The sequence below is a fragment of the Aquarana catesbeiana genome, linkage group LG02 (genome assembly GCF_042186555.1).
Source record: "Aquarana catesbeiana isolate 2022-GZ linkage group LG02, ASM4218655v1, whole genome shotgun sequence".
NCBI lineage: Eukaryota > Metazoa > Chordata > Amphibia > Anura > Ranidae > Aquarana > Aquarana catesbeiana.
In genome coordinates this window covers 427,277,484-427,349,572 of record NC_133325.1, presented here as the reverse complement: position 1 = coordinate 427,349,572, position 72,089 = coordinate 427,277,484, and the positions used below count along the sequence as shown (strand labels likewise).

The following is a 72,089-nucleotide window of genomic DNA, read 5'->3' as shown; positions in this document are numbered from 1 at the left end:
TCAAGGTGTTTTCAGTTCATGGGCCCTCCACCAGTTTAACTGGATTGTGCAAAAGGGTCAGTACAAACTGAAGTTTGTGATTTGCATCTGAAATGGGTTTCTGAAATATTTTTGCAGAATATGAAATGCAATTTTGAATTGGATATATTATATTGGCTTACTTTTTTACAAATTAGTTATAACATGGTGGAAGATAGTAATCAAACATACTTACAGGTACAGGGAGTATGTACATATATTTTGTATTATTTGCAAAGGATGCCACGCAGATCACCTAAATACTGTGTCTTAAGACTTGCAAAGAGAAGAGTACTGAAGTACAGAAGCTTTAGAAACTCCATGCCCCCCTTTGGAATCTGGGGTCCCGGGCAACTGATAATTCTGTTCCTTATTATAATCCACCACAGACATATGCTGTACTTCCCTCCTTTTGCTTGTGTCAGTTAAAAAAAGATAGGCTTGATCCCATCACTAGTCACACATCTCTGTGTACAATAACAAAAGGGCTTCCAATAGCTGGAAACACTGCTTAATGACCCCTATGGTAAAATCCCAATTTTGCTCTAGGGTGGCAATTGGTCATTAAATCTGGAGTGGTATTAAGCCATTTTTAAAGACTGCTCAATATCATGTTAATTTTGATGTCCATATTTTCAAGTTTATGTGAACCCTCACCTTGCAAACAACCCTTTCAGAGTTGTTCTGTCCTGACACGTTTCCCTGTGTGTAACACGACATGCAGCTAAATTCTCCTATTCTGCAATAACCCAGACTGAGTTTAATCTTGAAGCTTTATTAACAAAACAGGGAGGGGTAAAATTATCAAGAAAAAACAAATACATATAAACAATATTTGAAGTATACAGAAATACAATGCATAAGCTAGGCCGTAGATGGCAATAAGTAATTCTCATCAGTGATGCTGCATTTAGGGGATGCAAGGGGATGCAAGTTTTAGTCCAGTATGTGCTCTGATAGCTGGTTCCTTCTTTTAGTCTCTAAGATGAATTCTGAGTTCTCAGGATGCACCTGTTTGTCTTCTGATAGGAACTTTTGTTAAAGCGGTTGTATACCCTCAGAAAAAAAATGTAAAAAAATAAATAAATAACCCCGTAAGGCAAAGGCATAATGAGCTAGTATGCGCCGCATATTAGCTCATTATGAAATACTTATGAAATACTTACCTTGGAACGAGGTCCCCCTATCGCTTGCTGATCCACGCCGAGGGAGCTGACATTTTGCCCTCGGCTTGTCTTTCCGGTTCGTGGCTCCGGTGCTGTGAGTGGACGAAGCCGTGATGACATCATTCCCGTGCGTGCGCGCGGGAGTCTTCTTCCCGGCAAGGTCTGACTTTCAGCCGGGCATTCACAGAGCATGCGCCACTGATATCAGCGGCTGCATGCAAATTGAATATCTCCTAAACTGTACAGGTTTAGGAGATATTCATTTTACCTAGAGGTAAGCCTTATTATATGCTTATCTCTAGGTAAAAATTTAAAAAGTGTGTATGCAACCACTTTAAAGGTGAACAGTTTCTAGTTTCTGCAAAAACAGTACATTACTACGGGCTCCCTCTTGTGGTCAAATCTGATATTGCAGGCAAAACAACTTAAAGTCTTTATTAAAGTGGGGTTCCACCCAAAAAAAACAAAACTAACTGAAAAATTGTAAAAAAAAAAAAAAAAAATTTGAATATTTTTTTTTTTTACTTATCTCTAAATGCCTGTTGCTAGGTGGTCCCTCATAGTCTGCCTCTTCCTTTGCCTGGGCTGGTGATATCACTTCCCCCCAGGCACAGGAAGGGCTCGGCTCTGCTCCCTCCCTCCTGTCAATCATCTGGGACCCATTACAGGTCCCAGGTGATTGAGCGGCCAACCACGGCGCGCGGCGCCGCTCGCCATGCACAGTGGGTGCCAGGCTGTGAATCCACAGCCCGGCGCCCACAGTTGAAATGCCGGCGCCGACGAGCGGAGGGGGGGGACGAGCGGGGCTTCGATCCCCCGCATCGCTGGACTCAGGGACAGGTAAGTGTCCAATTAAAATTGAGCAGCTGCAGTATTTGTAGCTGCTGACTTTTTATTTTTTTTTTTTTTTAATGGAGCCCCTGGGTGGAACTCCTCTTTAAGCCTTTTTTTTTTTTTAAACTGCCAGCCACTATATTAGAGGCTAGCACACAACACTGTGTAAATCCTTTCTAAAAACGAGCAGTGTAAATAGCTATTTAGAGCTATCTTCAGGCCGGTCACATGACTTGCACCTATTTTTCAGCTCCAATACACGGCTACTGCAAGAGGGACCGTGATCTCACTCTGACGTTAGTCGGGGAGATCACGTGGCCTCTTGGCTCCTCCCGCAGAAGCCCTGTCTTGGAGCTGTAAAGCGAACGCAAGTCACATGACCGGCCTGAAGACAGCTCTAAATAGCTATTTACACTGCTTGTTTTGCAGTGCCCATCAGTGCCCATCAGCGCCACCTATCATTGCTCATCATTGCTGCATATCAGTGTAGCCTATCGGTGTCCATCAGTGCTGCATTACAGTGCCACCTGACAGTGCCCATCAATTCTACATATAAGTGCCTCCTCATCAGTGCCACCTCATCAGTGCCCATCAGTGTCTCCTCATCAGTGCCCATTAGTGCAGCCTCATCCGTGCCTGTCAGTGAAGGAGGAAACACAATTTTATAACAGAAACAAAGAAAAACTTTTTTTTTTCAAAAATGTTGGTTTTTTTTAGTTTGTTTAGCAATAAATAAAAACCCCAGTGGTGATCAAGTACCACCAAAAGAAAGCTCTATTTGTGGGAAGAAAATGATAAAAATTTAGTTTGGGTACAGTGTTGTACGACAGCGCAATTGTCATTCAAATGTGACAGCGATGAAAGCTAAAAATTGTCCTGGGCAGGAGGGGGGGGGGGCTCCCTGTATTGAAGTGGCTAAAGAGGATTTCCAGTCTGTAAAAAAAAATGTAAAAGTCAGCAGCTATAAATACTGTAGCTGCTGACTTTCAATACAAGGACACTTACCTGTCCAGGGATCCCACAATGTCAGCACCCGTAGCCGATTCATCAGTTTGCTTTTGGTGTAAGCGCCGGCATCTGTAGTAAGGGAAACAGGAAGTGAAGCCTTGCGGCTTCACAGCCTGTTTCTACTGCACATTCACGAGTCACGCTGCACTTTCTGAATGGTCCATTATCTTCTGGGACCTCTGTGCGTCCCAGAAGGCAGCAAGGGGAAGGAGAAGGGTCCAGAAATGTTGTTGATCACTGTGTGGCGATCTTACAAAACCAGGTACCCGCTCACCCCTCCCCCAGAAAGTGCCAAATGTGGCAGTGGAGGGGAGGAGGGTGCAAACAAGTGGAGCTTCCCCTTTTGGGTGGAGCTCCGCTTTAATTAATATGCTGCTGGAGGCAGAACAAGTGTAAAATAGAAATGTAGAAATGAAAGGCAAAATATTGTTGTGTATCTATATATAAGTGTAGCATCCTTGTCTTAAACAGGGCTGCTAGTAAATTTAGTTGTGCTAGGTGGTATTTGGCCTGGCAAATGTGTAGTCTTTGATCAAATGGGTTTCTCCTAAGCTTGGGTTTAACTGTGGTTTCTCCCTTTTGTCAATAGGTGGCACTGTTATCTTTGGCATTAGTATGATGAATTACAGTGAATTCAGGCTATGAATGAGTATACCTTTCTCAGCCAATCAGTAGGAGTTTCTTTGGCCGCTGAGGCTGCTCGGATAGGTTATTTATTCGGAGGAGATCAGATGATCGGGGTTCTTTGCACCCGGGCTGCGGCCTGGGTGGGTGTGTGTGGAGTAGCAGCAAAGGTGTAGGCCTGAAGCCTGAGGCCTAACCACGTGTAAAGGGGCTAGGCCTGAGGGGAGCCTGATAGTTGCCGGGCAGCATGGGAAAAAAAGTTGCCAGAGGGTCAACCACTCTTGTTGCCGGAGGCAGGTGTAAAGGGAGTTCTGAAGGAGTACCAGAGGAGATTCTTCATGAGCCGGGGAGTGTGGAGTGGCTGGGAAAGCTTCAAGAGAGAACTCATCCAAAGAGGTACAGTGGGTAGCTGTGAGTAATGCTTGAGGAATCCAGGGCGTAGCTGTGAGCTAAGCTTGAAGAAGTACAGTGGGTAGCTGTGTGTGTGTGCTGAGCTTGTTGCTATAGGAGACAGCAGTTACTACGAAATACAGATTGCTGAATTTAGATTAAAGGCCCCTTTTCTGTATAGCTATCTGCCTAGTTCTATTTTTGTCTAAGGAGTCTGCCTATCTGCTATTGCATTTGCCTAAAGGTGCCCTGTGCCTAGCCCTCTCCCACAGTTCCTGTTCAGAGAAATATAACTCTCTTTGTTCATTTTTAAAAGTGACTGGCGCCTATCCTTCCACCATGCAAAACACCCACCATGCCTAGGAACCTGCGCCCTGAGGAGGAATGTTAGCCCTCCCTGACTCTGGGGTCACCACCAGGCCTCTGGATGTCAGGGAGAGAGCTACATATAAATATTATAAATACCTTTTTGTTTTCCTTTTTTGTAAGTGATCACATACCCTCTGTTCCCAGGTGCATAAGGAGCTTAGAGAGCTGGGGGAGGAGAAACAGCACTACACTGAACTTCCCAGTGAATGGTTGTGAAGAGGTGGGGCATGTTAGCACAAGTCTGATCATTGGAGAAGAGCAGGCTGAATTCTGAGCACAGCTAGAGAACTGACCATGGTGTGCTCTTATGCCTAGTATGGTCAGTTTTTAATAGGAAAGCAGAGGAACTGACAGGAAAACCAGGCATTTCACACAAAGTAAGCAGTACAAAGAGTACTCTCTCATACAAGTATATGGTACAGCAGGCACATATCAGCAATATGAAATGTTGGATTCACATATTCTTTAACCTTTAATATAATCTAAGATATTATCAGACATAAGAATCTTCATTTATGTAATCCCCATAATTATATGATATTACTATATTGTACATTGCTGAACACATCATATTTCACATGAGTCCCTGTCATATGCAGGGTAGGTGTAAATATTTAGTGTGGGAGATACTTGCTTCAAGGTGGATGAGATTAAAATGTTTTCAAGGTTATAAATAACAATAAAATTTTGGTCTAATCCTTATCTGTATATTATTATTTTGCTCAGTTTTACTTGCTTACCAATGTACAATATGTCACAATACAGAGGCGTGTAAGTGTATTATTATTTGGAAACAGCATGGTATAACTGGAAATTCCACTTTGAAAAGGAAGGAATCTAAAGTTCTTAGTTTCATGTTGCATTCTTCTAGGACCTGCTATCCCTTGAATATTGGAGCTTTCCTATAGACCCTAAAAGGTCTTAAATAGCACCAGCCAAGACGGTGGAAGGAAGTGAAAAGCGTGGAAGATCGACACAGTTCACAAATTCTAACTAGCCAATCAAGAACTGAAGTTACTGATATGAAAAAGCATTTAATGGGCTTCTCTTTTAATAAGAAATAGTCCTATCTGTTTATAACTGCGATTAGGTAACGCCCTTGCTTCCATTGTGTTGCAACCATTTTGGAGTGCCAAGACCATTAAACACTTGATACGGGCTTAATATGGCAGCATTTCCCACAACAATATATGCCATAAACTTCTATATAGTAAGTGAAGTTATATTTTTACCGTAAACTGTTTTGTGACATATCAGTAGCAAATAACAAGTTAAGCACGTTTTTTTTTTCAGCACAGAAAGTTGGCAAAAACCAAGATGTAGCTGGCAGCTGCTGATTACAGTATAAACCACATTTATAGAAAGATTGTAGAGAAATATTGCTTGAAATTTGTGTGGGTGACTACAGTGAGGAGGTGAGAAAAATGGTACTCATTCCAAAAAAAAAATAAAAAAAGTTCTACAAAAGAGGTGAGAAGTGATGTGTGCGACAAACTGCATCATTTTTAGATAGATGGTCAGATTTTGTTTTGTCTTCGAGGGGGTGGCTAAAAGCCTGTTACTTTCTACTAGTTTTTCCTGCACATTTTGCATCTATTTAATGGACTCACGTATAGCAGACTTCAAAACTTCTCCTTAGCAAGCAGCTCACGGTGATGATTATGGGATGAAAATAAGAGTTTGGGCTATAAAAATCCACAGTGGCTGATATTTTGTTATATTTACTATACTACTATAATACTGCCGCTAAACCATATAGGGAGCAGACAAAAAAAATCTAAACACCTAACAAAAAATTTACTTTTTTGTGACCAGAAATAATTTATAACTATAGGTCGAGACCAAATTTAGCATGCATAGGATAACTAAAAAAAGAACTGTCATGAATTTGATAAGCAAAATATTTTTATATTTTTAAGGACATATATCATTAAGTATGATAGATGTCTTTTGACAAATGTAAAAAAACTTTCCCACTGGGCACTTATACCCCCTTCCCAACTAGGCCAATTTTCAGCTTTCACAATTTGAATGACAATTACTCAGTCATGCAACACTGTACCCATATAAAAGTTTTGTCCTTTTTTAGTTTTATCACACAAGTAGAGCTTTCTTTTGGTGGTATTTACTCACCACTGGGTTTTTTATATTTTTTGCATTGTAAATAAAAACAGACCGAAAAAAAAAAAAAAAAAAAGCATTTTTCTTCTTTTCTGTTATTAGTAATTAGTAATTTTTCTTCATAAATTTTGACCAAAATTTATACTACTACATTTCTTTGGTAAAAATAATGGAAATCAGTGTACAGTATATTATTTGGTCTTTATAAAGGTTATAGTGTCTAAAAGCTATTGTACACTAACAAGCAGGAAAGTACAATTACCCCCCAAATGACCCCCTTCTTGAAAGCAGACATTCCAAGGTATGAGTAAGTTTTTGAAGTTGTAATTTTTTTCCCACAATTCTTTGCTGTCAGGGCTTGGCTCAGCTCTTCCTTCTCTGTGTTCAGGTTGCTCAGCTATCGGTTAATTGTCAGCACTCATCGTTCCACCGTGGCTCACCTGGTGTTCATTTCCTGCTCTTTAGTCCAGCCTACAGCCAGCCCCTCCTGGCTATTTAAACTGCCTGGCTCATTCATTCAGCGCCTTCCCCTTGGTCAACATATCTGGAGACCCTCTGCTGTGTTCCTGTTGAAGACTTGCCTGGCTTACGGAGTCATTTGACCGCCTCAAGGGAGCAAAGGTTTTCACAAAGCTCAATCTGAGAGGGGCATACAATCATGTGAGGATCAAGGAGGGCGACGAATGGAAAACTGCATTTAACACCAGGACAGGACATTATGAATACCTCGTAATGCCGTTTGGTCTTTGCAATGCTCCTGCAGTTTTTCAGGAATTTATCAACGATTTCCTCCAAGATATGTTGCAGCAATGTGTGGTGGCTTATCTCGACGATATTCTCATATATTCTAAACCCCTAGAGAGCCACCACACAGATGTCTACTGAGGGCTACAGATGCTAAGAGATAATAACCTGTATTATAAGTTGGAAAAGTGCAGGTTCCATCGCAAACAGGTTAAATTTCTGGGTTATAACACTTCTACTGCCATTTTTTCGATGGACCCAGAGAAATTATCTGCAGTTCTAGAGTGGCCTTGACCCGTAGGTCTACATCCATTACAAGATTTTCTTGGCTTTGCCAATTATTATTGGAAATTTATTCGGAATTTCTCTTCTCTGGTCAAACCTCTAACGGATATGTTTAGAAAGGACACTAACCCACAGAATTGGTCTCCGGATTCCATTAAAGCCTTTGAGTCTCTCAAGGTTGCCTTTGTTGCAGCTCCTGTGCTGGCACATCCTGACCCTACGCTACCCTTCATCCTTGAGGTTGATGCATCTTAGACTGGAGTAGGCGCTCTTCTGTCTCAACGTCCTACCTCTGAGAGCGCTATGCATCCTTGTGGCTACTTTTCCAAGAAATTGTCTCCTGTGGAATGCAATTACGAGATTGGGGACAGAGAATTGTTAGCTAGAATAGAGGCATCTCCTCAAAGGTACCACTGTGCCGACTTTTATTTTGACTGACCATAAAAATCTCACATTCTTGTCTAAGGCAAAACGCTTATCTCCCAGAAGGGCGCAATGGGCTCTTTTTTTGTCACGCTTCAATTACATAGTCTCATTCTTACACGGTACTCAGAATGTAAGGGCTAATGCATTGTTGCAACAGTTTTCCTCTGCTTCCAAGATGGAGTTGGTTCCTGTTCCTGTGATACCTCCTGATCGTATTCTGGATACTGTTCGTACCAGTCTTACTTCACCTTTGGGTTACAGAAGAGTGTGATTTTTTACTGCATTTTCTGTCTCTGTCTGTTTCATGGTTCCTGCAAAATTAAGATTTTTTTTCCCACAAAATTGTCATACTAACAGGTTATTTCTCTCACATGGCATATGCATACTTGCAACTGCACCCATATGAACGCATTCTGATAATCCCCCTGAGTATGGCGATACCATATGTGTGAGACTTTCTTACAGTCTAGCCACATAGAGAGGCCCAACATGCAGGGAGCACCATCAGGTGTTCTAGGGGCATAATTACACATCTTATTTCCTGACTACTTATCACACTTTTGAAGGCCCTGGAGCACCAGGATGATGGAAATGCTCACAAAATGACCCCATTTTGGAAAGCAAAACCCCAATGTATATTATATGAGCTATTCGTCTTTTGGACATGTCTTTTTTTTTAAATGTCGTTTTAGGTGGCATCTAGGTGGCAGGTGGCAGGTGGCGGTGAGCGGCTCCCTTGTCCTCTCCTCCATCACGGTGGCCTCCGCCGTGCGTCTCCTCCCCTCCTCCTAGGCATCCAATAGGATCACCTGTCCTTTCAGCCAATCGGGTGATGGGCCTCAAGACCCGCTTACTGATTGGCTGGAAGGCGGATCAGTGTTACAGTAGCGAATATTGATTCGCTATTGTAACACACCTGAGTGGGCTCGGTTCGCAGTGCTCTGTGTCCCAAGCCCACCCTATTGTGAAGGTTATTAGAGCCTCTGGCACCTCAAAAGCACCCCCCCCCATTGAAATCCATGCATCTGGCATCCTGCATGGGGGCTGGACAAATAGATGGGGGGGGGGGCGCCGTTTTTTTAATAACCCAACAGAATACATGTTCAGGGCTGCATTGGGAGTTCAGGATGGACTCATAGCAATAGCATTTTTTTCTCAAGCCATGGTGGGCAAGTGTTAAAATGTTCATTTCAATACCTAATTTGTCTTATTTCTGTAGCTTACCCTCCAAATCATAGTCTACAACCATCTACAAATAAAGTTCTGGCCAGTTGACAGTATCCAATTTCAGGAGTCTTGTGCTGTTGTAGATAAATTTAATCCAATTTTCTATGAGGACAGTGTAAGTTTTGATACTACATTTTATATATATTTTTAAAGAGTAACTCCACTTTTGCTGAGAAAAACATTGTCCTCTGGGTGATCTGTGTACATTGTAAGAATTTTAACAAACTTTGTTGTGGATTCCTACCTTTGTTATTCTGAATAAATCCCTGTGTGTTTGTCCATGTGGAAAGTGAGTCTAATGGGAATGGTTTCATAATTATCAATGAGCTGCAGCACCTGCAGGGCACAAATGAGGAAAATGGCAGGATCTGCATCCCTTTAGATGTGATTTCCTATTGGGAGTATCTCAGTTGCAAGGGATGCCTGAAATCTGATTTGTATCTTAGTGCAGACTTCTGGGAAAATCAGCGAGCCAATCACGCAAGCAAGAAATGATGTTTCTGGGAGGTGTTCTGTACACATTCTGTGTACAGAACACCTCCAGATAGCCATATTGCATTCCTTTTGTTTAGACAATTACAGAGCTGCAGATTGAAAAGAAAAGGTCATTTTTTTTTTTTTACATTCAATTACAATATGACTTGTGGTGCAGTTGTATATTTTTTTTTTATTTGGTATTTTTTTTTTCCCACAAAAGTGGTTACCCTTTAAATTTACTTTGTAAATTAAGTTGTATTTTATTAATAAAAGAAAACATTTCCTCACTACAAATTCAGCACAGTACCAATGTTCTAAGAACTAAAATAAGGAAGTGTATTACATAGACTCATGCAGCCACCTTTCTGTAAATAATCCCTTACCGCTTGCATGCGCGCCCTTCTTTAATCGTATAAATCGATAAATATCCATCAGTGAAGCCTAATCTTTATAATTTTATGGGTCCTACAACAATAAAATAAATATATGAAACAAATGCAGAAAGAAAAATCTAATTAGAGAGAAACCCTCTCTGCCCCAAAAATGATTTCTAAAGTTAGCTGAAATAAAACACAACAGACATTAGCTACTTTAATTGCATTAAAAAATAGCTGACAGTTGGAAAGCATTATTACATATTGATTTCATGCTAACCTAAAAAAGCAATGTGTGTGGCAATCCCTAAAATGAAGTACCTTTGTAATAATTGCTCTAAATAAAAAACCTTGTGTGTTCTTGGTAAAAACAGCAAAATATTGGATAGACATAATTTTAAACCAGTTTTTCAAAGAAAGAAAATATAAATATGCTATGAAAAGCAGATCTATTTTTAATGAATCCACCTAAGCTATTTCTTCCTACTTTGCATGCTGGATATCATGAACACAGAAGAACTGGAGCATTGATTTGTAAGGGGAATTTAAAAAGAATAGAAACACTGCAACATGAAGTAAAGATATCCTGGAGTCTATAGCTGGGATATCACGCATGCTGCAAAAACATAAAGTGAAAATATAGGATTCATGGTACTGTAATGTCAACTGCTGTAGGGGAATGTGACCAGGGAGTCATTATTTTAAGTAAGTTAAGTAGCCAATTTCTGAATGTTCTGACATTACTTCACTGATACATAAAAAATTATAAAATGAAATACATTTTACTTTCTATTGAAAACAATCCTTGAATGCTGCAATGGTTGAGAATTTTGAAGGGGTGTGGAATTTAGGATGATATGGAATTTAGGAAAGAAATGGAAACAGCTAAATGTAGAATTGATATATACAAATGTTCACTGTTTTATCTGTTAAACAATTTGTCATTGCATTCAGCCAATCTTATTGGCTTAAGCTTAGTACACACGGGCTGAATGCCGGGCAGCATTGGCCGGTTCAATAGAAACCGGCTGACATTTGGCCCGTGTATACTGCAGCCGGTCCAACAGAAGCCTTACAGCCAGCTTCTGTTGAAGGGGCATGATCGAAAAAGGTCTGCTGACCAGCTCCTGATCAGCCATTGGATGAGAGCGCTGACCAGAATGATCTGGATGTTGCCCCCCCTGTCAGAAAACAATAGAATAGCAGGGGAGATCGCTGTACTAACATTGGATTGTTATTACAGAGGGTCCTTTTGAGCTATCAGTTTTTTTTTCCTTCAGCCCACTTGGTTGAACTAAGAAAAAAAAAAACTTGTAGTGTGTACTAGGCTTAAGTGTAGATAACACGTGTATTTCTTTGTTTTTTAGTTAATGTGGAATTCTGGGATAAAGCTAACTTATCTTAAAACTGTTCCCACCCCCCTTCTAACATTTATTCTAACTAACCTGTGGAAGAAAGGTCTGTATACTTACCGTTTTCAGTCCGTTCCAGTCTGGTCAGGTGATCTCCCTTGTGTCATCTAGCGCTGGCTACAGGGGAGAGACGACAATGCTTCACAATGGTTAGAATGCATGAACAGTGACATCACATATAGGCTTAAATTGCCAGTGCACACTCTTCCCCCCTGAAGCCCCTTCAGGAGACACAGGAAGCTGATCACGTGACCTAAAAATAGGTAAGGCGACAGATCTTTATTTCACAGGGTAGTTAATATAAGTGTTAGAAAGAGGGTGGGAGGAGTTGTAAGATTAGTTAGCTTTAAGCCTGTGACGCAAGTTTTTTTTTGTCCCCTACCCACCAAAACACACTGATCAGTGCTTGTAGCCATTGGCTACGAGTGCTGATTGGATGCTGGCTTTCCAGCATATCGCTTCAGTAAAAGCTGATCCTTAGACCAGCTTCTGTCAGAAAGACAGCTGTACACACTGATCGAATTTTGGCCAGTTCCCACTGAACCGACCAATACCAGCCAATATTCGGCCCCTGTGTAACCAGCCTTAGCCCAGAATTCCACTTAAACTTCCTATGTGGTCTTATACCTCTGTCCAGTGAGCAGGGAGGTGTTCCAATAAGCAGTAAATCTAAACCAGAAAGTAGGTGAATGGTTTGTATGCAGAGCTGTATCAGATTTTGCACTCTCCAGTTTTAGTAAATCAACCTTACATATTCATGTTTACATTCTACACCTTCTATACTTGAAGGCCAAATAAGGGTTCTGAACAATGCATAACCATTAAATATAAATGTACAGATTTTTAAAACTGTAAAAAAATAAAGATAGCTTTCTTAGCTTACTGAGGTGCAACTAAAAAAATTGCTTTATTATTGCAAATTATCAAGGCAGAACATCATATCATCATCATCATCATCATCATCCCCACCACCATTTGTGTTCTGCCTATCACAGGAGTCATGGGTGTAGCAAAATGGGCAAGCCAGCCAAGGCTACCAGTTGCCCTGTAAAAGGAGGCAGGACTCTCATGGAGCCTATGGAGCAGCATGCAACCACCTGGCCAAACAGTCTTTGTTGAATTGATTATTTGGTGGTTAAATCTTCTGACCAACACATTGGGGTTGGTTTACTAAAGGCAAATCTACTCTGCAGTACAAGTGCACTTGGAAGTGCAGTCGCTGTAGTTTTGAGGGGAAGATCTGGAATCAGGGGAAGTGCTACTGATTTTATCATCAAATCATGTACAAGTAAAAATGCCGTTTTTTATTTTCCTTGCATGTCCCCCTTAGATCTACAGCAACTGCACTTCCAAGTGCACTTGTAGTGCAAAGTGGATTTGCCTTTAGTAAATAAACCCCATAATGTCAGTTTCTTACCTTAAAAAGAGCACTGGGGGCTACTTTTATGAAATGCACATAATCAAAAAACGTTAAAAAAATACTTTTTTATATTAATAAGCAAGATCATAATAATGCAAACCATTACAAACAAAGTGAGAGGTCTTTTATACACATAGCTAAAATGCAGAGTACCTTTTGGTCTGCTGATAACATACAGTATGCCACTAAACCCCAGGCTGCCATTTACCAATCCAGAAGCCAAAAACAGTATGGTTTCCCCAAGGATGACATCATGCGGGTGGTCCTGGCATAGATCTACCTAAACTGTTAATTTTTGGTATTCAAACCATTGAAGCAATACCCATATGACTTTCAGAATTAAATATATGCAACTGCTTATCAAATTTACTCTTCTCCTGTGTGGTCAGATGGATCAGAGCAGCTGGATACTATAGGAACAGTTTTTGAGGTGGGAAGAAGACTGCACTCGCAAATTCCACAGCATATGCCAGATTTGATAAACATCTGATAGTTTGCCATCAGACGTTGGTCAGGACTGGCGGTTATTTTTGTCCCATCTACGCTGCTGTTTGTGGCCAATTAGGCATAAAAATGACCTAATTTGATGGATGCATTCCAACAAGTGTAGACACCTTAATAGGAAACAGTTGTCAGGTTGGCTCGTACTTCGACCATCTTTATTAAGTATGTTTTTTGGTTTAATTGTAATGTCTGTCTGAATCCTAATAATTTAAGAATTGTTGCTGTTAAATATATATGCATGTGTGTGTATGTGTTATTACATAGGAATACATATTCTAATAATATAAATGCTTATTATTAATAATAATAATAATAATAATAATATGAATATGAATATGAATAAATATATTTACAGTACAAAAGATGTTTTCAGAATGTAAAATGTTAGGATTTAAATATGTAAGGTAGCACTAGCTTAAATGAAATTTAATAATGCTTTTATACTATGTAATTATTCAGAATTCAATTAAGAAGGAAAAATAACCCCACTAGCATTTCCATTGCTTCTACTTTTATTTCTATGCCCATTTTTGCTATCTTGATGTACTTTAAAACTTAAGCATGTTTTGCAACCTTTAGCATTGTTGTGGAGAATGATGAAGAGTCTATTAAATGTGTTCCCTATGAAATGACATCATGCAGACACTGTTCATGGAACTGTGTCACCACACATTATCTACATTATAAACAAGCCTCTGTATGAGCAATGAAAGTTTGAACTGCCCAGACTGTGAATATCACAATGTTCGTTATATTGTTCACAAACCAGAGGTGAGTTCCTATTTTGTGCCTTTGTCTTCCTTTTACCCCAACACCCTGCTACTTGTTAAAACAGGCATGGTTAGCAGTAATTGCTGTTGACATTGTTGGGATCCTGGCTCCATTGCTTGGGACAAAATCTTTCTTTCACTAAAAGCAGCTCGTTAGGCTGTCTCTGAACTCCAAAGCCACTTAATTAAATTGTAAGAAAAAAAGTTGCTGGGTTCTGGTGGGAAATTTGCAAACAAAGACCTTTTGGCTGTCTCTAGACTTTTCTTTTGTTATTTTTTTCACACAGCTTCCCAAACAAATATAGCCTCCCTCCCATCTTTCTGCAGGACTCATAACACACATTGCTTCCAACTGCCGTAGAAGCTGCCGGCTACCCTCATTAAACCAAAGAAATAAATTGGGTTTGTTAGGGAATGTTTTCCCAATGATTCACTAACAGGACTTTTCTTTCCAACACAATCAGGAATATATAAGTACTTTACAAGAGCCCTTAACAGACTGATTGGTGAAAGACTTTGTAGAATTGAAGAGTGAAAACAGGTACATGAAAAAGACAGTCTTTTGTCAGGCTATGTAAACACTCTGAAGAGGCTGTCCACAGTTAAACTGTCAAACCTGAGGCTTCTTTTTGTGTTCAGACAATCAGCCTGACAAATATTTTGGCACTTCTATTTGCCAGCATTCCATGAGTGTATACAGTGGTCACCCTCCCCTACTGGACTGTTTCAGATGGTCGTGTCCTCCTTTCAGACATGTCTTTAGAAAGCTCGGCAGGACCATTGTTTGTCAGGATAATAAAAGATGGTGAAAACAGAAAGCACAGATTTTTTTTTTTGTTTTAACACAGCTGTGACAAGATTCACACAGGTGCTAAGATTAAAAACATGAACTGTGGTAAACCTAGGATATAGAAGAAATATTACCTGAGTACACATAAAAAAATCAATTGTACTTCTGGATAAGTAAAAAAGCTAGAAATTGAATAGATGCCATTTATTGATAATAATAAATACCATATTTATTTCTAAATATAAACTCATATGCATGTTATATAGTTACATAGTTAGTCAAGTTGAAAAAAGACACAAGTCCATCTAGTTCAACCAATAAAAGGGGAAAAAAATATCATACAATCCCATATGCACAATCGTATACCCACAGTTGATCCAGAGGAAGGCAAAAAAAAAACAGTAAAAGCTTTATCCAATTTGCTCCAGCAGGGGAAAAAATGTATTCCTGATCCCCCAGGAGGCAATCGGATATTCCCTAAATCAACTCTACCTATAAATGTTAGTACCCAGTTATATTATGTACATTTAGGAAATAATCCAGTCATTTTTAAAGCAATCTACTGAGCTTGGCAGAAACAGCTCTTGAGGGAGTCTATTCCACATTTTCACAGCTCTTACTGTGAATAAACCTTTTCGTATTTGGAGATTAAATCTCTTTTCCTCCAGATGTAAAGAGTGGCCCCTTGTTCTCTGTGTTGACCTTAACGTGAATAACTCAACACCAAGTTCACTATATGGACTACTTATGTATTTATACATGTTGATCATATCCCCCCTTAATCTCTTCTTCTCAAGAGTGAATAAATTCAGTTCCTCTAATCTTTCCTCATAGCTGAGTGCCTCCATGCCTCTTATCAGTTTGGTTGCCGTTCTCTGCACTTTCTCCAGTTCCCCGATATCCTGTTCGTGAACTGGTGCCCAAAACTGAACTGCATATTCCAAATGAGGTCTAACTAATGATTTGTACAGGGGGAAAATGATGTCTCTCTCTGGAGTCCATACCTCTCTTAATACAAGAAAGGACTTTGTTCACTTTGGAAACCGCAGATTGGCATTGCATGCTATTATTAAGCTTATGATCTACCAAATCCCCAGATCCTTCTCCACCATTGATTCCCCCAGTTGTACTCCCCCTAGTATGTATGATGCATGCATATTCTTAGTCCCCAAGTGCATAACTTTACATTTATCAATATTAAACCTAATTTGCCACCTAGTTGCCCAATTAAACAGTGCATTGAGGTCAGCTTGTAAATTGGAGACATCTTGTAGGGACGTTATTCCACTGGATAGCTTGGTGTCATCTGCAAGCACTGAAATTGTACTTTTACATACCCCCCAACTTTTGTAGTTCTGAATGAGGGACACTTGAGAGAATGGGGACCTGTGGCGCGCATAGAGCACTGTGTTAAAGTATGGGTGTGGCCAAACTTGGCAGTGGGAGGGGCTTACTGGGCATGGTTAAACAAAACCTAGGATTAAGGGGTGCGCTACATAAAGAGTGCAGGGTTGAGGTGTGCGCTATGTAATGTGTGCAGGGTTGAGGGGTGTGCTGTGTACTGTGTGCAGGGTTGAGAAGGTGCGCTGTGTACTGCGTGCAAGGCTGAGAGGGTGTGCTGTGTACTGCGTGCAGAATTGAGGGGTGCACTGTGTACTGCATGCAGGGTTGAGGGGGGTGCGCTGTGTACTACATGCAGGGTTGAGGGTGTGTGCTGTGTACTGCATGCAGGGTTGAGGGATGCGCTGTGTACTGCATGCATGCTGGATTGAGGGGTGCGCTGTGTACTGTGTGCAGGGTTGAGGGGGTGCTCCATGTACTGCGTGCAGGATTGAGGGGATGCGCTGTGTACTGCATGCAGTGTTGAGGGGTGCGCTGTGTAATGCATGCATGTTGGATTGAGGGGTGCGCTGTGTACTGCTTGCAGGGTTGAGGGGATGCTCCGTGTACTGCTTGCAGGATTGAGGGGGTGCGCTGTGTACTGCACGCAGGGCTGAGGGGTGCGCTGTGTACTGCGTGCAGGGCTGAGGGGTGCGCTGTGTACTGTGTGCAGGTTTGAGGGGTGCTCTGTGTACTGCATGCAGGGTTCAATGCTGCTGCATTGAAGGCAGTGGTGAGGCTTGCGCTGCATTGAAGGCAGTGGTGAGGCTGCTGCTGCATTGAAAGCAGTGGTGAGGCTTGAGCTGCACTGAAGGCAGTGGTGAGGCTGCTGCTGCATTGAAGGCAGTGGTGAGGCTGCCTCTGCATTGAAGGCAATGGTGAGGCTGCTGTATTGAAGGCAATGGTGAGGCTGCTGTATTGATGGCACGTGTGAGACTGCAGATGGGCACTGACCCTTATTTTGCTTCAAAGTTCCTTATTTAAATTTTTTTTCCAGAAACTTCCCTCTTAAAATGAATGTGTGTGTTATACGCCGATAAATATGGTTTCTGCAAAATGCTAAAGCGTAAACCCAGGAGACAGGAAACAGAAATGATAACAAAAAGCGTCGCGCAACTAGCTAATCATAAAGTTCAAACTATACGTATTACAAAGCTCATGCATTAATGTGCATACAAAATCACATATAATGTGATCTTATATGTACTTGCATAAAGTTATCTTTCTTTCAATTAATGTATGCTTGTATCTTAAAAATTATGTATAATTTATGTAAAATTATACATAATATAGCCATATAATACACAATATCAAAGAAATATTTGGTGACCAGAAAAATATCTGACCGCATAGTCCTTTTAAATGTGCTTCAACCAAGTATTATGCTTTGTGCGGTCTTCATACGTCCTTAATGGTCATAAAGAAAACTGGATTCCACCACCATTCACACTTCACCTTGATAAATGGACCTATTTAGCTAAAAATAGGTCAGATGTGCATTCCCCTTTAGGGACTCAATCCAGAGAGCAAGACCCTTCTCGATGATTATTGGGTATATCCTTCTAGTACCATACAACCTCCAGGGCTCCTCTACTCAAAAAAGAGAGGGTGACATAGTGCATTACCATAAAACACTAATGCCCCGTACACATGAGCAAAATTTCCGTCGGAAAAATCTTTGATGATTTTTCCGATGGAATTCCACTCAAGCTTGGCTTACATACACACGTTCACACAAAAGTTCTCTGAACTTTCGACCGTCAAGAACGCGGTGACCTACAACACTACAACGAGCCGAGAAAATGAAGTTCAATGCTTCCGAGCATGCGTCAAATTGTTTCCGAGCATGCGTGTTTTTTTGCGCGTCGGAATTACATACAGACGAACAGAATTTCCATCAAGAACTTTTTCCGTAGGAAAAATAGAGAACCAGCTCTCAATCTTTTGCCGGCAGAAATTCAGACAGAAAAAGTTGGATGGAGCATACACACGGTCACAATATCCAACCAAAAGCTCCCATCACACTTTTTTTGACGGAAATTCAGACCGTGTGTATGCAGCATAAGACCTTTATTAAAAGAAGTAAACAAGTCACACTCACAAGTAAAGTGCACAAAATGAGTAGTGCGCCAACTTAAAAACCCTGTTGCATAATGAAGTATAGGGATGGGCTTGATGTTTGAGTCGAACGTAAGTTCAACTCAAACATCAGGTGTCCGTTTGCTCTTATAACAAACAAACTAATGGGGCGCTCAAAGGGACGTTTGCCCATTGCAGAGCGCCCCATAATGAACTGCAAGTTCGCAGTGCATTGATGGCTGCTGATTGGCCAAAGCATGCACATGACCTGTATGCTTTGGCCAATCACAGCGCATTGTACTGTCAGGCACTAAGTCCACACCCCACACTATATAAGGCTGCTTACATAGCAGCCGTATGTAGTGTGTGTTAATGGAGATAGATTAGGCAGGTAGAGTGTATTGTGCGGTCAGTCAGTTTAGTGCAGTTAGTGTAGTGTCTATCATACAGTGTAGTGTATATAGTACAGTGCAGAGTATATAATACAGTGTAATGCAGTGTATATAATAAAGTGTAGTTTGGTGTATATAACAGTGTAGCGCGGTGTATATAACACAGTGTAGTGCAGTTTATATAATACAGTGCAGTGTAGTGTGAATGTGTTGTGGTGCTACTTAAGTGTTGGTGTGTACAACACTTCTGTGTCACCACTGATCCCATTTTTTTTCATTAATCATTTTTATTTTATTTTGTATTATTTTTTTTTTTTTTTTGCAGTATCAGGTTGCTGCATTATTAGTACTCCCCCTTCTTTGTCACAGGTGTTATTCCTTCTGCGTCAACACAGCAGTGGTATACTTTTTTTTTTTTTTGGCGGCGCAGCAGCACTATGAATATTTAGGGCAAAATTGCTGTCCCCCCTTCTGCGTCGCAGGTGTTCCTCCTGCGTTCTGCGTCGGCAGTGGTTCCATTTTTTTTTTTTTTGGGGCTTTTTGAATTTTTTTCTTTTAACAGCAGCAAATAAAAAAAATCTCCATAATTGCTGTTCCTTCTTCTGAGTCGCGGGTGGTCTTCCTTTTTCATCACCGCTGTTTGTTTTTTTTTTGGGCTTTCTTAATTTTTTTTACATTTATTTCATTTTTTTTTTTTTTTTTTGCAGCAGAAGCAATAAAAAAAAATGCTGCACCCTTATTTTCTTTAATAAATAAAACTATAATATACAGTTAATATAATATAATATAATATAATATAATATAATATTATATAATATAATATAATATAATATAATAGTTTATAGTGCAGCAAGCACAAAAGTATTGCACCCAAGCACCATATTCCCATCCCACACTCTATAATAAATAGTTATAAAACTCCCCCCAAAAAATCCTCATCATGTTTGAAAGGTCGACAAGGAGAGGCAGACGTTCACAGGCCACTAAAAGAGTGCAAGCAGCCTCTGTGTCTACAGTGAAAAGTCGCAGATATGGTGCATCCTCTGCAGGCGGGGCACACTTCTCCTTTTTTTACGGTGCTGTCTGTGTTATTGAGCCACACAATGCAAAAGAGGCCCAAGTTTAAATTAATTTTTTCCTTTAGAAATGTCATTATTGTTGAGGCATGTTCTACACATTGCACAGATGTGCCACTTTACAGGCAGACTAAGGGGACCCCCAGACACGATATTTAAAAGAATATTTCATTTTTATTGTTACACTTTAAGCATCATTAAATTCACTGCCCCTTTAAAAACCACCATTTTAAAAAACTTTTTTTTGCATTGATACATGTCCCCCAGGGCAGTATCCAGATCCCCAGACCCTTTTTATGGCAATAACTTGCATATAAGCATTAAAATGAGGACTTTTGATTTTTCATGTTCGTGTCCCATATACTTTAATAGAGTTCGCATGTTCACTAGAACTTTTTGCCTGTTCGAGATGTTCTGGTGCAAACCGAACCGGGGGGTGTTCGGCCCATCCCTAATGAAGTACAATGTCCCCTTAAGACTCAGACTCCTATATCACCTTATCCAGCATATTCTGCAGCACTTCCGGATAGGCGTGATGTTGTCACTAGGCACTAGCTGGTTGTGCAATACTTTTTGTTTGATTTGTTTACTGATTGTGTGGAAATGCATATTACAATGTGGCCAGCAACTATCACTTATTATTTCATTTTGAGTTTCACATTGGTAGGATTGCGCAGAAGACACTTCAAGAGTACTGCACTAAACTATGTTTTTGTTTTGTAGAGCCATTCTGTTGAAGAATCTACGTCGCGTTATGAGGTAGGCATCAGGATAAAAGGAGGCCTGCAACCTCACACCATGAAGATCCATATGCTGGGTGTATCAGGGTTGCATCTTTTATTATTATGTTATACTTTTCACATTTAAAAAAAAAACACAGAAAACTGTTGGATTAGTGGTTCTGTCTTGAATCAGATCTACACTATATTAATTTTGGGGTATTTATTTATCCTTGAGCCTCACTGAGAACTGAAAACTGTCAGGGCAGGGGCTTCTTAGGCATTTTTTGATATTTTTTTAACCTGCAAGGCAAAGTTTTAATGTGCTAGTATGCATCACATACTACCACATTATGTAAAACCTACCTTAGAACAAAACCCTTCCAGCGGAGAGCTGTCAACGCTGACAGGTCTTCCATCTTCACTCGTCCTATTTCCTAATTCACGGACTCCGGCTGTGTGAGTGCCCGGAGCCATGATGGCGTCAGTCCTGCATGTGCGAATGGGAACCGCCATTTTCGGCACAGGATTCTGAAGGAAGGGCCTGGGTGGCCCTTCCTTCAGAGCGCATGAACCGGTGATGACACCGACTGCATGTACGCTAAATATCTCCTAAATGGTGCATTCTTAGGTGATATTTACAGCACCTATAGGTAAGCCTTATTATAGGCTTACCTTTAGGTAAAAGTCAGAAATGGGAGTTTATTCCCACTTTAACTTATGTAAAATGTTTACCTGTATTCCGTTTTTTTTTGTTTTTTTTTAAGTCAGATTTTATCTGGAGTGCTTTTGGACAAAAAATTATTCGATCAGGCCATTTTGAGAGCTCATTAACACAGTGTGTGTGGGGGGGGGCGCTAACATATATACAGGTGTGTGTGGGGGGGCGCTGACATATATACAGGTGTGTGGGGGGTGCCTGACATATATACAGGTGTGTGTGGGGGCGCTGACATATATACAGGTATATGGGAGGGGTACTGACATATATATATATATATATATACAGGTGTGTGGGGGGGGCGCTGACATATATACAGGTGTGTGGGGGGGCGCTGACATATATACAGGTGTGTGTGGGGGGGCGCTGACATATATACAGGTGTGTGGGGGGGAGCTGACATATATACAGGTGTGTGGGGGGCACTGACATATATACAGGTGTGTGTGGGGGGTGCCTGACATATATACAGGTGTGTGTGGGGGCGCTGACATATATACAGGTATATGGGAGGGGTACTGACATATATATATATATATATATATATATATATATATATATATATATATACAGGTGTGTGGGGGGGGCGCTGACATATATACAGGTGTGTGGGGGGGCGCTGACATATATACAGGTGTGTGTGGGGGGGCGCTGACATATATACAGGTGTGTGGGGGGGAGCTGACATATATACAGGTGTGTGGGGGGCACTGACATATATACAGGTGTGTGTGGGGGGGCGCTGACATATATACAGGTGTGTGGGGGGGCACTGACATATATACAGATGTGTGTGGGGGGGCACTGACATATACAGGTGTGTGTGGGGGGATGGTGATATATATACAGGTGTGTGTGTGTGGGGTTGGCTGAAATACATATGGGTGTGTGAGGGGGGCTGACATATATACAGGTGCGTGGGGGGGCTGACTTATATACAGGTGTGTGAGAGGGGGGCTGCCATATATACAGGTGTGTGTGTATGGGGGGGCTGCCATATATATACAGGTGTGTGTGAGGAGGGCTGCCATATATACAGGTGTGAGGGGGGGCTGAAAAATATACAGGTCTGGGGGGCTGACAAATATACAGGTGTGAGGGGGCTGACATATATACAGGATTGGGAGGGCGGGGCGTACAGGTAAGGTGACCGGTGTGCGGATTCGGTAGGATTGCTCATAGGCAAGCCCTGGGGAATGTTAGTGCCAAGGCTCGGGGGGGGGGGGGGGGGCAGGTCAAAAGCTGTGTAAGGGGCCCAAAAACTTTCTGATGGCTGCGGATCTCTGCAGCTCCTCCAGAGTTACCATGGGTCTCTTGGCTGCTTCTCTGATTAATGCTCTCCTTGCCCAGCCTGTCAGTTTAGGTGGATGGCCATGTCTTGGTAGGTTTGCAGTTGTGCCATACTCTTTCCATTTTCAGATGATGGATTGAACAGTGCTCAGTGAGATGTTCAATGCTTAGGATATTTTTTTTATAACCTAACCCTGCTTTAAACTTTTCCAAAACTTTATCCCTGACCTGCCTAGTGTGTTCCTCGGCCTCCATGATGCTGTTGCTTGTTCACTAAAGTTCTCTAACTGACCTCTGAGGACTTCACAGAACAGCTGTATTTATACTGAGGTTAGGGGGCTAAATACAAATGCCCGCCACACTTTTCAGATATTTATTTGTAAAAAATGTGGAAAGCAATGTATCATTTTCCTTACACTTCACAATTATGTGCCACTTTGTGTTGGTCTATCACATAAAATCCCAATAAAATACATTTATGTTTTTAGTAGTAACATGACAAAATTTAGAAAATTTCAAGGGATATGAATGCTTTTTTTCAAGGCACTGTATGTGTATTGATGTTTGCCCTGTGCTGTGCAATGCACTGTACTGTAAACACAATAAAAGACACCACAACACACCAATGCAATGTGCATTGTAGCGCTTGATGTCCCAACACACAAATATGAATGGGTCCTAGAAAGGAGGAGAAGCAGTGAATGTCGGGGCAATGACAGTACCCATCTTGATGATATGGGTCCACATATCCTTCTCAATGGTATTCAGGATGGATTTAACATTTCTGATTGTTCTTTGGTAGAGGCTGGAGATAGCTAGCTATGTTGGTTGCTCTGTCAGTTTCAAATGTGCACCAAATCATTGTTCTTTGTGATAAACAGTTTACTGACACTTTAGAATAGTTCTAAAGACAGAAGGTTTTTTTTTATCTTAACGCATTCTATGCGTTAAGATAAAAAAAACCTTCTGTGTGCAGCAGCCCCCACAGTCCCCCCTAAAACTTTCCTGAGCCCCATCTTGATCCAGCGATGTTGCACAAGAGATTCGGCTGTCCAGGACTCTCCCTTCTGATTTATTGAGACACACAGCGGGCGCCATTGGCTCCCGCTGCTGTCAATCAAAGTCAATGAGCCAATGAGGAGAAAGATAGCCAGACCGATCCATGGTTCCGTGTCTGAATGGACACACAGAGCAGCGGTTTGGCTCAGGTGCTCTCATAGAAAGCTGCTTGCTGTGGGGGCACTCGGCAAGAGGGAGGGACCAGGAGTGCCGCGAGGGACCTGAGAAGAGGATGATCTGGGCTGCTCTGTGCAAAACCACTGCACAGAGCAGGTAAGTATAAAATGTTTGTTATTTAAAAAAAAAAAAAAAAAAACAGACTTTAGTATCACTTTAAGTTGGAAACCTTTCAATACAGAAAACTGTAAGTTTAACTGTTAGTAACTGTTATAACTGTTAGTTATCTCTATGGTGGCCAATTTACAGACTGATTCTGTTAAAGCAGAACTCCGGCAAAAAAACTTTTTTCCATGTCCTTGTTGCTGATCTCCTATCTTCACCAACTATGCCATCCATCTTCTTCTCAGCTCTGTAGTCCCTCTGCAATAGCCTGCTGATCTTGCTGAAAAACATAATTACCCAGTGATTTCCTGTTTGTAAGACTGGTGGCTGCTATTCCTCCTGTACTCCCAGCCAGCAGTCTTGTCACTGCCCACCAGTAGTTCTCTCAAGCTGAGCAGGGATTTCTGTTTCCGCATTGCTCGCTGTAGTAGGTGGGGGGGGGGGGTCTCACAGCCCCCGGTCTGTGTCGCCCATAGAGGTGGTGTCCTCGTCCTCTGCTCCCTCCTCCTCCTCCTTACCAAAATGGCCCTCACTCCGCCCCAGTCCCTCCTGCTGCCACCACCCACCATCTCTCTCCAGTGCAGAGCGGGGATAGTTACCAGAGATCATTCACATGACAGAGTAGAAATCTCGGGCTGACAGGTCTTGTATGTGAGATCATTGGAACAGTGCACTGTCTATCACAATGCTGGTCTGGGAGGCAGGACATTACGGCGAGCGGTGTTCTCATATACACCTGTCAGCCCGAGATCTCCACTCTGTCATGCGGATGATCTCTTGTAACTATCCCTGCTCTGCACTGATAAGCTGCACTGCTGAGACCGCACTAATGGGCACTGATAAGCTGCACTGGTGAGACCGCACTGATGGGCACTGATAAGCTGCACTGGTGAGACCGCAACGATGGTCACTGATAAGCTGCACTGGTGAGACGGTACTGATGGGCACTGATTGATAAGCTGCACTGGTGAGACTGCACTAATGAGCACTGCTAAGCTGCACTGGTGAGACCGCACTAATGGGCACTGATAAGCTGCACTGATGGGCACTAATAAGTTGCACTGATGAGCACTGATGGGCAGCACTTATTGGCACTGATAAGCTGCACTGGTGGGAACTGATGAGACCACACTGATGGGCACTGATAAGCTGCACTGGTGGGCACTGATAAGCTGTACTGGTGGGCACTGATGAGACTGCACTGATGGGCACTGATAAACTGCACTGAGGTGGCACTGATGAAGCTGCACTGATAAACTGCATGATGGGCACTAAGGCTGCACTTATGGGCACTGAAAAGCTACACTGATAAGGCAGCACTGATGAAGCTGCACTTATGGGCACTGATGAGGCTGCACTGATGGGCACTGATGAGGCTGCACTTATGGGCACTGATGAAGCTGTACTGATAAGTAGTGGACACCATCCACTGCTTTACTGACACCATCCACTGCCAAATATCTGTAGAAGGAGTTTCCACCATCCCTGCAAAGTTTGCAGTCATTTTTATGTCTTATTTTCAGTGTGATGGGTATTATATGTGATGTTACATAACACAGAGACTGGTATTGTGGTAATAGTGAAGTTTATTGAGATTTCCATACATTAGAGGGTTCCACCATTATTGTGTTATCGATTAGTAAGTTAGAGCTGCACTTTGTTTTTTTCTCATGCCGACATTACTTGTGTCACATGCCAATGTAAAGCAGAATGTCTCGGCTCTCTCTTTCTGTGGTGCGGCTAGGGATGTGCTCATATACACCATACAATCACTGATTGCTGTTAGAAAGATCACAAAGCTGCAGCATGAGGAGGAATAATTTGAATACTGAATTACAGCAGAGTACAGTGTGTATAATGTATAATTATGGGATGTGTCTACAGTTCAGTAATGATTATGTAGCGCTGGTAGATTTTCAATCTACCGCTTATAGGTAAATTTAGTGGGTTATCTGTTCATACATAGTCAGATTTGCCTCTGTTCCAGCTTGGCTGATTTGCATGTAGTTTCACACTGTGCCTGTGGGTGTCGTTGTCGCCATGGGTCGGTGTTGGAAAGGCAACACGCTGAAGTGTATGAGTGCTCCTCTGTCCCGGAGATAACTCGGTGGTGGAGGTCCTCCGAGTTGCATTCTGGGAGAGGGTATTTATGGGACAGACGCCATTCATTTTGTTCCACCTGCTGGCCCTCCTGGCCGACAGGTATGTGCTAGGAGTACTACCTTGTGGTCCTCCGCCCGGGAGGCCCACGTAGCTGCAACGTGTGGGTGGGCCCAGAAGCCTGTCTGGGGCCTACCATAGCGGCAGAGGAATGGTCCTGGGTTGTCTGTCCTAGAGGGAAGAAGCAGGACAACTGAGAAGATCCCAGTGAAGGACCCGTCATGGAAGGATCATGCAGAGTGCTGGTCTGGAGAGGGGCCTGGTGACTCGGTTGGAGGACGCATCCTAAAGTAACCCTACCGCATAGTACTGCCGGGTCGGCTTAAAGGTTCTAGTACTGTGTTTGCTGTTCATCATAAACCATTACATCCTGTGGCAGAGGATCGTATGGGTTTTGTTCCAATCAAGTCTGTGGCAGAGACTTTTGTTCGTGCTACGTATTGGCTGCTAGGTTAGTGAAAGAAACCTATCCAGGCGGGCAAAGATTCAACTCTAAAGAGATAGTACATTCATCAACAAGTTCCAAATTCCTAATGCTACACCAAGAAAAAAGTATTTGAACTTCTCTGCAACTCTCCTTCTACCTCTTTCCTGCTACTTCCTTCAACTTTATATTAAAGCATTGGAAAAGATACTCAAGTGTCCGGTGCCTACATCGTATGGTGATAAACTCAACGGGACCCTAGACCCGGTTCTGGTGAAACAGAGGAAGCGAAGGTGACGGTAACAGCCCGCAATAAACCAGCAGCTTCACCGTGAGTTAGTGCTACAACTACATAAAGCAAGTAAGGGCAATATGTTTATCTCCTGTTGTGGCTGGAGCGGGAGAGTACAAACATGTTTTGCATTTATAAAACTGTAACCTATCTATCCTGCTGTGTGATACCGAGCAGTGGGGCTAGCTGCAGAATGAGGGGGTGTGATTTATGTTGAAGTGGGCTTGTACACATTTACATGTACAGGCCTAGTGTACCCTGTCACATTCATTGCAATTAGCAAAACATGAAGGGAAATGTAGTTTGATAATCGTGTAAAGAGAGGGTAGAGAATATAATGAAATCACTGTTCTAACAGATCCTCCCTGACAGAATACATGATGCATTTTTTGAACTACAGAGCTGACTTCCTGAAAATTTAATTCAACTTTTCTCTTCAATGATAAGGAATTTCACAAATGTAATAACTGATTAGTGTTTTGTGTGGGGGGTGTACCAATAGGGGATTTTTTTCTGATCCCGGAGTTCTGCTTTAATTCCTGTACACACAGGCCGAATGTCAGGCAGCATCGGCTGGTTCAATAGAAACTGGCCGTCATTCAGCCCATGTGTACTTCAGCCAGTCCGACAGATGGCTTTTGTTAAAGGGGCATGGCTGTAAAAAAGGTCTGCCCATCAGCTCCCCACTGTCAGTTTCCCCTGTGAGAACACAATAGCACAGCAGGGGAGATCACTGTACTAACATCACATATTACAGTGGCTCCTCCTTTGTTTAGCCTTGCTGGGTTGAATTAAAAAAAACTAGTAGTGTGTACTAGACTTAGGCGATGAATGCAGAAGTACTTAGCCTGAATAGGGTGTGATTAGACATTTGAGTTGTAAAGCGCTACGTAAACTGTTGGCGCTATATAAATCCTGTATAATAATAATAATAATAATAATAATTTGAGTTTGATACTCTTAAAAGGATCCTTAGGTGGAGTATATTTATTGCTCAAAATGCTTTAAAAGTGTAAAGACTTTACATATGACAATTCATAGGTTTACCTGTGATAAACAAGACATTGCAAGAAATCCTTTCAGACTTCAACATTTCTTAGTGTGCTCTAAGTAGTCAATGATGTAAGTATCAGATTACTCACCAAAGCATAGCTTTACACTTTACTACTGTTTTTAACCTTGACATCAGTAATGAAATTTCCCTGAGGATTACTGGTAATTAAGATCCAGAGGACAGGTCCTGACTTGGGTGTGTATTCTTCAGCAATATTCTTCTGTGTGAGGACACCTTGTGGGAATTTAGTGTTTCGTCTTAAACATCCATCACTGGGGAGCCACCTGTCTTTGTATAGGAGTCATAACCCCACTTAAGCTTGTCTCTTGGTAATTACTTCTATAATTTATCTCTAAATGAATATTTACTTTGAAGGTAGCAGAAAGTAGTGACACCACAGCTGAGAATTTATCACATAACTCTGGTCCTTGACTTACACCTTAGGAGTGTCAGAATGAACTGTTTATATAAGGGTGTGATCCTTTGGATGACCGAAGGTTATTATGAATATCAACAGGTTGTCTTTCAACTGAAATGCACAAACTTAAAAAATGATCTGCTGTGCAACTAAATCTGGGAACAATTTTAAAAATAGTGATTTTAAGAGAATCAGCTGATACAACTATTTTTGGATATTCTAATGCTTCAGTTTTGTTGTTTCCAAATCCAGCCTCACAAAGGACCTCAGTAGATGGATCCAGTATAAGATAGATAATAAATAGGTTGATAGATAGATAGATAGATAGATAGATAGATAGATAGATAGATAGATAGATAGATAGATAGATAGATAACCAGGTAGACCATTCATTGTAAGGGACTGATGTCATGTGAAGGTACAATATATATGTAAATCGCTGCGTGAATTGATGATGCTATATATGTACCTGTAATGAAATAAATAAGTATTACTACTATTATTATTATTATTATTATTATTATTAAATAAAAATAAGTAAAAAAAAAACACGTAAATTGGGCAGCTTCTCTAATGTGCAAAAATACAGCCTTGGCAGTGATTATTGTGGGAGGCTCTTATGAATAGAGCCTAACCCAATGGACGCATACTTCCACTCACTCCAATGGTAATACCCTTGACCTTGTATTCTCCCATCTCTACAACCCTGGCAACCTCACCAACACCCCCTTTCCTCTAGCTGATCATAACCTCATTACTTTCACTGTATCCTTGCCTCCAACCACCCATCCCTCCAAGCAGAAAACAATTACTTGTAGAAACCTTCGCCACTTTAACCCTTCTCTTCTCTATTCTGCTACTGACCACCTATATGAAATAATCTCTCCCCTGTCCTGTCCTGACCTGGCCACTTCTGTCTACAACAGTTCACTCTCATCATCACTAGATGCACTTGCTCCTCTAACCACACGCAGAATTAGGCCCCGACCGTTACAACCCTGGCAAACTGACAACACTAGAAATCTCAAGAGACATTGCCGTGCTCTTGAACGACTGTGGCGTAAAACCAAATGCCTGCAAGACTTCACCCTATATAAATCTGCCCTTCTAAAATACAATTCATGCCTCCATGCTGCCAAACAAGCCTACTTTGTCTCTCTTATTAATTCCTTGTCATCCAGTCCCCGTCGCTTCTTCTCAACCTTTAACTCTCTGCTTCGTCCACCACCCCCTCTACCCACTAACTCACTCACTGCCCAAGAGATTGCCAATCACTTCAAAGACAAGATCGATGCAATTCGTGAGGACATCTCCACTGTGCGTACGTCTTCCCCACCCATCATACCTTGCCCAGCAGCACATTTAACACTCTCCTCTTTTGAATTGGCTACTACGGAAGAGGTTACAAAAATTTTCTCGGATGCCCACCTAACCAATTGTCCCTTGGATCCTGTTCCCTCACAACTACTACGGTCACCCTCTTCTTCTATCCTATGCTCCCTCACCCACATCTTCAATCTCTCCCTTTCTAGTGGCATTTTCCCCTCCCCTCTAAAACATGCGCAGATCACTCCCATTCTTAAAAAGCCCTCACTGGACCCTACCGACCTGAACAACTTAAGACCCATCTCATTACTCCCATTCACCTCTAAACTTCTAGAACGCTTAGTCTACAACCGTTTTAGCTCCTACCTCAATGAAAATAACCTTCTTGACCCCTTACCGTCTGGCTTTCGCTCGCAGCACTCCAGGAAACTACCTTACTAAAACTCACTAACGATTTATTAACTGCTAAAACCAACAGCCAGTACTCCATACTCCTACTACTCGACCTCTCTGCGGCCTTTGATACTGTTGACCACCCGCTCCTTCTCAATAAACTACATTCCCTTGGCCTCCGAGATTCTGCTCTATCCTGGTTCTCTGGCTATTTATCACAGTGCTCCTTCAGTGTCACCTACAACTCTGTCTCCTCCTCTCCATTGCCCCTTTCTGTGGGGGTCCCCCAAGGCTCGGTTCTTGGACCCCTTCTCTTCTCTATCTACACCTCCTCCCTTGGTCACTTAATAACTGCCCACGGCTTCCAATACCACTTATACGCTGATGACACCCAAATCTATCTGTCTACTCCTCACCTCACTCCTTCAGTCTCCTCTCGCATTACTAACTTACTAACTGACATATCAGCATGGATGTCGCACCACTTCCTTAAACTAAATCTCTCTAAAACTGAGCTATTAATATTCCCCCCCCCCCGCCCGTGCCCCCCTCCATGACTTTTCCATCAAAATCAACAATGCAACCATCAGTCCCTCCCCTCACGCCAGGGTACTAGGTGTAATCCTAGACTCTGACTTGTCATTTCAGCCTCAAATCAAATCGCTGTCAAAAGTTTGTAGAATTCACCTCCATAACATCTCTAAAATTCGCCCTTTTTTAACAAATGAAACCACCAAGCTCCTCATTCACTCCCTTGTTATCTCTCGCCTTGACTATTGCAACTCCCTTCTCATTGGCCTATCTCTCCATAGGCTATCCCCTCTTCAGTCTATCATGAATGCTGCTGCCAGACTTATCCACCTTACCAACCACTCAGTGTCTGCCAACCCTCTACTCCAATCCCTACACTGGCTCCCAATCACCCAGTGAATTAAATTCAAAATTCTAACCACAACATACAAAGCCATTCACAACTCTGCCCCAAGCTACATCACTAATCTTGTCTCCAAATATCACCCAAATCGACCTCTCCGCTCTTCTCAAGACCTCCTGCTTTCAAGCTCTCTCATCTCCTCCTCCCATGCTCGTCTCCAGGAGCCTCTCCCATCCTCTGGAACTCGCTACCTCCATCTATCCGGCTATCCCCCACTCTTGCTACCTTCAGGCAATCCCTGAAAACTCATCTCTTCAGGAAAGCCTATCACGTCTCCAACTAATCTCCTACCACTTCCACCAGCTCATTCCCCACAGTTACAACCTTTTGTACCACCTGCCCCACCCTATTAGATTGTAAGCTCTTCTGAGCAGGGCCCTCTTAATCCTATTGTATTGTATTGTATTATAACTGTATTGTCTCCCTTTTTATATTGTAAAGCGCTGCGTAAACTGTTGGCGCTATATAAATCCTGAATAATAATAATAATAATAATAATCATGTGTTGTGCATGGGGTGAGGGCAAATATTGGTGCCGTGAAATGACTTGGTCATCTAACATGTTGGTCGTACTTGCTCCATAATGAAAGATACTTCTGCAAGCCAAGCATGGCTGAAGAGACCCTGCAGCTGCTTTTTGGAAAAATTCTATAGTGCTATGAAGTAACATGCTCATCTGAGTCACTGACTACTAACTGTATTGTGAGCAACAGTGCCATTTTTGGACGAGAACTGTTGTAGCAGGAGGGATTCCATTGGCAGTGTTTTCTTTTGTAAGTTATAAGGTTTCTCTTACAGGAGACTGTTCACTTTTCATAGCCATTCACTTGTAGCAGAGTTTAGAGTATAACAGAAAAAAAAATTCTTTGGTCTGTTGCGCCTCTTCTCTCCCATCATTCTGCAGCAGTTACATGCAACATTAAACATTGAAGCTTGTGGACTGAGTTATGTGACCTTCTGCAGCCCTCAAATTTATAGAGCAACAGTTTTGGAAGGCTGAACATGCAGAGGCTAGCAATAAATTGAAGGTGCTGCAGACAGTAGATGACAGTCTTCCCATCAGGTGACAATATAAAGTGTGTATTTCACTTGTAGCTACCACACCTAATACTTATTGGGGGTAACAATAATTAGAAAGGTTACAAAACATTGTCCAGGTACTCTTATTCTCTGATAATTTTGTGCTGGAGGTGTCTACTTGGAGGTGACATTCATAGGCCTGAATATGTCAGTTAACTAAGATGACCATTTGTCTTTAAGGATTAACTGACCACCCTTTGGTGTCTGTCTATAGCCAGCTTTATTCTCATACTATTAGAGAGGTCCCATGATATACAGTATTAAGTATAAAACTAAACTAAATGCAAAACATCTTTAAATGATGCAAAGTTCATTGTTTAACAAAAACATTTGAAAGGCATTGTACACTTTCAAATGTTTTTTTTTTTTTTTTTTTTTTTAACTAGGTATTAGTGTAATTATATACTGTGGGGTTCATTTACTAAAACTGGAGAATGCAAAATCTGGTGCAGCTGTTCATGGTGGCCAATCAGTTTCTAAGTTCAGCTTGTTCAGTTAAGCTTTGACAAAAAAAACTGGCAGCTGATTGGTTTCTGTGCAGAGCTGCACCAGATTTTGCACTCTAGTTTTAGTAAATCAACTCCTGTGTGTTGTTTGCCTTAATCACTTGCCGATATACGCTGATATATGTCGGCAAAGTGGCACCCGTGCGTCGCTGCAGGTCCCGCAGACTCGATGTTCGCCAGTGGCCCGCGATCATGGCACAGAGAGGCAGAATGGGGAAATGCTTATGCAGGGCTTTTTTTCTCAGAAAATAGGTGCAGGAACTCAACCGCAAACCCTCCAAAAAAAAAAACCTCCCCCCAGGGGTACAGGATGCACTAGTACAGAGTTTAGGGATGCGCTACATACGTGCTATGTACATATTGCAGAATTCGGGGGTTCGCTGCATATAGAGTGCAGAATTTAGGGGTGCGCTACACACAGAGTGCAGAGTTCAGGCTTCTTCCACAGCTCCCCCTTCACTTGACCCATACCCGCCCCGTAGGGTTGCCACTTTTTCAAGCCAAACTTGAACACTTTAGTGGCACACAGCATTTTTTTTTAGCATACACTATAGGTTTGTAACAGACCTGGGACACTTTTGTGTGCTCCAAATTGAATAGTAATGCGACGTGCATAGTATCCCCTTACCCTCCTGTCAGACCCTGTTCTGAGTCACATTCCTGTCTGAATAATGTGTCCGGGTGTCAGGTGGACAGAAACCCGGACACATAATTCGAAACCCGAACTGTCTGGGTGAATCCCAGACAGGTGGTAACCCTACCGCCCCCCCACTTAAAAGCTCCACCATCTTCCACATATCTTACTTTTGTTGCTGTAATAAGCTGAAGCACCCAGCTGGCTCTAGTACCTCCCCGCACACTGTACACACAACAGCTTTTCCTCCTCCTCTCTCACTTGCAGGGAGGTCATCTATTGGGGATGTCGGCATCTGCTATGCACCCCGGACACCTTTATCTCCCTTGTTCCCATTCTGCACTCAGTGGGAGCTGCTCAGGAGATCAGATCTGTAGGAGCCGTTGGGAGACAAGCTATCACTGGTAAACATAGAACTCCTGTGTTTACCAGTGATAGTGGTGAGCAGGGAGCAGAGGGCCTGAGTCAGAGGTGGTGGAACTGAGTTCCACCAAGTTTCACCTGAAAAAAAGCCCTGTGCCTGTGTAAACAAGGCTTGAAAAAATGGAAGGGAGGAAAAATCAAGAGCACCACATCCCAGAAAATACGTTTGTAAAGAAAAGGGACATTGAGGCCATGGGCAGGCCCCGGGACTTTTAACGGTGCTAGGATAAATAAAGTAGAAAAGGTAGAATAAAAGGATCTTTTATTTAACAATCTTTAAAAAAGGAAACAGACATAGATCAAAAACACTAAGGTATGTTTATAAAGCAAATAAAATAATTAATTGATACAGAGGTTTTGATACCACTTTCTCAACATGTTTCGCTTTCTTAAGCTTCTTCAGGAGATATAATGTGGCATTTGATCAACTAGGTAGAAAAAACACAGTAAGAATTTTATGTCTGCTAATAAATTTACAATCATAATGTATATCATATACATGTTGAGAAAGTGGTATCAACCTCTGTATCAATTAATTATTTTATTTGCTTTATAAACATACCTTAGTGTTTTTGATCTATGTCTGTTTCCTTTTTTAAAGATTGTTAAATAAAAGATCCTTTTATTCTACCTTTTCTACTTTATTTATCCTAGCACCGTTAAAAGTCCCTGTGTAAACAAGGCATTTCCCTGTTCTGCCTACTAGCAATATGACAGGGATCTACTACTCCCAATGATCGGGAGCAGTGATCTCTGTCATGTTCTAGTGAGCCCACCCCCCTACAGTTAGAACATGCTGAGGGAACACAGTTAACCCCTTGATTTCCCCCTAGTGTTTAATCCCTTCCCTGCCAGTGATATTTACACAGTAATCAGTGCATTTTTATAGCACTGATCGCTATATAAATGCCAATGGTCCCAAAATAGTGCCAAAAGTGTCCGATCTGTCCCTCGCAATGTCATGGTAAAAATCTCAGATCGCCGCCATTTCTAATAAAAAAAAAAATTATTAATAAAAATGCCATAAATCTGTCCTCTATTTTGTAGACGCGATAACTTTTGCGCAAACCAATCAATATAAGCTTATTGCGATTTTTTTAACAAAAATATGTAGAAGAATACATATTGGCCTAAACTGTGGAAGAAATTAGTTTTTTTTATATATTTTTGGAGACATTTATTATAGCAAAAAGTAAAAAATATTGCTTTTTTCAAAATTGTTGCTCTTTTTTTGTTTATAGCGCAAAAAATAAAAACCACAGAGGTGATCAAATACACCAAAAGAAAGCTCTATTTGTGGGTAAAAAAGGTCGTCAATTTTGTTTGGGTTCAACGTCGCATGACTATGCCAGTCAGTTAAAGCGACGCAATGCCGTATCGCAAAAAAGGGCTTGGTCAGGAAGGGGGTAAATCCTTCTGGGGCTGAAGTGGTTAATCTGTAATGATGGGCTCACATGTTATGGCTGCAGTTTGTAGTGTTGTGGCTGTTCCTTATGTACATGTATTAATTCACCTAGCTTGTCTCTATTTGCTAAAGGGGCAAGCAACTTTTTGTTTTAGTCACTGGCTGTTCGGACATGGACGAATGTGACAGTTTCCAGGTGCCAATGGTTGCTAAGAAAGCAGCAGGTGCTTGCAACCTCCGCATCCTTACCAACCACTGATGTCACCCGGCCCATTCACTTACATAGCCGGGAATCCGTCCAGGATTGTAAGGGTTACATCATTGTCTAAAAATGGCTAAATACCAATATTTGAGCAATAACATTGCCTAAATATTGCCATGGCCTATATGGGTTGTGGTGTCACTACTTTCCCCACCCCTTCTCTTATACAGCTGATGACAGTGCAGGGAGCCTCATTCAGCTAATAGCACCATCATTTTTTTTAAATAAAGGACTTGTCAAATGTTTGAGTGTCTTTAATTCTTGCTTACATCTATTTTGTGAATAAGCAGAGGCATTAGGAGTATTAAAGGGGATTTTTAGATTCAGAGAAGTCCTCCCATCCAAGGACCCTTATAACCATGGCAAGGCCATGTTGAGGGCATGTGGCCTGGTATGATTCAGGAGGGGGGAGACTTTTTTTTTTCTTTGCACTAAAATTCCCCTTAAAATCATTACAAAGCCCTTAGGGTCTGGTATGGATTTTCTGTGGGATCTCAAATATTTTATATATTATTTTTGTATGAGGTACAATTTAAAATCCATATCAGACTCTAAGGGTGACATCAAAAGTGACATTTACAAAGAAAAAACAGCACCCAGATCCATTCAAAGGTCCCTCAATATATTGTATATAGCAGACCCTTAGAGAGGTCTGTGTGCTGAAAAAAAAGAAGTTTAAAATAAAAAATGTAATTGTTAATTTCAGTGATGCTGTAGCACTTTCTGTACATAACAGGGATATGCTCCTCCACAGCCATGATTAGCTCCTCCACATCCCCCAGTCATGTTATTTAAAGGAATTGAGTAGGGATGGACCCAATGTTCGAGTCGAACGTAAGTTCGACTCAAACATCGGGTGTTTGCTTTTTCATAGAACAAACGAACATATGGGGTGCTCGCGGGACATTCGCCAGCTGCGGAGTGCCCCATAGTGCACTGCGAGATTGCAGTGCATTGAAGGCTGCTGATTGGCCAAAGTATGCACCTGACCTGTATCCTTTGGCCAATCACAGCGCGTACAATGAGAGCCATGATTGGCCAATCATGGCTCAGGAGCTAAGTCCACGCCTCACACTATATAAGGCTGCTTACACAGTGACCGTGTATAGTGCGAATTAATCGAGATAGATTAGGCAGGGCAGTGGATTGAGCTTGCAGTCAGTGTAGTATATATAATATAGTGCAGTCAGTGTAATGTATAAAATACAGTTTTCAGGCAGTGTCGTGTATATAATACAGTGCAATCAGTGTAGAATATATAATACAGTGCAGGCAGTGTAAAATATATACAGTAATACAGTGCAGTCAGTGTAGAATATATAATACAGTGCAGGCAGTGTAAAATATTTACAGTAATACAGTGCAGTCAGTGTAGTGTATATAATACAGTGCAGTCAGTGTAGAATATATAATACAGTGCAGGCAGTGTAAAATATATATACAGTAATACAGTGCAGTCAGTGTAGTGTATATAATACAGTGCAGGCAGTGTAGAATATATGTAGTGTAGACTATATAATACAGTGCAGTCAGTGTAGTGTACATAATACAGTGCAGTCAGTGTAGATTATATAATACAGTGTAGTCAGTGTAGTGTATATAATACAATGAAGAGTATATAGTGCAGTCAGTGTAGTGTATATAATGCATTGCAGAGTATATAGTGCAGTGCAGAGTAAATAATACAGTGTATTGAAGTGGTTAAGGGGAACCCTATGACAGAATTAAGAAAAAAAACACATGTAAATCCACCGTCAATCAAGCCACCCGTTGGACCCGAAAATTAGCAAAAAATGAAAACGCTCCGCCTCCATGGGAGGCCTCCCGCCAGCTGCTCTCTGGCCTCTTTGACAGCTCTTTTATAGTCAAGGGAGGGGGCCACCCAGTGATTTAACTGGGTCACCCTGCCCCCTTCTGAAAAAAAACACTGTGTCTTGTGGTTTTTACTTTTTGACACTTTTTTTGGTGAATGGGTAGGGGTACGCTGTACCCGATACCCATTCACATAGGAAGGGGGGCCAGGATTCTGGGGGACCCCTTGTTAAACCCACCCGCCCGCAGACCCCGACAACCACAGTCCAGGGTTGTCAGGAAGAGGCCTTTCTCCCCATCAACATGGGGACAAGGTGCTTTTGGGTGGGGATCACAGAGCCCCAAAGCACCCACCCCTTCATGTTGAGGGCATGTAGCCTAGTATGGTTCAGGGGGGGGGCACACGCTCATCTCCCCCATTTCCTGACCTGCCAGGCTGTATGCTCGGATAAGGGTCTGGTATGGATTTTGGGGGGACCAATTTTTCTTTTTATTTTGGCACGGGGTTCCCCTTAAAATCCATACCAGACCCTAAGTGCCTGGTATGGACTGGGGGGACCCCACACCATTTTTTTTTTCATTTTTTTTCCATCTATATTTCTGGGAGCCGGCAATACATTACAGCTGTGAGCAAGTTTAAAGTTTAAATGTAAATCTTTCCTTTAGAAATGTCATTATTGCGGTGGCATGTTCTATACATCACACAGATGCGCCACTTTAGAGGCAGACTAAGGAGACCCCCAGGCACAATATTTTAAGGAATATTTCATTTTTTATTGTTTCACTTTAAGCATCATTAAAATCACTGCTCCTTTAAAAACTATTGTTTTAAAAACTTTTTTTTGCATTGATACATGTCCCCTAGGGCAGTACTCAGGTCCCCATACATATTTTATGGCAATAACTTGCATATAAGTCTTCAAAATGAGGACTTTTGATTTTTCATGTTCGTGTCCCATAGACCATAATAGAGTTTGCTTGTTCGCTAGAACTTTTTGCCTGTTTGAGATGTTCTGGTGTGAACCGAACTGGGGGTTGTTTGGACCATCCCTAGAATTGGGCATTTAAATGTTGCAATTTTTACTTTTTTTTTGCATTGGTACATGTTCCCCAGAGCAGTACCCACCCTTCGTGCTATTTTTTGACATCGCCTTGCCTATCAGCCCTGAAATTATTTTTTAATTTGACAGATTCAGCTCCTATTGATTTCAGTGGGGGTATTTGAAGTTCACCAAATCTTTCTCAAACTGAACCCAGGGCAGTTTGACTAATTTATTACCTTCCTAAACACCTTCAACTTCTGCCTGTGCCTTCCACCTAGTGACTGAAACATGTTAGGATTAAAGTATTGTTCCATGAAACAGTTCCTGCTTGATTTACAGTTTCAGTCCCCATCAACCTGATTTCTGATAAGCAGGGAGCCATGAGAAGTTAATACGAAGGTATAGTTAAAAGATAATTATACTTGTAGAATTTAAAAATGTATTTAAAGATGCATGTAGGTAGGTGTTAGGCTGCAGTATCTCTGTTGGTCAGTAGGTGTCACTGTGCCATTTTTTCGGGCTGGCAAGGGACAATTAAGCACTATTTGTCTTTTGTTATGGGCTCCAGGCAGCCATCTTGGAGAGAACGACATCTCTTATTGAATGTCAAAATCCTGCAAGATTTGTGTGGCCATCTTGACAAAAAAGTGCTTAAAATGCAGATTTTTCATCATTCAATGTGCCCACAGTGCAAGAGTAGGTCAGGACAGAGCTCTGCTGGGTAGGGAGAGAGTAGGAGCAGTGATTGGGAGAGGTACCTGATGAAGATGTAGGCAGGTGCCTACAAGGGATTAATATGTCTGCTGGTGTATGCCCTTGTTTCCCCTGGGTGTGCTCATTTCCTCATGTTAGCGGAGCCAGCCAGGTGCCAAGTGTTACAATGTTTTTAGGTTTCCTGTGTCCTCAGATTGATCTGAGAGCTGGGAGTAACCGGGCTGTAAGGGTTAATGTTTTGCCTGCCATTTTCATCTGGTTTACATAGTTACATAGTTAATCTGGTTGAAAAAAAAAAACACAAGTCCATCCAGTTCAATCAATATATATATATATATAAAAAACAAAAAAAAAACACACAAATAGAAAACTTTTATTTGCACTATCCTATACTCACAGTTAATCCAGAAAAAAGGCAAAAAAAACCTCAATGAAGAAGTATACAATTTGCTCCAGCGGGGAAAGAAAATTCCTTCCTGATCCGCCCAAGAAGCAATCATATATTTGAACTTTACCTATAAATATTAGTAACCAGTTATATTATGTGCATTTACGAAAATAATCAAGGTGTTTTTTTAAAACAATCTACTGAGCTGGCCAGAATTAGCTTTTGAGGGAGTCTATTCCACATTTTCACAGCTCTTATGCCCCGTACACACGGTCGGATTTTCCGACGGAAAATGTGTGATAGGACCTTGTTGTCGGAAATTCCGACCATGTGTAGGCTCCATCACACATTTTCCATTGGATTTTCCGACACACAAAGTTTGAGAGCAGGCTATAAAATTTTCCGACAACAAAATCCGATCGTGTGTACACAAATCCGACGGACAAAGTGCCACGCATGCTTAGAATAAATAAAGAGATGAAAGCTATTGGCCACTGCCCCGTTTATACTCCCGACGTACGTGTTTTACGTCACCGCGTTTAGAACGATTGGATTTTCTGACAACTTTGTGTGACCGTGTGTATGCAAGACAAGTTTGAGCCAACATCTGTCTGAAAAAATCCTAGGATTTTGTTGTCGGAATGTCCGAACAAAGTCCGACTGTGTGTACGGGGCATTACTGTGAGGAGGCCTTTCCGTATTTGGAGAATAACGCTCTTCTCCTCCAGATGTAAAGAATTACCATCCCCTACAGGTCAACCAACATTAAAAGAGCTGCCTCCAAGCCCCAAGTGTTTGGCCTGAGGAAATTCTACCAAAATGTAGCTGGATACGCTGCTGGATTTTGGGGGGGAGGGGGTCGGTAGGGGCCTAATTGGGGTTCCTGGAAAGCGTCCCAAGCCTGGGAACCTTATGGACTTGTAGCTGCTAATTATGGACTTACTGCCTTTGTGGCTTACTGTCAATTATGGACTCTAATGCCCCGTACACATGGTCGGATTTTCTGATGGAAAATGTTCGATGGGAGCTTGTTGTCGGAAATTCCGACCGTGTGTAGGCTCCATCGGACATTTTCCATTGGAATTTCCGTCACATGAAATTTGAGATCTGGATCTCAAATTTTCCGACAACAATCCGTTGTCATAAATTCCGATCGTGTGTACACAATTTCGACGCACAAAGTTCCACGCATGCTCAGAATCAAGCAGAAGAGCCGCACTGGCTATTGAACTTAATTTTTCTCGGCTTGCTGTATGCGTTGTACTTCACCGCGTTCTTGACGTTCGGAATTTCAAGATTTGTGTGACTGTGTGTCTGCAAGACAAGTTTGAGCCAGCATCCATGGGAAAAAATCCATGGATTTTGTTGTCGGAATGTCCGATCGTGTGTACAGGGCATAAGGGACTTGTAGTGCATTTTGTGGGCTATTGCCTTAAAAGAAATCGCATTCTGAATAAGGTATGCACACTCTATGGATGTTAGAAGATGAAATAGACGGAGATCTGGAAGCCGCACACCGGTCTGATGATAAGTGCTTTTATTTGTAAAAAAGCTGGATCACAGAAGTGTACAAAACCCTACAGCAGGAGTGTACAGAGATCAACTGACGCGTTTCGCACTCATAACGGGTGCTTACTCATGTTAGCAGAGCTCTTCACAAGAATTATGTTGAACTGCTTTTGAGTACTATACTGTTTTCAGCAACCACCTCAGTAAAGGATCTTTATTGGTTTACTTGGGATCCTTGGCCTGAACCCTTTAAAAGGGGTGCATGCTCAGTGTATCAAAAGAACAGGACTTCTAACACAACAAGGGGGCTGAACTAGATGAAGATACAATACATGGGCCTAACACACAGAGTACTGTCCAAAGGAAGTTGATGTGTTGTTGCTGAGGACTACAGTGTTGTGTCACATGCAAGAGAGACTGTGGCTGGCAGTGGTGATGGTTCCTCTGGTAGTGGAGGGGGTTAAGCGCTTGGCACCTCCACTATTCGACATTTCCCCACTCTTTGGGACTGGAGCCACAGCAGAATGCCTAGGGACCCAGCCTGAAGTCACAGAAAGAGGAGAGATGTAGAGTGGCCCGGGAGAGAGAGCAAGTGTGGAGGTTGAAGACAGAGCATTTCCTGTAGCAACAATGGGATTGGTCACTGGGAGAGAGGCGACAAGAACTGCTGGATTGGTGGATGCCCAATAGGCTCAGTGGTACCGGCCTCAAAATGCTGCACACCTGGGAGTGGTGTCCTCTATGCATGAGAGCATCTGAATCACCTCTAATGTTGGGTGTCCTATGTGTGTGGGTGTTGCTGTGTTATGTAAAACCAATAGTTTAGTGTTTAACATTTTAGAATAGAATGCCTTAAGATTGTGCATAATTTTAAAGAGTGCCTTGACTGAAATAACTGGCCAGATTTGGAAAGCAGGTATCTCAAGGTATTTAATAAGAGGCATATCTTTTGATGATTTAAATTGTTGCCACAGGTTTTTGGAAATATAGAAAGAAAATAAAAATGTACTGTTTTCCACAAAGTTGTAATTTTAATTTTTGACAGTGTGGTCACAGTGACTATGCACACTCCCATGTATGCCCACACGACAAAAAGGGCTGTTTATAAACACTCCACTCATAGGAAGAAATGCCCCCACCAGACTTTTACCTACAAGGGCTGGAGTTGGGGTGGTTAAAATAAAATAGAGTTTTTAACTGCAAGGCCTATTCACAATTAAAGCAGCACATGCTCGCTTCTTATAATAACATTTAATCTTGCAGGACAGTACATTTGCAATGGTGAGAATGGATCTTTCCATGACCTATAATAACAGTCTACCAATGCATGCAATAGGGTGTATAATTACTCCCATTCATCTTTTCCATTGTACTTGGGAGGCTTACAAGTTTGTAATTTGTGACCCAGAAGTCATTACCAAAAGTACCTGGAAGGAAACATTAAAACCAGAGAAAAGAGCAAATAGGCAGTCAGGAAATACAGCAGCTATCGGGGTAGGCTAATACATATAAAACCAGGCCAAGCTAGGTAAATAATAAACGCTGTGAGAAGCACATCCACAAGCTAACACATTTTAAGATGTGCAACATGAGAAAGTAATGTAAGTTTCCCTTGTGATGAGCAGGGCTATTCGTGACGTATGCTGATGCCCGCTACATGATTGGTTATACCCCTATAGGTGTACACTGTGTTGTAGGACATAAAGAACAAGCTGAATGAATGTAAACACAAAAAGGAAAAATGCTGAGAGCAATATGCAGGTTGTTTTTGCTGCCATCTTTTAAAAAAATGCTAGTTATTTGGCTGTTTTTAGCTTGAGTACGTTTGGAGCCACTGAACCAGACAAAAAAGCAAAATCAGAAAAGTCACAGTATCGTCAGAACAGACTGCCTATCAGACAGTTTTCCTATAAGGAATAGCGCAAAGCAAGGGTGCCCATTGTCACCCCTGGTATTTATTTTAACTCTGGAACCATTCCTTAGGATAGTTAGAGCTGAAACTGACATTACAAAATGGTAAAGAAACATATAAAACTTCTGCCTACGTGGATGATGTTTTTTTTTCTTTTGACCAACATTCAGAAGATGCTCCCCAGCCAGTTCAGGGAATTAAATTTATTTTCAGCTATCTTCAATGTAAAAATACATTTCAACAGATCCATAGCTGTGAGAATCTACCCTTCCTCTGACTTCACTGATTGGAGACTTTTTTCAAGGAAACTCCAAAGAATTTATGTGTTCTTGAAATGAAACTATTCCCCACCCACCCTGAGCGGGCAACTTTTTTAGACGAGGCTTGTTTCTCTCAAAACATGACATTGAGAATCTGGCAAGCAGTAATGTATATGGTGAATCTACTTAGAGATTCAACTTTTTTTGACTCACATACAATACAAACACTGCTATACACGTCCACTCTCACATTTTGAAAAAATATGCATGAATATAGATCCCAAGACCCACTTGATCTCCTAGATCTCTTCCGCGTTAGAGGATCTCTGTTATGCAAAGAAAATACCTCTAAACAGCAATGGGAAAAGGAACAGAACATCTCCTTCACTAACAAGCAATGGCAGACCATCTGTCAACAAATTCAATAGAGCTTGTTTAGTGCAGTGATACAAGAGATAAATTATAAAATAGTGTCTATTTGATACAGGACCCCTCACGGTTATACAAAATTGACCCTAACATTTCTTCAACTTGCTGCAATACTGAAAAATGCACACTGTAACATATATGTTGGCACTGCAAACCTCTACAAAATATTTTGGAAAAAAGTATACAACTTTACAGGCAGATAATTGGTTCCTAGCACCCATACTCCCTTGAACTGTACCTGCTACACACTGATAAAGGGCAACCCCCTTTTACCAGCTAAACACTTACTATGCACCTCAATAATGCAGCACACAGCTTGATCCCCCGATTATGGTGGACACCTACATTGCCTTCGATGAAAGGCTGGATAGATCAGATGGTTTACTTTTTTGAGATGGAGTACATTATGCATTACAAACTTGACAGATTGCAACTATTTAACCACACATGGAATGCATTGGATGAATTTCATTGAATTTCATAGATCAGCATCATACGGGGCAATCCAAAACTAAGATGAAAAGATTTTTTTTGCGTCACCTGTACACTGCACTTAGGGCCAACATTTACCCATGCAAAAACCTTGCGATTTTCCCTCCTATTTTTTTTTTAATGCACCCCACCTTTCCGCCATTCTCACCTTTCCTCCACCCCTACCCCATAGGGCTGTCTCTCCTGGCTCAGCTCCAGGCTCAACATAGCCAATATAGCGAGGTGTGCTGGACCCCAGGCAAAACTATTGACTATAAGGTTTAGAGTTAGGTATTTGCTTTTCTTTCTTTTAACCTACTTCCCTTCCGTAAGTTGATTATGCTCTACCAAGTTTCTCTCCCCTCCTCCCATCTCCTTTCTCTACTCTTTTTTTCTCTTTGATCTACACAACACTCTACACTATTACTGTACTGAGCAGACTGTCAGGACTTGAATATATTCAGTTTCTCACTCCCCCTTCTTTTTGTGGGGACTTCAGAACCACCAGCAAACTGTTACTTGAGTATATTATCTCTCATGTCTAATCAAATAATAATTCATACTGTATGTACAAGTTTTATGTTTAACCTTTTATTTTCCAACAGTCCAAGCATGACAGTTTGGTCCATATCATATTCAGCTTTTGCATATCCTGATCTACGACCTGCTTACACATACTGTCCATGTTACATTATTTTGTGACGTGTGGAAATATGTTTATATTGTTGTTAAAAATCAAAACTAAATAAGAAATGCTAAAAAAAACAGACTCCAGGTGCTTCAAAGTGTAGTAGCTATTGGCAGACAGGCCCCAGCATTTCTTACAGCAGAGGTTTACTTGAAGGAGATGACAGAGTGCAGGAAAACTCAGTAGGGGAATATGGAGAGTAGTGGGACCTGAGAGATCAGAGAGAGCAAAAGAAGAAGGATCAGCAGGGTGATCTAGTGAAACTCATTCTGCAAACAACCACACAACACTCAAATGTGCACCAGACAACTTACTATGAGGTGGGTGACCTCCAACTTCCTAGCTGGAGGAAAATACAACAGGTACATTTCTATACAATGGGATCCAACAATTTCCATGTGACTTTTCCAAATCATTATATGAAGCCAGTGGATGATTAAACCAACCAAGTTTGTTTCAGTTGCTATCAGTTTTGTGTGGACTTACATTTCACATATTATTTAAAGGCTAAGTTCACCTTTGTTCACTTTTTTTTCCTTTAAATTCCAGGCCCCTTATGTACCAATATAGCATTAATGTACTATTTTTGCAAAAATAAAACAGCTTTTCATTTATTCTACACACGCTTACCTCACTGTCTTCATAGCTGTTTAAAAAATAGATTTTGTTTTCAGCATACTTACCTGTAAAATCCTTTTCTTTGAGTACATCATGTGACACAGTTAGGCTAATATTCATTACCTGCTGAGTTATACTTCATCTCCAGGTGAATGGACACTGGTAGACCAAAGGTCTTTAGACAGGAAGTGATCCCCTATATAACCCCTCCCATACAGGAAGTACTTCAGTTTTGTAGCAAGCACTGAATCCTCAAGAAAGAGGGGAGGGACCTCTATGTCCCACGATGTACTCAAAGAAAAGGATTTTACAGGTAAGTAAGACAAAAAATCTGATTTTCTTTTTCATACATCATGGGACACAGAGTTAGGCTAATATTCATAACCTGCTGGGACGTCCCAGAGCAATAGCCTTGAGGGGAGGGAGACACCCTGCCAAACAATAGTCATCAGAACTTATATGGCAGCCTGTGGTACACTGCGGCCGAAAGCCGAATCTTCTGCTGCTTGAACATCCACTTGATAACATTTTGTGAACATATGCACTGAAGACCAGGTAGCAGCCTTACAAATCTGAGCCACAGATACCTGAAGGCGAAAAGCCCAGGAGGCTCCTACACCCCTGATAGAATGAGCTCTCATCCTAAAGGGAGGAGCTTTACTTTTCAGACCATAGGCCTGAATGACCAATTGACGGACCCAATTGGCAATGGAAGCTTTGGAAGCTGCCTGCCCCTTCTTGGGTCCTTTTGGTAAAACAAAAAAGAAGTCTGATCCTCGGATCTCCGCAGATCTAGACAAATAAACCTTGACTGCCCGGACAACGTCCAAAGAATGCAGTCGTCTCTCTTCCGTCGAACGAAGCTGAGAGAAAAAAGAAGGCAAAATAATGTCCTGATTTAAATGAAAGGCCGACACCACTGCAAAAAGGATGGAACAGGTTAGTAATACGACCCTGTCGTGGTGAAGGATCAAGTATGGTTCCCTGCACGAAAGGACCACCAGCTCCGACACCCTTCTAGCCGAGGTGATGCCCATCAGGAAGGCTAGCTTACGTGACAGCAAGTCTATTGGAATTTCCTTGATAGGCTCAAATGGTTGTTTCTGTAACACAGACAGCACCAAGTTCAAGTCCCAAGGACACATAGGTGACTTAATGGGGGGAAACAAGCAAGTTGCCCCCTGCATAAAGGTTCGAAATGGTGGATGGGAGGCCTTTGGACGAATACTGATAGGGCCGAAACTTAACCTCTGATTGTACTCAAAGCCAATTTGATTTCCACAGCTGACTGTAGAAAAAGAGAATTCTCCCAATCGCGTATTTCCGAGGATGACATTTTTTGGCTTCACACCAAGCAATATAAGTCTTCCAGACCTTATGATTGATCTTCCTAGTGACAATTTTTTCTAGCATTCACTAGGGTAAACACCACTGGTAGCAAAATGCCATGGTCCTTTAACATCCTGGCTTCAATAGCCATGCTGTCAAATTTAGAAACTCTAAATTTGGGTGGAATATAGGATCTTGAGACAGTAGATTGGGGTGACGTGGAAGCGTCCATGGCCCGTCTATTGTCAGTCTCACAATCTCCGTGAACCAGGGCATTCTGGGCCAGGCTGGTGCTACCAGAATGACTGGAACCCCTCTCTCTCAATTTTCTGCACAACAAATGTGGAAGGAGAGGGATCAGAGGGAAAGCATAATCCAGGGAGTACTGGGTCTATGAAACTGCCAGAGCATCTGCTATGATTGCCAGAGGATCTCTTGTTTGGGAAACAAACTGCTGTAGCTTGTTGAACCTGGATGCCAGTAAGTCGACTTCTGGCCATCACTAACGTTGGCAAATTTCCTTGAATACCCCTGGGTGTAGGGACCATTTCCCCGGGCAGATCTGCTGGCGGCTGAGATAATCTGCCTTCCAGTTCTCTACTCCCGGGATATGGACTTCCTATAGAATCAGCATATGTCCCTCTGCCCAGGCTAGAATGTGGTTCACCTTCTTCAGAGCTGGTACCACCTTGGTGGTTTATATACAGTAGGTCACTGCAGTGGCATTGTCGGACTGAACCCTGATAGGGCAGTCCTGAAGCTCCACCGTCCAGGACCGTAGGGCAGATGTACTGCCCATAATTCCAGGACGTTGATGGGCAGGATCTGTTCTGTCCATGACCATTTCCCTTGAGCTGTGAGCCCCTCTAGGGTCTCTCCCCCGCCTGAGAGACCGGCATCTGTAGTCAGTACTCTCCAAGTTACCAGGAGGAAGGATTTTCCCCTTTCGCAGGTTCTGATCCTGCAACCCCCAGTTTAGGCTTAAGCGTGCCCGAGGATATAAGAACATAATCCAGGGCTTGTCCTCTTATGCTCCAAGCCAACCAGATGTCTTGTTGTAAAGGCTTGGAATGGAACTGGGAATAGGGCACTGCCTCGAAGGAGGATACCATCCTCCCTAGAAGACTCATACAGAGCCGAATAGGGGGTTGTCTGGTGCACCTTATTTGACGCACCTGATCCTTCAGGGCACAGATCCTTGCGGGTGGCAAGAATACTCTTGCTTGGACCGTATCTAGGATCAGACCTAAATACTTTAGACCTTGAGCTGGTTTCAAGGCTGACTTTTCAGTATTTATGATTCAGCCTAAGCTTTTCAAATACCGCACTGTGCATGTTATGCTCTGTTCTAAAGCCTGTAATGAGTGATCTCTGAGCGGGAGGTCATCCAGATACCCGAGCACCAGGATCCCTTGGGCCCTTGAAAGAGCCAGTACTGGTTCTAGGACCTTTATGACCACCCGGGGAGCTATATCAAGCCCGAAGGGTAGAGCCCCAAACAGAAAATTACATTCCTCTACTGCAAATCGCAGGAACCCCTGATCAGGCTGAAAGATAGGTACATGTAAATACGTGTCTCTTATATCGATGGAGGCTAAAAAGTCTCCCATCTGAAGCAAGGCTACAATTGAGCTGACAGACTCCATCCTAAAGGATTGGATTAGTAGATACTGGTTCAGGGATCTTAGGTCCAAAAATCCTTGTGTCCCCGTTTGGTTTTTGAACCGTAAACAGGTTCGCTCTTTCAGATACAGGAACCTGTACAATCACTCCTTGATGCACTAAATGATGTAGTGCCTGAAACAAAAAGTCTCTTTTTGGAGGATCCGAGGGAAGGCTGGATCTTAGAAACCTCTGAGGGGGAACCCCCGCAATTCCAGCTTGTAACCCCGGGATATAGTTGAGGTGATCCACTCGTCTTGAACTATTGTTCTCCAAATGTCCGCAAAGTGCAGCAGCCTTTTCCCCACCCGATAGAGTAGGGGTGTCCCCTCAAAAGGAGGGCTTGGTGCTGGGTTTAGAAGAGTTTTGGACACAGGGCTTTTTCTGGCCCTGTGGCTTGCTCCTGGCCCTAGCGCCCTGTTGACGGTGGAATTGTCTTGGCGCTGAGACATTTGAGGAAGCAGTCCCTGAGGTTTGAGGGACGCCTGGTGCTTTTCTTCACAGGAAGTAGAGAACTCTTCCCTCCGGAAATCTTTTGGGTATATTTGTCCAAATGATCACCAAATAAACGTTCTCCATGAAAGGGGAAACCTGCCAATAACTTTTTACAAGGAAGCTCGGCTGACCAGTTCTTTTTTTTTAATTTAAATCCTTTTTATTCTTGCTTTTTCATATTATACATAGTACATCATAACTGTATAAAAATTACACCTTTAAATCCTTTACTTTCCCATAACACAGTCAGATTCATCATAAACATAGTATCTTCCCCGTGCCTTATGCTTTACCCCCCCCACCTCCCATCCCACCCCCAGATCCCTAATATCCACCCTCCACCCCAAGCACTTTGCTTCTATTTAAAATAACTTTATCTTAAGCCTGGCAAATCTTGTTATCCGATTAGGAAACCCATATTTGGCGCTTACCACCCCATGCACTTGTTCCCTCGTTCTTAAATTCAAACCCACCTTAGGTTTCATATTACGTTGCTCATTCCTTGGCACCATAAACCCATATCCTAGTGAACTTGTTATAACTTCCCCTTCTAATATAAATTTTCCTTTCAGTTCTTACTACTTAGTTCATTGTTCTAACCCATTCTTCAGGGGTAGGGGGTACCGCTGATAGCCAGGCTTTCGCAATCAGATTCCTCGCCTGTTATAAGCATCTTACGATTGCTATATCTATAGGCCCATTCTCAATGTCCTGTCTAATTAGCCCCAACACACAAGACTTAGCCTCTTGTTCCAGTCTTATCCCAAACCTAGTTTCTACAGTGTTTAGGATCTCAGTCCAATACCTGGTTAATTTCGGGCATCTCCACATTATATGTATAAGGTCGCCTGTCTCTAGGCATCTAGGACATTTATCATCTGGTCTTCGACCAAATCTATACAGCCTCTTGGGGGTGTAGTAGGCTCTGTGCACCAATAGGAGGTGCGAAGCCCGCTGCGACGGAGAGAGGGATACCAGTGGGCCAAGCTCCAAAATTCTCTCCCACTGATCATCCCTCAACTCCCCCACATCAGCCTCCCACGCCTCCCTGGCGCGCGAGAGTGGTTCTAATCTCATCGCCCTGGCCGTTAGTTGATCATAAACTTCTGATATCAGGCCCTTAAGGTTAGCTACCCGTATCATTTGTTAAGAAGTAATGCACTACACCATTCCAATGCCCTAGTTTTTAATTGTTTGTCTAATGCGTGCCTGACCTGGAGATAACAATAAAATGTTTCTTTTGGAATTCCAAACTCCCGTCTCAGGTCCGCAAAAGACTTTAAAATGTTACCTTCGAATAACTGAACCAGCCTCATTATGCCCAACCTTTCCCACAGCCTGTTTGTTCCTATAGATTGTAATTCTTGCAGCTGCCCATTCTGCCATATAGGTGAAAACTCCGTGAGGCCCCTATATCCCATCTCAATCTTCACTAACTGCCAGACTTTGGTGACTAATTTATATGTTGGAAGTACACATCTTAAAGACCCCGCTTCCAGTGCCCCTGCTAAAGATTTGTGCGGATTACCTGATAACATAATTCTTACATTGGTGTTCGCCTCTCCCCCTTGTTCGTACCCACCCAGGTGTTGCAACTGGGCCGCCAGAAAATACCTGTATGGGTGAGGAACCGCTAATCCCCCCTCCCTGGTAGGGCGCTGCAGGACTTGAAGGCTAATCCTGGCCTGACCCTTCCTCCATATTAACTCCCGGAAAAGAGAATTTATTTTTACAAACCAGTCCCTCCCAATCCAGACTGGCGGGTTGTGTAATATATACATTAGTTGTGGCATCCAGATCATCTTAACCAAATTTACACGGCCTGCAACAGATAGGGGGAGCCGACACCAGATGTTTTTCTTCCTTTTAAATTTTTCTAGTAGCGGAGCTAGATTGTCCCTAATATAGTGCGTTGGGTTATTATCTAAAACTATACCCGGATATTTAAGCTTCTCCACCACCCTAAAATGGGGTATCCCCTGCGGGAGAGAGCCAGTAGTCGAGTCAATCGGGAGAAGAGTAGATTTCTCCCAGTTGACCATCAACCCTGAAATCCTCCCAAATCCTTCCACCAACTGCATTGCCCTTACTAGTGATGGTCCCATGTCACCCAAAAATAACAAAACATCATCGGCGTATAACGCTATTCTTTCCTCCCCCTTTTCTTTTATAACCCTGCAGACCAGGTGCGTTTCTTACTACCTCCATTGCTAGGGAAAACAGCAGGGGGGATAGCGGGCACCTCTGCCTAGTTCCCCTCTCCAGGGAGATCCGTTCCGAATATACGTTGTTTATTTTTAATCTAGCGCTGGGTTGCTGATATAATATTTTAAGCCAATTAATAAATAGGGGGCCAAACCCGTATATTTCCATTACCCACCATAAATACCCCCATTCCAGAGTATCGAATGCCTTGGCAATGTCCAAGGACAAGACATTCTGTACCGGCGTCTGGAGATTCAATAAGTCCTTCTTATGTTTTTACTGCTGACCAGTTCTTAAGCCACAAAATTCTACACATATGTGCAGACAAGAGAGCCAAACAAGAAACCTGCTATATTGAGTCCTTTTAAGGCATCAACAGCAAAAACACAGCGCTCTAGAAATATCTGTCTTATTTTCAGCCAGATCATCCTCCCGGTTAGGCCTGTCAGGCTGTCTGATCTGATCCTTTACGGACTGGCCGATACCAATTGCTGCAACAGTTGGCTGAATAGCTGAACTGGCCAAATAAAAGGAAGCTGTTAATAATGACTCCAATTTCTTGTCAACAGGGTCTTTCAAGCCCTGTGCGTTATCTACCGGACAAGTTAAGTTCTTTGTTTAAGGAAGAGACTTCTGCATCTACTGCTGGCATGCTCCAATTCTTAACAAGCTTTTCATCCATGGGATATAAAAGGGAAAACCTCTTAAAGAGGAACAAAAATCCTGTCAGGATGTTCCCAATCCGTATACACCACCTGTTCCAACAGAGGGTGTAAGGGGAAAGCCTGTGCGGCCTGAAGAGGCCTCAGGGACCCCAAAGAGGACCAGGGGGGCTCGGTAACCTCTGCAAGAGGCAATTTAAAGGCAGAGCAAATCATTTTGGTAAGAGTCAGGATCAAAAGCCTCTGCGACTGAGGGGCAGAAATCAACTGGATATCTTCTTGTCCAGATTGCTTGGAAGCAGACTCATCCGCCAAGCCCTCCACAGAATCCAGAGCTTTTAGCTCTTACCCATCCTCAACCCATTCCTGCTCCAAACTAGGAGGCTCCGGGGAGGGGGATCTGTCACGCTTCTTGCCACCCTGCAGGATGGAGGCTATCATGCCAGCAATCCTGTGCTCTAACCCGGCTAGGGCCGAGGACAGTTCATCCTTGGTGATAAAGGGCGAAGCAGCAGCGTTGACTGTAGGCACAATACCAAATAGGTACAGCGGCTCAGATTGCCCGGAAGCCTCTGGTTCTTTGAGGGATGCAAAACTAGAGATATGACTAGGTTCACCAGGAACTACTGATGACATAGGTGTGCCCTTCCCTGTAGTGTTAATCCCGTTCCTCTTTTTTGAAGACATTTTATAGCCACAAAAAGAGAGTACCTGGGTGTAGTATTAAAATACCTCAGAAGGGAGACCCTTTAATATGGCTCACCAAGCCCCTGTGCAACAATCCTGCTAAGCACCTTTAGCCTGCCAAGCAACACCTGGTGGCTCACGTGACCCGGGTAAGGAGAAATTCACCGCTGGAAATGCTTGGTTCAAAGCCTGCTCTGTGTCCCACAGCTGCCTTCTGGAAGCACCACTTGCTTGGCATACACAGCTTAAAAAAGCTGGCTGTGCGCAGGAACATTCTGTGTATGCTTACGCATGCACCTGCACATTCCTGGCGAACGTTCATGGCTGTAATTGCGTATGATGTGAATCTTCGTACGCCCAGATAAAGGCTACGGCGCATGTGTGGCGAAGCCACGTGTGCCATGGCCGCCAAACAAACAAACTGCTAAGCTCTTGTGAACGCACGTGCACCCTGGCGAACCAACAGCCAGACACAAGCAAAAAAGGTACACTTTGCAAACACCCACAGCTAGCCCAAAACTCCCCCGTATGGTCACCGCACACGGGTGTCCAGCCTCTAGCTAGCTTGACTGATTGTTACAATCACTTGGACACCCCACAATAAGTAAATAAAGGGGTTTCACTTACCGATCCAGGCACAGGGCAGCTTAGAAACTAAGAGCCCAATCTTCACCCTTCACGGCGGGTTCCTGTCGCTTGAGGACCTTCAAGGACTGGGTACCTCTTTCATGTTTAGGGTCCTTTCCATTGGATCTGTACAGCACCCTGCAGGAATGCCTTAGCACTGTGGTGTCCAGGATTCCACTTTGCAGGGTCCAGCCCCCGGATGCAGCATTACAGGCAAAACCTTGCAGGATCTTGAGTCTTCTTTGCGAGGCTCAGGTACCATTTATCTAAGCATATAGAGCCTGTGTCAAATGGATCAGATCGGTCAATCCCTTGATTCATTTAAGAACCATTTGTGGGACTAGAGACCTTGAACTCAGAGAGCTCAAACAACCGTGCCATCCACCTTGCAGACACTGGTAAAAAAAACTGAAGTACTTCCTGTATGGGAGGGGTTATATAGGGGATCACTTCCTGTCTAAAGACCTTTGGTCTACCAGTGTCCATTCACCTGGAGATGAAGTATAACCCAGCAGGTAATGAATATTAGCCTCATGCCCCATACACACGAACAGACTTTCCGCCAACAAAACCATGGATTTTTGTTCAAAGGTTGTTGGCTCAAACTTGTCTTGCATACACACTGTCACACAAATGTCAGTCAACAATTATGAACGTGGGAATGTGTTGACATACAAGATGTACGACGAGCCGAGAAAAAGGAAGTTCAATAGCCAGTGCGGCTCCTTCTGCTTGATTCCGAGCATGCGTGAACTTTTGTTTAACGGACTTGTGTACACACGATCAGACTTTCCGACAACAAAGTTTTGTTGGCGGAAAATTTGAGAACCTGCTATCAAACATTTGTTGGCGGAAAGTCAGAAAGCAAATGTTTGATGGAGCATACACATGGTTGGACTTTCCGGCAACAAGCTCACATCCAACATTTCCCGTCGGAAAATCCGACCGCATGCATAACTCTGTCCCATGATGTATGAAAAAGAAACACTGCTCAATTACTTCTGCCTTACTTCCTGGATAGAAGGAGTTGACCAGCTGATCTCATTAGCACACACCCTGCATCATCTAAACTCAGCTGGTCAACTCCTTCCTGTGTCATGACCTAAAGTCTGTCCAGGAAGTCACACAGAAGTAATCAAACAGTGTTTTTAAACAGCTACGAGTAAAAGAGAGTGAGGTAAGCGTGTATAAAATAAATAGAAAGCTGTTTTTTTTTTAAATAAGTACATTATTGGAAGATTGGAATATTGATAGATAGGGGGGCTGGAATTTACAAAAAAAAGGTGGACAAAGGTGAACTTAGCCTTTAAAGCTGAAGTTTACTCTGGACCCTATTTTTCTCTATACAGTGCAGGAAGATGTAAATAGCTTCCCAAAAACACCATATCCCCCTGCCTCAGTTCCTCTTGAAAACCCTTAGCAAAATACTTTATGGGTATATGTCAGTCTGTAAAAGTGGGCATTCCTGGGTAGGCAGCATTTTCAAGCAGATTGCCTTAAATATATACATGTAATGTTGAGCCTCCATGACTGAGAAAAAGAATATCCAACAAATGAAAGAGGTATGCCAGGGACAATCAGACCAGGGAAGAAGACGCTAGATCAGGCTGGACATCCTCCAGTCAGGAACAGAGGCTGGTTCTATTAGACTTGCTGCAGCTTCCCTATGCACACTATGAGAAGCTCACACTGTGCAGTAAAATCAGAGTTTGCAAATCCAGCACAGGTGGACCAACAGCGCTAGACCAAAAGTACAGGTGGAGTTCAGCTCTCAACACGTGCTCTACCTAGGACAAAATGTTTGGTGAAGTACTGCACTAATTAAAATAGGTAGAAAAGGAAGTCTCAATCAGGACTCCCTACCATTGGCAACATAATTAATTTTACTGACAGTACATTCACTCCCATAACCTAAATATTTCTAAATGAGGTCTACCAGTTAAATCTATTAAAAGCTCAATTGATGTAATATGCATTCAATTAATTTCAGTTTTCAACTGGTTTTATAAAATACCTAATAATGTGAAGTGTTGATACTCTAATGCAGCCCTTAGGCTAATGGACTGAATCCAAATACCATTGTGGTTAAGCATTAAACTATTATTCACCATAGAGTACAGCAGTTATACTTAAATATTTCATAAACGTAAAACTACTAATTTCAACTGAATGTTAAAATAGTGTTTCTCAATTTGGTTTCAGGAACCTATTAACTTTACTGTAGCAGCAATAGCTGATTTCAATAAGGGTATCTATTATGCAAATGTATTTGTTCAAATATAGTTGTAAGAGGGTATTGCTAACAGCTGCCCACTGTTCTACTTAGCACTGTTGTCACACGAGTGGGTATCTGCTGATGAGGGATAGCTAAGCTCAGTATCAGGAAAGGTTTATGTAGAGGAGGGTCAACTTAAACTAGCATTAAACTAAAAAAATTACATTTTTGTATATTGCCGCTTACCATTCCTCAAATACAGTGGCTGCATTTGTTTTCTTTTTTTTTTCCTTCCTTTATTTTGGCCTGGTGATCTGGCCAGTAACACACTTCCTGTCTTAGGGTGGGTCCTCTATTTAAGGAGGAGCAATTTTGTCACCCTTGCACAGCAGCATTGTGTGGAATGGGTAGTTTTAGATGGACTAATACATTTAGATGTGCTACATAGATGACTAACAAGTTCAAGCAGAACTCAAACTAACACTTTTTAAGCAGTTACAGTTACATTATTTTTTTCTTTTGGGATAAAGGTTTTAATTGAATCAATGAAAGCTGACCATTGTAAGTATCCTTGTCGGTGTTAAATTTTTTGTCTCAACCCTCTAACTGCCCTTTTTGCTGCACAGTTGGTCTGTTAAAGTGGAACTAAACTCCTATGCCCTGTACACACGGTCGGATTTTCCGATGGAATATGTTCGATGGGAGCTTGTTGTTGGAAATTCCGACCGTGTGTAGGCTCATTGGACATTTTCCATCGGAATTTTCGACACACAAAATTTGAGATCTGGATCTCAAATTTTCTGAGAACATCCGTTGTCGGAAATTCCGATCGTGTGTACACATTTCCGACGCACAAAATTCCACGCATGCTCGGAATCAAGCAGAAGAGCCACACTGAATATTGAACTTCATTTTTCTTGGCTCGTCATACCTGTTGTACGTCACAGCGTTCTTGACGTTCGAAATTTCTGACAAGATTTGTGTGACCGTGTGTATGCAAGACAAGTTTGAGCCAACATCCATCGGAAAAAAACATGGATTTTGTTGTCAGAAAATCCTATCGTGTGTACAGGGCATTAGAAATGCTCAATTCCACCTTTCTGTGATTCAGTGGTTTCATCTCTCACTTGTCGCTATCATCTTCTCCCTGGCCACTTCCAAGTGCCAGGTTTTCTCACCCCCTGAATGACAAATGGTGGAATGATGTCATTCAGATGTGCACGGGAATCAGTCATTCCGGCACAGACGAAATATGTCGGAAATGCACGCTGAGCAGTGCATGCGCAGCTTATTATGCATTCAATAGAAGACTGCGGGCAGGCAGGTAAGTACTTGTACTTATATTAAAACGTATACTTTTCTTGTTATTTTTCTTATTTTGTGTAAAAGACCTGGTTATCCTTCTAGTCCCCCTGCTTTCCAGTTTGAAACTGACCATGCCAGGCATGGAAGCACAACTTGCTTGTAATCCAATGGTCAGACTTGTGCTCACATGCCTCTCTGCACAGCCCTTCACTGTGATGATCAGTGTACTGCTTTTTCTCAGCCTCCTGCTGACACACCTCAATGCAGTCTCTAACCCCATCTCTCTAAGCCCCTTATGCAGCTGAGAATAGAGGACATGTGATCATAATATGATCATCTGATTAAAAAGAAAAATTATATAGGAAAGCACTAAACTACCAGAGGTGAAAATCAAAAAAGCTTAGGTACAAAAGCTGAAAAATAATGTACATTTCAGTCTTATACAAAAAGGCCTTCTTCAGGGAAGAAATCATGGATTAACACCTTAGAAAAGACGTTTGGACGACACGTGTACCACAATTTGGTTTGTGCAATTTTGCTGCGATTTGCCAAAATTGCACTGCGTTTGGGATGCCATTGAGAAATTCTGCCCGTGATTCAAATCGCCAAGGTTTGAATGGAGCCTTACAGTTCTTTTGTAGCAAGTAAACCCATGTAAGTAAATTAAGCATTGAAATTTTATGATAACAATTCCTATTGGTGTCCCAACTTTTGTTGATTACTTACAAGCTCTCTGTATAAAAGCAGTGTTGAAACAGACTGTGTTACTACACCCTACTAATCAATAGTTGGACAGCATTGTACTTCACGAAATGTGAAAAGCTTTATTCAAGATAAAAAAATGGCCTTTAAACAATATAAAGGGGATGGGTCACCGTCAGCAGTCCAACACTACAAGGAATGCAATAAGAAGTCTAAGGATGCAATCAGGGCAGCCAAAAAAGACTATGAGAGGCACATAGTGGAAGAGAATAAAACAAATCCAAAGAAATGTTTTAGATACATTAACAGTAAAAGGCAAAATCAGAGCACATTGCCCACATAAAAGACAAGGAAGGGAGGATGGTTACGGATGACACAGGGAAGGCAACTGTATTAAATGCCTTCTTCTCCTCAGTTTTTACACAGGAAAAGGAGGGGTATACCGACCACGACAGTACTGTTAGTGACACATCACAGGGCATGCCCTCATGGCTAACAGAAGCTAGAGTGAAGGAAAGACTTAACTTAATACAAATAAATCATCAGGACCAGATAGCTTGTACCGTGAGTCCTCAGAGAACTCAGTCAGGTTATAGCCAGACCATTGTTCCTAATCTTTGTGGACAGCATACTGACAGGATTGGTACCAGCTGTTTGAAGAAAAGCCAATGTGGTACCAATATTCAAAAAAGGACAGAGACAAATCCCTGGAAACTACAGGCCAGTCAGCCTAACATCAATCCTTGGTAAATTATTGGAGGGGATGATAAGGGATTATATCCAAAAATTTACTGAAGAAAAACATATAGTTATCAGTAGGGATGAGCTTTATGTTTGGGTCGAACATGAGTTCGACTCGAACATTGGCTGTTCACCCATTCGCCGAAAAGCGAACAATTTGGGGTGTTCGCGGCAAATTCAAAAGCCGCGGAACACCCTTTAAAAGTCTATGGGAGAAATCAAAAGTGCTAATTTTAAGGGTCAATATGTAAGTTGTTGCCATAAAAAGTGTTTGGGGACCCGGGTCCTGCCCCAGGGGACATGTATCAATGCAAAAAAAAGTTTTAAAAACTGAAGTTTTTTCGGGAGCAGTGATTTTAATAATGCTTAAAGTGAAACAATAAAAGTGAAATATTCCTTTAAATTTCCTATCTGGGGGGTGTCTATAGTATGCTTGTAAAGTGGCACATGTTTCCCGTGTTTCAAACAGTCCGAGAGCAAAATGACATTTCTAATGGAAAAAAAGTCATTTAAAAGTACTCACTTGCTATAATGAATTGTCGGTCCCGGCAATACACATAAAAGTCATTGAAAAAAACATCATGGAATTCCCCCACAGTCCATTAACAGGCCCTTTGGGTCTGGTATGAATATTAAGGGAAACCCCAAACCAAATTTAAAAAAAAAAATTGTGTGGGGGTCCCCCCAAATTCCATATCAGGCCCTTCAGGTCTGGTTAGATATTAAGGGGAACCCTGCTCCAAATTTTTTTTAAAAAATGGCGTAGGGGTCCCCCAAAAATCCATACCAGACCCTTATCTGAGCACGCAATCTGGCAGGCCGCAGGAAAAGAGGGCGGGTGAGAGAGCCCCCCCTCCCCCTCCTGAACCGTACCAGGCCACATGCACTCAACATGGGGAGGATGTCCCCATGTTGATGGGGACAAGGGCCTCATCCCCACAACCCTTGCCCGGTGGTTGTTGGGTTATGCGGGTGGGGGGCTTATCGGAAACTGGAAGCCTCCTTTAACAAGGGGACCCCCAGACCCCACCCCCCTGTGTGCATTGGTAATGGGGTACACCCAACCATTTAAAAAAAAAAGTGTCAAGAATGTTAAAGAAGACAATAGCCGGTTTTTGACAATTCCTTTATTAATGTCTTCTTCTTTCCCCGCTTCTTCCATCTTCTTCTGGTCTTCCTTCGGTATTCTTCTTCTTCCTCCATCTTGTTCTTCCCCCGCTTCTTCCTCTATCTTCCTCTGCTTCTTCCTCCGGTCCTCGGCTTCTTCCTCCAGTCTTCTCCTCCGGCATCTTCCTCCGGTTTCTCCTTCCCCGCTTCGTCCTCCGGACGATCTACCTCAATGGGAGGCGCCCACTGTGTGACGCTTCATGTTCGTGTCCTATAGACTTTAACAGTGTTCGCGTGTTCAAACAATTTTTTTGCCTGATCGCATGTTCTGCTTATTTCGGCTTATCCCTAGTTATCAGCGAGGGTTTATGAAAGGTTGTTCTTGCCAGACCAATCTGTTAACATTTTACGAGGAAGTGAGCTGCCATCTAGACAGGGGAATGCCCTTGGATTTAGTGTACCGGGATTTTGCAAAGGCATTCGATACTGTCCCCCATAAACAATTCATTTACAAGCTGAAGTCTACAGGCATGGACCATTTGTTCTCGGGTAAAAAAATGGTTACAGGGACGTGTCCAAAGGGTAGTGATAAATAATGTATACTCAGACTGGTCTGGAGTGGTAAGTGGGGTACCCCAGGGTTCTGTCTTGGGACGTAATCTATTCAATTTATTCATAAATGATATAGAGGATGGGATAAAAAGCTCACTCCCAGGTTTTGCGGACAACACAAAATTAAGCAGGGCAATAACTTCACATCAGGACAGTGGTGTATTTAGGTTTTGTGCTGGCCTGGCCTAACTAAAATCGCGCACCCCCTAAAGTGGTAGTAAACCCTGTACTACCACTTGTACCTACAGGTAAGTCTATAGTAAGGCTTACCTGTAGGTAGTGTGAATATCTCCTAAACTTGCACCGTTTAGGAGATATTCAGAGTGCGTGCAGCGTTGACACCATCAGCGCATGCGCTCTGCAGGTCCAGCTTACAGTGCTGGTCCTTCAGAGCCTTTGCCAGAAATGGCGGCTCCCGCGAACAAGAGCGGGAGTGACGTCATCGCGCCCCTGGCCACTCATGTAGCCGGAGCCTGCGAACCTGGAATGAAGACCAGGTAGATGTCAGCCGTTTCAGCGGTAATATCACAGTACTGTTGGGCTTCGTTCTAGGGTAAGTTTCTCATAACCTGCTAGCAAAAAACAGATTTCTCCATTTACATGAAGGTCAGGCTAATAAAAACCCAGCACAGGGTTCCTCTTTACAATGTAAGGGGGAACTCTTTGGACCCCCGATGTAAAGCAGAACTCTGACAATTCTGATGTAAAAGGGACTGCTGCAGACTCTGGCGTAAAGGGAAATTCTGATGTAAGGGGGTGTCTGGTAACCACAGCCCTTTCTTTACACAAGAGTCCACAGGGCTCCTCCTTACATCACAGCCCACAGAAACAGCGGGCATGGCACAAGGGACGGTCAGAGAATGCGGGCATGGCACAAGAGATGGTCAGACACTGCGGGCATGGCATTAGGGATGGTCAGAGACTGCAGGCATGGCACAAGGGATGGTCACAGACTGCGGGCATGGCTTAAGGGACAGTCAGAGACTGTGGGCATGGCACAAGGGACGGTTCGAGACTGTGGGCATGGCACAAGGGACGGTCCGAGACTGTGAACATGGCACAAGGGACGGTCCGAGACTGTGGGCATGGCACAAGGGACGGTTCGAGACTGTGGGCATGGCACAAGGGACGGTCCGAGACTGTGGGCATGGCACAAGGGACGGTCCGAGACTGTGGGCATGGCACAAGGGACGGTCTGAGACTGTGGGAATGGCACAAGGGATGGTCCGAGGCTGCGGGCATGGCACAAGGGACGGTCCGAGGCTGCGGGCATGGCACAAGGGATGGTCAGAGACTGTGGACATGGCATAAGGGACGGTTGGAAACTGCGGGCATGGCACAAGGGACAGTCAGAGACGGCAGGCATGGCACAAGGGTCGGTTAGAGACTGTGGGCATGGCACAAGGTACGGTCAGAGACTGTGGGCATGGCACAAGGTACGGTCAGAGACTGTGGGCATGGCACAAGGGATGGTCAGAGACTGCGGGTATGGCACAAGGGATGGTTAGAGACTGCGGGCATGGCACAAGGGATGGTCAGGGACGGCGGGCATGGCACAAGGGACGGTCAGGGACTGCGGGCATTGAAGTATATAATAATGGTGCTGCGCTGATGAATATCGGCCAGTGTATAGTATGTAAGAAAAACTTCTATAAAAAGTACAAGTGCAGTGCTAAAAAATATGAAAATATGCATCAATACGTACAAGTAAATATAAATGTAAAGGTATTCCTGCAGTGAGCTTGATATGTGCAAACAGTCTAAAACTGAAGGTGGGTCAGCGTATAATAGTGACAAACATAATAATCATGTGCAAACACAGCAAGTAAAAAGTATAGATTAGTATAGATAAAATAAAGTGCAATAAAATCAGATGTCCCATATAGAACTCAGAGTGCCTGAATGGATAATTGCAATCAAAAAACAAAATATGAGTCCATAAATCAATCAACAGTTGATGGATGGGTGGTGGATCCCTTCACCATAAAAAATAGTGAATAAATAGCTGGTGCCTGGCCAATCCAATGTGATAACAACTCAGTGTGCACAATATTTACTTGTATGTATTGATGCATATTTTTTAGCACTGCACTTACACTTTTTATAGAAGGTTTTGTCACATGCCATACAGAGCAAGCTGTCCCTGCCTGTCACCTCTGTGCTGTAATTGTCAGCCTCACCTGGTGCCATCTGTGTTGGTGCTGACAGTTTTCTTCGTGACCACCCCACTCGGCTTCTTCCTCTCCTCCAGTAGATCTCCCCCCTGACCTCCGCACAGACAGCCAGAAACTCCGCCTCCCGCCGACAGCGCCTCCAGCATCCTCGTCTGCCGGGACTTCCAGCTCATACAGGCCCCTCTTCCGCCGCTGCTAGTGACATTATGCCGCCTCTGGATTGGTGCAGGTCCCGGCCCACTGGCGGAGCTGCTCCTTCTGCCTGCCCTGATGAAGGTCGCCGTGCACTGATTTGCAGTTTGGCAGCGCAGTGTGAGGTGGTACTTTTTTCGTGCGGGGGGGCAGCTTTTTTGCCGCCCCCCCGTGAAGTGCCGCCCTAGGCCTGGGCCTTGTCGGCCTAGGCCATAATACAGCGCTGCATCAGGATATAGAAATTTTATAGAAAGACCTAAACAAAATAATGCTGTGAATAGCTGGTTGTTAAGGAGTGGGGCCGAGAAGCTGGCTGCGGTGTCCTTAACAACCGATGATTCATCAGCTGTCAATGAGCTTCCCGCTGACAGCTGAGTAAAAAAAAAAAAATCAATGAAAAAACGGCAATAAAAAAGTGAAAAAAAAAGGAAGTGGGTTCCCCCCAAAATCCATACCAGACCCTAATCTGAGCATACAACCTGCCAGGCCAGGAAAGTGTGAGAGAGTGAGTGCCCTGCCCCCTCCTGAACCATACCAGCATTGGGGGAGTGCTTTGGGACAGGGGAGGGCTCTGCATTCACAGGTGTCATGGAGAATTTTGCTTGTTTTGTTCGGGGTTTATTTTTCTTACCCTTTTCTCTCCCATCCCTCTTTCATCCCTCTTTTCCTTTATTTTGCTCTTTTCTGGATGATTCCTCAGGGGTCTGATCTCCTGCCGAGGTCAGGGGACTACACACTATGCCCAGTTAGCATAAGCATAGAAGCATTATATGTAGATGCATACTTATCTGTGTGGTTTGCTCCACCATGATATGACTAATGTTGTTGGGAAAGAATCTAATTGTAGACAAACTAGAGGAGAGCAAATTTTTTAATGTATAGCAAATGTACAATATATTGTATATTGTATATATACAATATATTGTATCTACGATTGTTTTGTTCTTGTTTATGGGCTGTACTACTACTAACTTTATAGGTCAGATGTGATGTCAGGACAGCAGATAGAACCTAGTCTGGATTTCTACTTTTTCATGTTATTGTTTTCTTGTCTTTATACATCTTGTATTATTTTTTGAAAACCTATAAAAAATTGCTCTGGGCCCTGCTGTCATATTCATGGGGCTTGGGCCCTGTACAGGAGGGCAGGTGCTACCCCCTTAGCAGCGGTCCTGTTTGTACCACTTAGTCTAAGGTTACTTAGGTTGGACCTGTAACCCCTAGAAGCTATTTGGATTGGTAAGGGACTTTTCTACCAGCCTGTATCTGGATCAGTGCATCTTAGCACCCAGTGTTGACAGCGTAGCACCCTGTAAGCCTGAGGGGACACATTTAAGGGAGTGACTTTTGGGAGACCTACTTTGACTGCCTTATCATGGAACTCTTAAGATGTCTTAGGCCTCTATTATCATCTAGTGTTATGTGCTTTTTTGCAGTTTTTGCATGTTTTTTAACAAACATGCCAAAGAAGCTCCTGCACCTTTTCGGGCATAGAGATTTTTTGTTTTTTTACTGCATGTTTTGGCGCGCTTGTAGTGTTTTTTGCCATGTGCAAAAACATGCTTGAGTTGGCTGCATTTGAGGCTCCATTAAGAATCAATGGCCACACGAGCGCTGCCTGCATTTTCCATGCATTTTTCTGCACAAATGTGAATGCAGCCCTTCTGTTCATACACGTAACTTGGGACTATCACCACATTGCTTTACTGTTTCTTATTCATTACATAAACCAACATTCCTAAAAAATGTTGTAATATTGTAACATAGTAATATTTTTCTTTTCTTATAGAATAGAAGACTACAGAAAACTGAAAAATAGAACAGAAAACTACAGGAAATACCAGCAGCACAATGAAAGCAGAAAGCATCTTTTGGCCTGTAAAGCACAAAAAAATAATGTACTTTGCCTGAGCTAGATTAAGCATATTTATATACTGTCTTTATTGCTAGTTCTGTACAGAAGGCTAAATACAGAATGCGTATATAACACAATTAACTTTGTTTTTTTTTAAATACTGATGGAAACTGTGCCGCCCCTATAAGCTTATAACTGTTCACTAATGCCATCAAGAAGGGTAGAGTACAGCTCTATTTCTTCTCTCACTTCCTGGTCTAACTGGCTTTGCTGAATTGTCAATCAAAACCAGTGATAACAGAGCAGGGGGCAGGGCCCAGTCCTGCTGTCTGTGTCAATAGACACAGACAGCAGAGTTCATGAGAGAGCTTGCACAAGTGCCCCCAAAGAAAGCAGCTTTCTATGGGGTTGTTTACCAGAGAGGGGGAGCATCGGAGGGAAGAAGAGGGGGTTTGGGGCTGCTCTGTGCAATTCCACAGCGCAGGTAAGTATAAGCTTGTTTGTTATTTAAAAAATAAAATACATAATTTTAACTCTGTATATGGAAAGCCTTTTCTGGAGTTAATGCTGAAAGCCAGTCAGATATTGAAAAAATATTTCCATCCAACTATGTATTCCTTAATAGAGATGGCCCAAACACCGCCTGGTTCTGTTCGCACCAGAACAGCCACACATCGCAAAAAGTTCACACCCGAACACTGAACCTCATTGAAGTCTATGGGACCCGAACTTCAATAGGCCCCATTTTGAAGGCTTATATGCAAGTCATTGGCCATAAGAAGGGTATAGGGGCCCGGGCACTGCCCTGGGGAACATATATCAATTTTTTTTAAACGATTATTTTAAAGTAGCAGTGATTTTAAATATTGCTTAGCGTGAAACAATAAAAATGAAAAATTCCTTTAAATTAAGTGTTTGGGGGGGTCTACCTGTAAAGTGGTGCATCTGTACGGTGTATTTAAGGGCATGTGGCCTGGTATGGTTTGGAGGGGGTGCTTGATCATCCCCCTCTTTCCTGGACTGCTGGGCTGCATGCTTGGATAAGGATCTGGTATGGCTTTTGAGGGGGCCAACAGCGTTTTTATTATAATTTTGGCATGGGTTTCCCCTTAAAATCCATACCAGACCCAAAGGTTTTTTTTTCATTCAGCTGTCAGCGGGGAAGCCATTTGACAGCTGATGACTCATCCATTGTTGAGGACGCCACGGCCAGCTTCCCGGCCCCCGCCCCAACAGCTATTCACTGTGCTCTGATTGGGCAAAGCTTTGCCCAATCAGGGCTTCGATTGCACTGTGCAGCGTGCAGTGCATTGTGTGGTGCTTGGTGGGCGAACATCCCACCAATCGCCTCGCAAATGCGGTTGTTCGCTGAACAGGCGAACAGCAATGTTCGGGCCAAAATTTTGCTTGGCCAGAACCGTTCGTCCAACTTTATTCCTTAAAAGCATCACTAAATATATTATTAAGATAAATGCAGACAACAATGTATTCCAACACTTTTGCACCCCTTTGGGGCAGAGGATTACTACTGCATGCCAGTGCTCGCCTTTATTATAAATAAAGACTGATGGGACAAGGATAGATGTCTTGGTGAGACAGTTTCTATATGTTATGCATGCAGAGCCGTAAAATATGCATTGATGCATCTTAAAGAATGGTAACTATTGTGTCTGACTTTCCAGATAATAATTTGAAAGCAGCTTGCACAATTTGCACATGCATATGATTACAATTGCACCGTGCAGCACATGTCTGGTCCCTTCCAATTGGTACTAGAAGCCACTGAACTTGGTTTGTATATTAGTGATGTACCATGTAGACTAGAGGGAATTAGTTCAATTATATACTGAAGAAGCAGGAACCCCTGCTAGCTGGTACTGTATACCACTGAGACATGTGATTGCTATTTCTAATTTGCCATAAGGACTAGAGGGAAGCAGTGCTTGGCAGTTTGTCATTTATCACACATATGCCAATTTTTTGGATTGTCAATTGCAACTTGTTATAGGCTTGTGTATAACACTTCAGCACTTTAGCCAAGATTAGATTCTCTGGATAGCTACAACACTTGTGATTCATGTTGGTGTGCTCATTGTATGTGGAACATAGTGTGGAATATTGCATGTGGAAGTTTATGATCTAGAAGGATTTTATAATTTGTATATCAGAAATCTGGTGCTACCTTTGGTGTGAAGGTGGACATTTACTTTATTGTCATATGTTTGGAAGATTTTTTTATTGGTGTTGTACAGATGACAATTTTTTTGAATATTCATTTATATTTATACACTGTGATGATAAATGACTGAAGTAAAGACTTTATAGTAAAAAAAAGACATTAATAAGGTGTATTCAACCAAAGCAAAATCCCAAAAAATCAAACAAGTTGGTTGCTGTTTAGAATATTGTGGTAATGTATCGAATTTCATTAGGGATGGACGAACGGTTCGACCCGAGCATGGGTTTGGGCTGAACGTTTGCCTGTTCCCCCCGATGAACACCCTGCAATGCACTGTGCGCTGCACAGTGCATTCTGTACCCTGATTGGGCAAAGCTTTGCCCAATCAGGGCACAGTGTAAGCTGGTTGTTAAGGTGCAGGGCCGGGTAGCCGGCCGCGGCGCCTTTATCAACCGATGAGTCATTAGCTGTCAATGGGTTTCCCCGCTGACAGCTGAACAATAAAAAAAGTGGTGGTAAAAAATAAAGAAAAAAGCATGGGGTCCCCCCCCCAGTCCATACCAGGCCTTTGGGGTCTGGTATGGATATGGAGGGGAATCCCATGCCAAAATGAAAAAAATATCCATACCGGACCCTTATCCGAGCATGCAGCACAGTAGGTCAGGAAAGGGGGGGTGCAAGCGAGTGCCCCTCCTCCTGAACCATACCAGGCCACATGCCCTCAACATGGCGGGTGGGCACAGTGGTTACGTGTGAAGGCTTATCGCAATCTGGAAGTCCCCTTTAACAACAGGGCCCCCAGATCCCACCCCCCCATGTGAATGGATATCGGGTACATGGTACCCTTACCCATTCACCAAAAAAGTGTCAAAAAGTAATAAACACAAGAGACAAGTTTTTGACAAATCCTTTATTAAAAAATAAAAAAATAGTATCCCTTGATGTAAATTAATTGTCAATCATGCTGCCCACCGACCCGAAGAATCAAAAAAATCTGAAACACTCACGCCTCCTGGGAGGCCTTCTGCCGACTGCCTGCCCTGCGCTTTGGCATTTTTTATATGGGGCCAACTTGCCACGTCACCCAGTAACCCCTCCCCCTTGTGACATCACATGCCCAGCATGCACCAGTCTGTGACATCAGAAAGGGGCAGGGTCACCAGGTGACGTGGCCAGGTGGCCCCGCCCCTTACCTATATGAGAATTGTCAATGCGCAGAGCAGGGTGTTGCGGGAGGCCATCCCAAGAGGCGGGAGTGTTTTTGTTTTGTTTTTTCGGGTTGGAGGGCTGCGTGATTGACAGTGGATTTACATCGAGGGATGTATTTTTCATTTTTTATTAAGGAATTGTCAAAAACTTGTCTCTTGTGTTTATTATTTTTTGCCACTTTTTTAGTGAATGGGTAGGGGTACTATATACATGGGGATCTGGGGGCCCACTTGTTAAAGGGGGCTTCCAGATTCCAATAAGCCCCCCGCCCGCAGACCCCCACAACCTCCGGGCACGGTTGTGGGGTTGAGGCCCTTGTCCCCATCAATATGGAGACAAGGTGATTTGGGGTGGGGGGGCAGAGCCCCCCCTGCCCCAAAGAACCTACTCCTCCATGTTGAGGGCATGTGCCCTGGCATGGTTCAGGAAGGGGGGGTGCTCGCTCATTCCCCCCATTTCCTGCCCTAACGAGCTGCATGCTCGGATAAGGGTCTGGTATGGATTTTGGGGGGGAACCCCACGCCATTTTTTACTAAATTTTGGCGTGGGGTTCACCTTCAAATTCATACCAGACCAGAAGGGCCTGGTATGGACTTGGGAGGGGGGGGGCTAACACTGTTTTTTTCTTTATTTTTTAATAGCGGGTGAGTCATTTTAAATGGGATTTGACGTTTTTTTTTATTTAGAAATGTCATTTTTGCTGCAGCATATTTTATGCATGTTACAGATGCATCACTTTACAGGCACATTAAGGGGACCCCCCATGCACTATATTTAAATAAATTTTTCATTTTTACTGTTGCACTTTAAGCTTAATTAAAATCACTGCTCCTGAAAAAAAGGATTGTTTTAAAAAATAATATATTATTGACACATGTCCCCCCAGAGTAGTACCCGGACAACCATACCCCTTTTATGGCCAATTACTTGCAAATAAGTCTTCAAAATGGGCACTTTTGATTTTTCCTGTTCGCCACCCATAAACTTAAATGGGGTTCACCATTCTGGTTAGAATGTTTCCCCTGTTTGGGAGTTCTGCTGGGGGGTGTTCGCCCATCCCTAGATTTCATGGGCTACCTATGTGATTGGGAGATAAATAAGTTGATTTACTAAAGGCAATTAAGGTTGTTCACTTTGCAAGGGAATTTTCCCCAGAGCTTAATGGTATGAGAAAAATTTCAAAGAATACTCAAATATGTGCATAGAAAACTTTAAAAAATATGCATTTTTGCTTGAACGTTTTGGATGATGGAAGTCATCAAAGCGTCATCTTATTCACTAAGCTCTGAGGATGATTCCCTTGCATAGCAAACAGTCTATTTGCCTTTAGTACTCAAATCCAATAAGTGAATAGTAATAAATTGTATACTTTAAGAAAATTAAGTTTAGTAATGGGACCTTACAAGCCTTTTTGTCTGCATTTGTATTACATAATTTGAAGGCGTAGTCATTCATTTATATTATAATGTTGCACCTTATTTGTAGCCAGGGCTTTTTTTCTCAAACAATAGGTGCTGGAACTTAACCACGGCCCCACAAAACCCCTCCCCTACACACACCCTCCAAACCACATCAAATAGTGGGTGTGTTCAGTCAAATTTCACGAAAACAGTAGAAGGGTCTTAAAGGGGCATTAAACACCAGGATTGCATTACATAGAGAATGCAGAGCTCTCACTTGTAAACACAGAAACCAGACTTCTGTGTTTACAAGTAATTGTGGTGAGCAGGCACCAAAGGGTCTGAGCCAGAGGTGGTGGAACTGAGTTCCACCAAGTTCCCCCAGAAAAAAGCCCTGCCTGTAGCTATATTGGGCTGAGCAAGTACTCAGAGGTTTTTTTTAATAATAATCATTCCATTTATGCTAACTTGAACTAGTAATAATGCCTGAATCTAGCTTTATGTCAGCCTAGTGTAATTCCCTAGTGGTCACAGCCATTTGTGGCTCTGTTACATAGAGAGAACTTGCTTACAGAAGGAAAGAGCATAGGAATTACCTCATTTTCGTGCCATTACTTCTTTAGTGTCCGGTCACAAGTTGAAGCACATGCAGTGTAGTCTGTGAGGGGGGGTTCAAGATGTGGCTGCATTTTATAGCAGGGGTGCCTGGATCACAGTATTGGATTACCAGTATTGCATATCTTTTCAAAATTTAAATGGGGTATTTAGCTGCTTGATTTAAGTGCTGTTTAACTTTTGGGGAGTAATCTAGTGTTATCCTATACTGTCAAATATAATTGCTTACAACTATTCAAGAGAAACTATTGTTTCATTGTTTCATTATTCATTATTATTGTTTTACATTATATACAATGTGACTTCAGTGGTTACTATTGATAAATTAAAATTAAAATATCACTGATTTACTATAGATCCCGTCACAGTTCAGACAGAAGAAGTAAACCAAAAATATTTTTTTCTAGGAAGAAGAGGACTGGGCATTTGAAAGAATGGGTGCATTTTTTTTTTAGTTCGGTAAAGTTTTTTTGTTTTTTTTAAACTGAACACCAGGCACAAAAACTTTAATTGAAATATATTCATTAATAGCCACAAAGGATATAAATCTGCACTGTGTGCACCAAATGCCTTTGCAAACTCAGTTATTACCTTGTAAAGTTGGTGGTGAAATCATCACTGGAGAGAGTAGAGCTGTGGGAGGGACCCAGAAGGTCCACCCACTACAGGCTGCCTGTAGAAAACTACAGATGGGGGTGGATACAAGACCAGTCACCCTGTACAAGAAGAGGGAGCAGCAGTGACTGGTCTTTACTTCTGGAAACTCCTACACAGGGGAAAAGTTTCACTCTGGAATACTTCACAGATCTGGAAGAAATACAAAAAGCACATCCAGATTCAAGTAAGACTACACATAACTCTTGGACAGTATTTAGACAATACTTATCCTGGAGTTCAGCTTAAGGCTTCATGTACACTTGCCTATACTGGCAGCTCCTAAACTTGAGTTTAGGAGCTTTTCCATTTTGGTGCCAAAGCTCCTAAACTCAACTCTTTAAAGGCCGATGAATAAATGTACTTTTAGCAGAGTTTAGGAGCTGCCGCCTTTAGGTGGGCTTCAACCTCCCTCTCCTGAACACAGGGGAATCTCGTTCAAGACGGGAAACGCAAAACTCAGCAAAATCGCAACAAAACCGTGTAAAAAATGTGCTGCAATTTTGCCACGTTTTCTTGCAGCCACTGTAAATGTAGACTAGTTTAACTGAAGCCTAAAACTTCCATTTGCTGCCAATAAAAATTGGTAAGAAGTGCAAATGACTTTTCACCAGATCACATGGTAGTGACTATCACAATCTCACATAGAGAACAGAGAAGGGTTAGACTGCAATTTAATTTGACATAATCATAATACAAGATCCACTTTAAAGGATAGTTATGTGTGTGTGAGTGTTTATGAGCATAAAAATTACTGTGAATAAAATCATCAAACAAAAGTAGAAACTCCCTTGTTCACATGAAACATACATGCTCATCACATATCATACACACTGCATATAAACGTGTGTCATGTTTATACTTTTTCTGACCAACTTTTAGTAATAATTTCAAAGATGAAAAGCAACATATAACTTGAGACATTCTGAGTTAGTCAGTGTCTGTGCTGTTATGCATTGTGATGTTGTTTTATATGTTCTCGGGGCCACTCATTACAATTAGAAGAAAAGAGGTTTAACCTTAAACTACGTAGAGGGTTCTTTACTGTAAGAGCGGTAAGGATGTGGAATTCCCTTCCACAGGCGGTGGTCTCAGCGGGGAGCATTGATAGCTTCAAGAAACTATTAGATAATCACCTGAATGACCGCAACATACAGGGATATGTAAGGTAATACTGACACATAATCACACACATAGGTTGGACTTGATGGACGTGTGTCTTTTTTCAACCTCACCTAATATGTAACTATATGTATATATGTAACTATGTTAAAGTCCATGTAGTCTGCTCGTCTATGTCACTCTGTGGGTTGATGTTTCTCAACATTTGTGTATATTTTCTATGGTTTTTATTCTCCTACTAGTTGCGATATTCTGAATTTCCTTTTAGAATCTTACTAATTACATGCTATGGTGGTCCCTTCTAACATAAAGGAAAATGAATCCTTTTCTTGGTTTTCACACTGGTCTTGACAGTGAGCTTCACAGATACTGGTTGGAAAGTGTAACTTTTGAACTCATAATACAGGTAGTCTCATACATGTGTAGTATTTCTTTCACATTATTGCTGAAATGCATTTTGCCTTTCTTACTTAAGTGATTAATTTTCTCCAAGAACAACACGTAAAAATCATTATTATTTTGACAGGATAAATAATAATTGGAGAGGAAAATACATGAATAAATGCCTGAAAAGCAGCAAAAAAAAAAAGAAAAAAGAAAGGCAGTGGAAGGGCCAATTAATGTTGCGTGTTGGGACTCAGCTGAAGGAGTGTGTACCATTGAAGAACACACACAAAGAGTAAGGATGTGTTTAGAATTATCCCAGAAGACCACACACTTCCAACTGCCCAATGTTTTCCTCAGAGAATGGAGACTCACAGAGGCAAAATAGATGAGGGCAAAGGTTCCCAGCCCTTTTGAACAAGGCTCCTGAAGAAAGCATCTGTTTAGCTTTTGGAAATTCTTTTGTGTTGGGTGTTTGAGGTAAAATGGCCAACAATTGGTTATTTTTGCCTGCAAATCCCATTTTAAAACAAAAGGAATCTCACTTTGTAGAATAATGTATTGGTTTGTGAGTGCAGTGCATTGACCTTATTCACCTCTCCTTTTTCTCCTGGAAGCTGGGATGCAGTAAGGGTCATCAAGGTTATTTCAAGGATTTAAGTGGGCAGCTCCATTGTGCTAGCTGGCTTGCTGTATGCACCAAGTGGACATTGATCTCCTTCTCTATTGTTTGTGCTATAAACATTATAAGCATTCAGTTAACATTGCTCATTTCCAAAAAAAAAAAAAAAAAACTAAGAAAATGTCCCACAGTACAGTAAATATTTTTACTTCATAAGGTGCA

At 42.4% G+C, this 72,089-nt stretch overlaps 1 long non-coding RNA gene across 1 annotated transcript; it reads left to right on the top strand.

Annotated features, from left to right (window-relative positions):
• The first annotated feature begins 14,082 nt into the window (after window positions 1–14,082).
• LOC141129949 (uncharacterized) lies at window positions 14,083–63,737 on the top strand. Its single transcript, XR_012241919.1, has 3 exons — window positions 14,083–14,170; window positions 20,610–20,645; window positions 63,617–63,737. It is a non-coding gene; the product is annotated as an uncharacterized lncRNA (long non-coding RNA).
• The last annotated feature ends 8,352 nt before the right edge of the window (window positions 63,738–72,089 follow it).